Here is a 72089-nt window from a genome sequence, read left to right as displayed (position 1 = left end):
ATGGATATGAGGACAGCCATAACAAGGGAGCAACATGATAAGGCTGCAGAGTACATACGGCTTACATGTAGTCTTCATTACATTTCCTGCGCGTGAATCTTACTCGAATGTTTCCTAATGTAGCTTTCACCTGACTGCTCCCCAACTCACATGCACATTAGTTTGCCATTGCCTTAAATAATAACGTGTCTGCATCTCGCTGAGTCGGCTAATAGTTTCTCAAAGTACTTTTTTTTAAATTGTATTTATTTGTTTTTTCCACATGTCAGTTATTTTAAAACAAGACATGTACACTTGTACTGGTTTTTTATTTGTTATAGCGCATGGTGGAAAGGAGTAGAGGGAAGACAATCTTAATTGACCTGCGCCTTCTTACAAAAAAATAACAAATAAATCAATCAAATGAAATAACCATTAAAAAGCAAAATAAAAGCAATATTCTTTCAGTCACAGTTGCTTACAAATACTGAAACATAAAACCAGAACACAGTCAACTTCATACGGTCTAAATACGCTTTCTTTATACTTTTTCTTAAATATAAAAAAATTCTTACAGCCCTTTAAATCATTCAGTAAAGAATTCCACTTCTTTACACCAAGAGGCACACATCTGCTTTAAAGTAGTACTTCAATTGTCAGTCCTTAATAATACTAATGCATTCATTGAGAACTACAACCTAGCAAAGTCAATAACTTATCAATAACCTTAACATCTCCTCTGCAGGTGGAGCGTCTCCGCAGCGTGGCGGAGGTTTCTCTGATCTTCTTCTATGCACCGTGGTGTGCTCACTCCATGGCTGCCAGGCAGGAAGTGCAGCAGGTGGCTAAGAAGCTCGCTAAACAGGTACAGGACACCTGAGGGGTCACAACGTGCACTCTGCATGGCACCATTCATTACAGCGCGTGTGTATGATCACTGATAAGGTAGCAGAACATGCGTTGTTATAGTGACATGCTTATGAGTTTAAAGAATACATGTACGAGAGTAAATATAGTTTTCAAAGACAACAGTAGTAATTGTAATGTTTTGAGAATAGTCTAAACACGCTGACTAAAGAGCAGCCGCAAAGAGCAGCTCAGTTATTGTGACGTTTATAGAAATCTGCTGAGTTATAAAGTCAAACCCATCTTTAAATTCAGTGTGAAAATCCTGTTTACTAGAATGTGTCTGACTGTTGGATGTTCCTCAGGCTCAGAGCTTAATGCTAATGTGTTATGTAAATGAGACTGAATACCGCCTGGACGGACGTATCTCTGACAATGCTCCACACTATATCTGTGCTATGGAAATAGTTGTTCCATCTCTTTCTCTCTCTCTAAACAAACACACACAGGTGCAGTTTCTAGCTGTTAACTGTTGGTGGAATCATGGGAAATGTAGGAAGCAAAATCGCTTCTATCAGTACCCGATCATCCACCTGTTTTATAGAAGGTAAGACGCTCTTCAGAGTTATCACTTTGACATTCTGGCTTCAATGAATAGGATTTCTGTGGTTTAAAAAATACATAATGACGTTTATAACGACACCAAATGAGTCATCTTATTGCTGACACTAGTGTTGCACGGTGTACCGATACTTGAAAGGTACCGCGATACCCTGCCATTAAAAACGGTACGATTCCTTCGTTTCATTAGTATCGGTACTTTAAGAATGACGGGGAAAAGTACTCCGGTGAGAAAGCGCTGTTTTAATAAGAGCCGTGTGTGTTCAGTGCTCTGCTTCCACTCCCTGCACTGCAGCCGTGCCTGCAGTCCCGCCCCTCTCAAGTACGTTCTAAGTCCCTCCCCTCTCAAGCACGTTCTAAGTCCCTCCCCTCTCAAGCACGTTCTAAGTCCCTCCCCTCTCAAGTACGTTCTAAGTCCCTCCCCTCTCAAGCACGTTCTAAGTCCCTCCCCTCTCAAGCACGTTCTAAGTCCCTCCCCTCTCAAGTACGTTCTAAGTCCCTCCCCTCTCAAGTACGTCTAAGTCCCTCCCCTCTCAAGCACGCTCTAAGTCCCTCCCCTCTCAAGCACGCTCTAAGTCCCTCCCCTCTCAAGCACGCTCTAAGTCCCTCCCCTCTCAAGCACGCTCTAAGTCCCTCCCCTCTCAAGCACGCTCTAAGTCCCTCCCCTCTCAAGCACGCTCTAAGTCCCTCCCCTCTCAAGCACGCTCTAAGTCCCTCCCCTCTCAAGCACGCTCTAAGTTCCCTCCCCTCTCAAGCACGCTCTAAGTCCCTCCCCTCTCAAGCACGCTCTAAGTCCCTCCCCTCTCAAGCACGCTCTAAGTCCCTCCCCTCTCAAGCACGCTCTAAGTCCCTCCCCTCTCAAGCACGCTCTAAGTCCCTCCCCTCTCAAGCACGTTCTAAGTCCCGCCCCTCTCAAGCACGTTCTAAGTCCCCTCCCCTCTCAAGCACGCTCTAAGTCCCTCCCCTCTCAAGCACGCTCTAAGTCCCTCCCCTCTCAAGCACGCTCTAAGTCCCTCCCCTCTCAAGCACGCTCTAAGTGCCCTCCCCTCTCAAGCACGCTCTAAGTCCCTCCCCTCTCAAGCACGCTCTAAGTCCCCTCCCCTCTCAAGCACGCTTCTAAGTCCCTCCCCTCTCAAGCACGCTCTAAGTCCCTCCCCTCTCAAGCACGCTCTAAGTCCCTCCCCTCTCAAGCACGCTCTAAGTCCCTCCCCTCTCAAGCACGCTCTAAGTCCCCTCCCCTCTCAAGGCACGCTCTAAGTCCCTCCCCTCTCAAGCACGCTCTAAGTCCCCTCCCCTCTCAAGCACGTTCTAAGTGCCTCCCCTCTCAAGCACGCTCTAAGTCCCTCCCCTCTCAAGCACGTTCTAAGTGCCTCCCCTCTCTTGACAAAAAAGACGCCAGAAGCAAAAAACTAAAAATGTGTTTATAGATGATGCTTAATTTTATTTAATACAAATTCTAGTCATTTATTTTATTTATTGTTCTCATTGTTTAAAAGTTTGTGTTATGGTTCTGGTGTGAAATAAAGCACAATAATTACATTTAAGACTGTTTCCCTTTTTTTAAGAAAAGTATCGATAAAGAATCGGAATCGCAATTCTTGACTTGGTATCGAAACCAAAATGTTTGCATCGTGAACACTAGCTGACACACTTTCTTACTTTCCCAACTTGACATCTTCACATTTCTAGTTCCATTCGGACACAAATCTAAAAATCTAAATACTTACATTTAAGAAGCAGGACCCAGTAAATGATTAGCATTTTGTCCTGAAAAGCAAGAAGCTTATATATTGTGCAGCATTGATCTCACTGTTTGTGATATTTAGGTGGATAATGTGTCCGTGTTTTCCCCTGGACTTTCACTACAGGTTTTTACCCATTCAATTCCTGTTTATTTGTTTACCAGGACAGTGCACACTAATCGACATTTCAGTTTCAGAGTTAGATAGTGAACTGCTTTTCATCTGTCACATGGCAATGATTAGAAATTGTTTATGCGTCTCGTCTCATGATCAGTTCACGTAGCAGACAACCTTAAAATCATTTGATTGGTACATTTGAGCTGTTGGTGTGAGATCATCTTATTGATCCACGATGTGCTTTGTCTTTGTGTTTCCTTGCTGCAGGTTTGGGCCTATAGAGTACAAGGGTCCGTATGTAGCTCCATATGTGGAGAGTTTTATCCTCCGAGTCATCACACCGCTCACTTACCTCCCGTCGAGAGACGCACTCAAAGAGTTTCTCTCCTATCACGAGGTACTGTTTGACTTCAGGCCATTTGATGGGAAGTCAGTTTGATCTTCACAGTGTGTGCAGTTACAGTTATGCAAGCTGCTCAAATAAGATCTGTGGATCAACCTTAGTGTTAAACTGTCTAAGGCTATATTTCAATATGATGTATTCTAATTGGCTGTCTCTTGTTTGTTTCCAGCCTCGAGTGGTGGGCTTCTTCCAGTTTAACTCCTCTCCTCAGCCCCCGGGGTACATCACGTATCTGTCCTCTGCCCTGCAGGCCCTGAAAAGGGGTAAGAGATGATGATCAGTCGGTACTGAAGATCGTAGAGTCGTATGTGTGCCAAGTATGTAGGATAGATATGGCTCGCTTTTGGAAAACGCATATGATTGAAAATAGCAGTAAGTAGTATATGGAATAACAGGGGGTCCGCGGGGTCTTAAAAAGTATTAAAAGTTGATAAATCAATTTAGCGAAATTGAAGGCTATTAAAATATTAAACGGCATTTTCCAAGGTATTACATTTTGTAGCTTGTTTTCAATAAGTATATACATTGTCCAAAGAGGTTGTATTCTACCGTCTGCCTGAATGTAATCATTGCGTAGGTGTGTAGTGTGATTCTGTGTAGTTTATTTCTGGCATCCCGTTGGGTTTGACGTCATCTGAACAGGACATCGCACGCTCACTGCTTGATAGCGTGTGAAGGTCCGTTTACGCCGGTTGTTAAGCAACATCGTTATGGGGAAATGCAAGTCTGCGTCCAAATGGTTGGAAGATAAGGAGGAAGGACAATCAATATTGCATATAGTAAATGTGAGGTAAAGTGTGTCGCCAAGGTAACCGGTTAGAACTGGAAGTGGCGATGAGGTCTTAAAATGTATGGAAAGGGTCTTAAAAGGAATTACATTTGACTTCAGGATTCCTGCATGTACCCTGGATAAGAAATGTCCAATCCAGTCCTCAGTCTCTATGTTTTTCCGGTGCAGATTTCCGTGGTGTTGTACGTTTCGGCGTTGTGACCAACAAGCAGGTGGCCGAGGCCATCTCTCTTAAAGAAGATGAATCAGTTTATCTCAACAGAAGATTTAACTCCTCATTGGTAAGCATTTGTCCCCAAGAAACTGGTGTTGGAATCATGAAATGCTGGTTACATTTGACTTTCATTTCGGATGAATGCTAACAATCCCGTTTGTTTTTTTCTTGCGTCAGATTTTCCCTCGAAGGGAACGCAACTTCACGTCAGAGGCCATATGTAGCTGGGTGTTTGAACACCGCGAGACCGTCCTCCAATGGCTGCAGCCTCCAGGAACTAAGTCCCGCCTCCTAGAGCACGAGCTGAGTAAAGGTCCGGCTCTGCTGCTGTTCATGCCGCACAACCCACTCGGGACCAAACCCAGTCCAATGCTGCAGCAGGTGAGCATCAAGAGAGACCTCGCATAGAGAGCGGACGTGATCTTAAGGCTGCCTTTCATACAACGGACCAAAGAATCCTTCTTCATTGTCTCAGGATGGATAGCCTCAGGTACAATTGAAAGGCCTCAGGTTTCAGTTGTACCTGAACAAAAGAAAGAAATATTTGAGACGGAAACTCATTCCTTTACTTCCTGTCAAAGGGCTCTGTTGTAGGTCTTTCATAGCTTTCTTTTTGTATATATCTATTATTCACTTACATAATATATATTTTATCTTATTATATATTTATCAGAATCAGAATACCTTGAATTGAAGAAAATGCTTATTTTTTGTCATTTTACAGATTGCATTATTATGTAAACAGATTAAATCGACTGTTTTTGAAAACTGCTATGTAATGAAACCTGTCTTACCTTAACCCAGATGCACGTACCAAGAACACCTGTTAAACACCTGCTCTATTCTTTTTTTTAAACAATATGTTTATTAATTTTTCATTCTTTTAAACAACAAGACACACCATACCTTACAAATACTTACGACAACAAAATATTAAAATAAAACAAATGATGTGAAAAACAGAGACAGAGACAAGACAGGACATCATTACAAAAATTAAATGAAATTGAAATATAAAATATATAATAAAAATAAGAGACATTAATGAAATGAAATTTAAAAATAAAATTGGGCAGTAGCAACATTATCCTAAAAAGTGTACATAGTCACAGCAGTTTTGAAGCTGCCAGGTCTTCCTGCCTCTGCCTCGCTATGCTCCCCCCACCACCCCACCACTACCCCAGCTTCCACCTGTAGGCTCGGGGATAGTTATCTAATCATCACTCAATGTTCTTTGTAAATCTGTGGAGTGATGAGGCCCGAGCCTAGACGTCAAACTTATGCTGCTTCTAATAAACATATTAAGAGTTGTCTGACTGAACTGTCTTTCCTTTGTCTTTCAGATTGCAGACATTGCTGTGCGTTATCATTCCTGTGACAACGCTAACCACTCCAGCTCAGAGGAAACCTTCCCCCCCCCACTCTTGCTGCCAGTCAGTCCCTCTCCCAGAGTTCAGTGCGAGTGTGTGTGAGGTTTGCCTCCGTCTGTCACCATCCAGCCTGAGCAGCTCCTCTGTGCGCTGCTCCTTCTCCTCCACCACTCAGGGAGGAGAAGTGTTCCAGTCTCATCTCCATCACTGCTGCCTCCACCGACTGCCTGCTGCGTCTCTGAACACCTCCGAGGGCTGCAGCCACTTCCTGAGCAGCTACAGCCCGTTCAGCCAATACAGTGCCTGCTGCAGAGAAGTAGAACCTCAGCTCAACCAATCACAAGCCAAAGAGGAGCAAGCAGCTCCCCTCCCACCTCCGTCTTCCCCCCTTGCTCCGTCCTCTCAGGAGGGGGGAGGCATCACAGGGCTGCGCTGTCACACCAACAGGACGCTCCGGTTCTACCTGCTGGACGTGGCTCTGAACTGGCCCCTGGCGGAGAGGCTGGGGGCCACGGGGAACAGAAGTGTTTCTCCTCACCAGGGGGCCGGGGCACAAGGAGACGGGTCGTTTGCAACCATTGTGCACCTGAAGGACGAGGTTCATTACGTTCTGCACCGCAGCCCAGCAGCCACGCTGACGGAGTCTCTGGGTGAGACCTGGAGAGTGTTTCAGCCCTATCAGACGGTCTTATGTGGTTTGGAACTGGTCAAACTAGTTTCTACAATGGTGGTTAGATCATGCATGAAGTCAAAATATATACCTGTTCCAAATGTCCACAATCAAAGGTGACGTTAAAAGCCGCTGTTATAGAGAGTTGTAAGGGGCAATGATTATTTAAATGAGGTTATAACTTTGCACTTCGATACTGTTTCTCTTTAAAAATATGTATAGTGTTGCTCTTAGCTGCATTTACGAAAGTGAAGAGTTTTTCTGTCCTGTTGATGGAGGACACAGATTAGTGTGTTGTTGCCTATCGCTCGGTGCAGAGAGTAGTGCACATTCTCCACATCATCAGACAAAGTAGACCGAAAGCATACACTGACATGTTTTGCATACGGTACAGGGGAAGGTCAACACGAAGAAGTGTGCAAGTCATTGGACAAAGGAAGTGTTGGCCTGTGGTGGCTCATTAATAGTATTAACATGTAGAAAGTTGATTGAACCATTCTGCATGTTCCTCCTGATCCGTCTGCAAACCCAATTTGCTTGTTTATTGATTAATCTAATCAACAAGACAATTTACTGCAGTAGAGACATTAGTAGTATTTCTCTTCTCGATGCACGTGAAAGTCGGTAAACTTTTTAAAGAAATAGTTGGATTACTAGAAGAGTCATTTGTTTGTCATACTTGAATATGACCTTGATAGTTATTCTCACTGTGTGTGTCTCCTATCTTTGTACAGAGGCCTTCATCAGGAACTTCAGCGCTCCACACAGCTTCCTGCAGAGACATCTGGTGGGAGAAGAGGACAGGAAAGTTGGGGAGGGGGAGACTCAGCATGCAGACACACAGCAGCCCCCCCCTCGCCGCCTCATCACTGAGCTGACCACCTCCTCCTTCCTGCCCGCAGTCATGGACGTGGAAAAGGTAAGAAGAAGTAGAAGTACTTCGGTCCTGAGATTAGCGCCTGCCGGCTCCACGGACCTGTCAGCTCCGCACAGCGCAAAATGCGTATATGAAGCGCTACGTCATGAACGTAAGAAATCTACCCTCGTGGGGCGCGCTCATGTGATTGGCTTAGAATTTAGGAGACATCTGATTGGCTATAGATAGAAAATATTACAAGTACGAATCGGGTGACCGTCAGGGGAGTCTCAAAAAACCCACACACGAATGCACAGCGATCCGTGCACAGAAAGCTGTTTGTGTTTGCAGGTTCAGAGGTTTTAAACGGAAAACAAATATGTGAGGATCAAAAATACATATGTAAAACTTTTTTTTGGATTGTATTTACATGTGTATGAAACGGAACACATTTGTGTGTGCATTGAAAAACACAAGTGTGGATCCTTATGTGTGTATTATGAGACTGTTCTGAGCCCATCGTATGGGCTCAGAACAGTCTCATAATACACACATGCACACAGAAGGATTCAAACTTGTATTTCCGGATCCACACTTGTGTTTTTCAATGCACACACAAATGTGTTCCGTTTCATATACATGTAAATACAATCCAAATACAGAAAAAAGTTTTACATATGTATTTTTGATCCTCACTTATTAGTTTCCTGTTTAAATCCTCTGAACCTGCAAACACAAACAGCTTTCTGTGCACGGATCGCTGTGCATTCGTGTGTGGGTTTTATGAGACTCCCCTGACGGTCAGCCGATTCGTACTTGTAATTGTTTCTATCTATAGCCAATCAGATGTCTCATTCATTCTAAGCCAATCACATGAGCGCGCCCCCACAAGGGTAAGATTACTTCATATACGCATTTTGCGCAGTCCGGTCAGCTCGCTAAACAGAGGGCGGAGCATCAGGTGATCATGCAGAGCAGCGTGTCTCAGTCAGACTCAGCAGCTGATCTGATCTCTCTCTCGCGTCCGGTTATACTTCACTCGCGTTTATCATATCGATCAGATCCAGCTCTCCTGATCGGCCTTTATAGAGAGCACCGATCAAACTATTAAGAGTGAATATCGGCCGATAATGACCGGCGGGGCTCCCCCCGTTAACAGGTCACTGTCTAGCACTGGCTTCGTAGTGCACTGATCGATTAGCTAACCTGTAGCTGCTCCCTCCATACTCACAACAACTTCATACAGACATAAATAAAGCAGCTGTATTCGCCATACATACATACATTTAAAACGGTGTACACAAGCATTCATCAATGGTTTGGAAAGTGGCGCTGTACCTTAATAATATAAAGGCTTGTATTTGCGTGCATTTCCTGTTCGGAAAGTGGCGCTGTACTGAGAGTGGAGGTGTCCTGAGATTAGCGCCTGCAGGCAGACCTGTCAGCTCCGGACTGCGCAAAATGCGTACATGAAGCGCTACGTCATCAACGCAATAAATCTACCCTCGTGGGGCACGCTCATGTGGTTGGCTTAGAATTGAGGAGACATCTGATTGGCTATAGATAGAAACAATTACAAGTACGAATCGGCTGACCGTCAGGGGAGTCTCAAAAAAACCCACACACGAATGCACAGCGATCTGTGCACAGAAAGCGGTTTGTGTTGCAGGTTCAGAGGTTTTAAACGGAAAACAAATATGTGAGGATCAAAAATACATATGTAAAACTTTTTTTTCTGTATTTGGATTTTATTTACATGTATATGAAATGGAATACATTTGTGTGTGCATTGAAAAACACAAGTGTGGATCCGGAAATACAAGTTTGAATCCTTTTGCGGATCATGAAATACAAGTGTGAATCCTTCTGTGCGCATGTGTGTATTATGAGACTGTTCTGAGCCCATAGATCTCAGGTAAAACCATTTTAATTCTGTATACCATTGGAACATTTGTAATAACAAATTCACTTTAGATCAATTTAATGAAGTTAATGGACTCGAGCTGTGGAGGAAAATAAAAATGTGTTTGTTTTTATGGAGGAAATGATATTGTGTGTGTGTGTGTGTGTGTGTGTGTTCTCGTGCAGGATGTGCTGCTGTTCTACTACACTCAGTGGTGTGGATTTTGCTCCGTTCTCAACCACGTCATCATCCAGCTGGCCCGGCTGTTACAGGGAAACGGCTCCATCACCGTGGCCAGGTACGTTCTGCTTTACGTTCCTCTGCAAACCTGTTCTGTTTTCATATGATTTGGTTTTCTGGTCCATTATTTCTAAAATACAATTCTCTGTGCAGGGTGAATGTTGCACGTAATGATCTTCCATGGGAGTTCATGGTGGATCACATCCCCTCCATTCTTCTCTTTCCTAAGTACAGGTAAGAAACACACATTGAGCTGCTAATGACAGTCTCATAATCAGCAAGTCAAAGAGGAACAACTTTTCCAGAATCCATTTATTTCTAAAGCCTTTTACATTGGATGACTTAAAAAAATGTTTGTCTCGTGTCAAAGTAAACATAATAACTTGGCCTAGGGGGATTGTGCATTTTTCACAACTTCAATGCTGTTTACTAGTTTAAAAGATGAACTTAACCCAATTGAAATAATGTACATTTAATGTGTATTTTATTATCTTACTGATTAGTGATTATCTTACTGATTAGTGATGGGTAATAATGTATTATTATGGACAACAAGAATTCAATGCAACCACTGACTGTTGGTATTTAAAACCGTTAATATTGTCTTATAATAAAACATTATATATTTGTTTCCCTGGCGCAAAAAGAGAAAAAATAACAATGACCAAAAAGCAGAAATCATTAGTTTCAGACATTGACATTTGACAAAAATAATTACAAAGTCATATTTTATTATTATTTATATAAGTGTAGTAGTATTTTACCACATGTTTATGCATTTCAGCCACATTGTTTTCACTATTTTCTCCCTGTTTCATTTCCAGTAAACCTAATACTGTGAAGTATCCCGACGACCTGCCCATCACGTTACCCAACATCCTTCACTTCCTGCTGCAGCACTCTGGCTCTGTGCAGTCTGCAGACAAACCGGGGTCAGCGTCCGGCGCTGCAGAGGGAGCAGAACAGAGCTCCGTCCTCAGATCAGAGTTTCTCTCTCTGCAGCGAGAGGTCCAGGCGCTGCGGCACGCCCGCCAACGCCTCTCCCAGCAGCTGGCGCAGCTGTGGCGAGACAACCGGCGGCTGACGTTTGACGCCATTACCCTCGAAGCCCAGAACTCAGATCTGCAGAGCGAGAGGCGGAGCTTGGAGGATCAGCACCGGGAGACGAGCCGGCAGCTGGGGGAGGCGGTGAGGAGGCTAGAAGAGCTGGTGGACGCGTCTGAAAACCTGCTGAACGAAAACACGCTGCTCAGAGTCCTGCTGAGGGCGCTGAAGGACAGCACGGAGACCGAAGAGCAGCAGGAGGAGGAGGTGAGGGACGAAGGAGAACAGAGGAGAAGCCACATGGCATCCTGACCGTAACGCTGCAGGGAAGAGACGCAGAGGAGAGAGGGCCAGGAGACGTGTGACCAGACCTCAGGTTATGAGCAGAATGAAGCCCTCAGGAGGAAGTCGTGTGAAACCCAAGGGGCATCGTGACGTGGTTCTGTGTCACAGATAAGAGAACATGAGGAGGACAGCGATGGTCTGTCAGAAGAGAAAGTGTGCTGCTGAGTCAGGACAGAAGTAAGGACACACTGGACTCCACATGTGTTTCGTTATGGATGAGGACAGTACTTTTAGAAATTGGTCCAGCATTGAGTCAGTGTGCAGCAACCGGCAGCTGCAGAACAATTTAGTAACGTGGGAGTTATGCACCGTCAATGTACTTCTACTTAACACTTGTTTTATAACCTGCAGGCTCAGCTTTGTATTCAAAGGGTCTGTTAACCTGTTGAGAAGGGTCAACAGAGAAATAAAACAGTTTTCTATCACTTTCTCTTGACCCCCCCCCCCCCATCCTGTTTGTTATTGTGAAGAAGTTGAATCGTTGGTTAAGAAAGGACTAACTGTGTTGGAGAACAGAGCGCTCTGCTGTGTTATCTCAAAGATGTTCATGGATCAACGTTAAGGCTAATGTTGACAATGTGGAAGAGGCCTAGCCCTCTGGTAAGATTTCAGAACATGACGCAATAACAAACAGACCAAGTCCAGGGTGAAGAAAACACTTTCCATGTTGTCAGACACTTGTAATGAAAATCAGAACCTATCAGCAGCAAAAACAAACGCTTAGTGGACGTGCATTTCCCGGCTGCAGCACTCTAACTTAATACTGGACCGGTTGTTGTTTAATTTTTCACTTTAATTTGACACCACAATATGGGGAAATGGGGTCTAGGTTGAAAAGTATAACGGAAACTAAAGGTGGGCGAGTAGCGATGCTAGAGAAAGCTCCAAGTTGCTGTAACGATGGTGGTCTTATATCCACTCGTAGGATCAATCTAATATGGGAACTCAGTGCCAACTGCTTGCAAATATGTATTATATATATATATTTATATATATTTCTGTTGAAGGGTGGAGATGTAATCTGAGTTAAATATACACAGACCAGCAGCCAAATTCTACAAACTCCCTGATTTACTTTGCATTTAAAACAATTACTAAAACAATGGCCACGTCTCAGAAAAAGAGCAGGGCTGGCAATAACAAGTTAAATCTGATATATATATATATATAAATATCAATCTATACAGCTTACATTAATTAATTCAGTATAATGACATTTCCCACAGGACTGATTCCATCAGTAGAACAACAGTCATGATATAATCAACTCTCTGTTTCTCTAATGTAACACAAAGTCTTCTTTGCGTTACTCGAGATGAATGTGACACTAAAGACTCGACACTTCAGAAGCCTACATATAAAAGACAGTAATGCATAGGAAGCTTCATGCATTGTAGTTCGACATGGTTCAGGGGGAAATGCAACGTAACCCCTGAAATGACTAATCAATAATGTGGAAAATTATATTATACAAAAAACTATCACTACAAACGGTTAACATGTAGAAGATTAAGTAGGGAATATTACGGAGGTCAATTTAAATGCCATTAACTTGCTAGCTGCTACACACAGAGACAATACCTTTTCCTTCAGTTCTTCTACTCACTACTTTCTGGTTGTTGTGTATAGTCTGGCTGCAGGGACAGAGGGCTGTTAATGAAGCTGATAATGATTTAATACTGAAGATGTGGCGCCTGCTAACCCATCTGTTGGTTAGCCTTAGAGCACTTGAAATGATTTGCAAAGACGTTCTTTTTTTTATTTGAAGGCGATATCGTTGTTTTGTTAAACTGATCTATTTTTACAGGAATCCTTGTGTCAATAAAACATATAATTTCTTTGTAACTATTCAGGTATTAAGAATGAGATGCTGCAATTGTTTACATGTGAAATATTGCACCTGTTTTTACTGATTAAAAAATAATCATCTTTCATCTAAAAGTCGTCCTGTTGTTGATATCTAGGAGTTAAGGTTTCGGCAAAAAAATCCAGCGTGAAAAAAATCGAAATCTCCTCTGCTCACATTATGTGATATTACATTCATGCATTTCTTTGTTTTATCAGTTGCTTCTGACTGAATACATAAGAAGCACTATGAAGTAAAGATTGCATCGATGTTCCTTCAGTAACGCGACACACTGTAGTGTATTTGAAATGTAAAGCATGCAAGCAAGCATGCATACATATACATTAATCTCAAAGGGAAACGAAGCTTTATTCCAAATGTTAGTTCAATCGGGAGAGACTTCATTTTGTTTAAAGAACATTTATTGACACATGCCATATGATACATGTTAAGTCTTTGGCGATCCTGAACTCGTATATCTAAAGGGGGAAATGCAGCCGTGAGTTTATAGGGAGCTGCGGAGTGAATGTATATCAGTCTTCCTGAAAGAACTTGCGCTGAGCTTCATTTCATTTCCATATGCAGTCCACATATTACCAGTTTAATTATGTATTGTATACTTTTACCAACTTTTACACATGTTGTGTTAACTTTTGACACTTTAAGTAAATGTTGCTAATAATACTTTAAATTCAGGACTTACTTGCAGTATTTTTAGACAATGCTATCTCTGCTTTTACTTCAGTAAAGAATAAATACTTATTTCACTACATATTAATCTGTATCGTAAAGGTCCCATGTCATGCTTTTCTGGTTATTACCCGTCCCCTCGTGTGTTATGTAGCTTTTTCTGCATGTAAACGGTCTGCAGAGTCACAAACCCTCAAAGTACACCCTGTAGCGAGTAAAACTCTAACACAGAAAATACCTGTCTATGCTGCCCCAGAACGCCTGGTTGGGGATTTCTCACTTTCCATTTTTTCCTTCCTGCGTACAGTGACGTGACCATACCCAAATGGACCAATCCGCGGAGCCGTTACGTGCCAACACGGCACCCAGACCCCACGCAGCATTCGCATCTGTTTGTCATTACTGGTGTCATTTTCTGGTTGTTAACAAACGCCATTGTAACACATAAACACTGATGTTTAGCTGTAACGGTGGTTGACTAATCAGAACCGAGTGGGCGAGCTGACCAATCAGAGCACAGTGGGCTCATAGGGAGGGGGGGGGGGGGGGGGGGGGGGGGCAGGAGCTCCAACAACATTGAACAATGTAAATCTATTCTAGTAGACCTCAACAATGGAATTATGATCAGTAGAAATGGCCATGACATGGGACCTTCAAAACAACTCCCAATAATGTGTCATTTACGTCTATCTGACAGTGTTTGATAAAAACTACGATGCAAGCCTTTCAAGAAATAACCAAAACCTTTAAAAAATATATAATATATTCCTGGCCTTTAAAAAAAAATTGATTTATGTTTCTATGAAGGTATGTCCTTGGTGCTGAAGGGAAATCCTGTAGTGCTGTGTTCAGTCAATAGTTAAATGCCAGATTTAATTTGGAGCAGTCGGAGTCATGTGTTGCTCATTTCAGTCTGAATGGAGAGGTATTCGTCTTTAGTTTCATGCACTGCAAGTCTCTCAGACACAGGGATGTTGTAAATGTTTTCAAGTTGACCAGATACTTATACATCTTCCTTCATTCTTAAAAATAGCTCTTACTACTTTCTTATGTGATGAAATGCCTTGTAAAAACATCAGTATGTATTTCACTTTAACAGATGGTTGTTTATTTCCATTTGAGGAGGTCATTTGCACCGATCTCTATTTCTATCATGAGGAAATGACTGTGGAGATTTAAGAAATCAAATTAACCTAAAACATATGTATGTGGTTTTTTGTATATACTGTTGCAAAAAAAACGATACCATGTCAAAGGTTAGATTAGCATGTAAGAGATTTCCTTTCATGCACAGATGTGGGAAATAGGAAATCTATGATTGTTGTTATAAAAGTATTTCCTCGCTCATTTGATTTGTGGCAGGGTTGGGTCAGAGAAGTTCACACAGGAGGCAATTCAGCAATCTCATGACTTCACGGGAAGAGAAGGAGGTGAAGCCGACGGTGGGGAAAACTCTGGAGTCAGACTTTACTCTACAACGACTGTAAGTACTCTGCTTTATTTAAAAACGGTTCATTTGTATGTTTGGATTTTAAGCTATTTGTAAGATACATGTCCGCGTTACAGTGTGAACTTTGTTGCACTATAACAAGCAACAATGTTTAATTCCATACTGTATATGTGTACGTCTTAATACTGCATGGTTAACGATGCTCACAAGAGTAACATAGTGAGATTTCTTTGACCTATTACAGATTTGAGAATATATTCTAGGAATCAAAAAATGTCCTGCACACAAACAAAACCACCTGATTAAAAATACCTCCCAAACTGTTCTCCTTTAAATAATGTTCAAACTGTTAAAAATAATGCCTTATTATTTTGTCAAAATAGAGGCAGTCAATAACCAACAGTTGAAAGATTTCAAAGATGTAGGATTACTTATATTGATGACATCTATTTAGGCACACCCAGCCATATGCTGTAGTATTGTAAAGTATTTAATGTATTTTAATCTAATATAATTGGGGCCTTCTCTATGCTGCTACCACTGCTTTTATCACTACTTATTTTATTCCTATTTCTTTAACTGCATTGAGAGAAGTCTATGACATTGTTTGTCCCTGAGAATGATGACAATAAGTATAATCTGATTCTGATATATGATGCATTTGTGATCACTACAATAATTTACTAAATAATTTACTAAATGTGAAGTATGTAGATGTTGCAGCCCTAGTTACCTAAATGTTTGATACGATTTATTTACAGGAACTATGGCAAATGCACAAATACCAGTGGGTGAGTCTATACCGTCTGTACGACAGAACACATGGGTTGCTCCTCATTATTAAAAAGCTCCAATATCCTGTAACCTTTTTAGAAATTCTAACTCTTATCACAGCGTTTTGTGACACACTCAAGGCTTTTATTGTCATTTGTACACAGCTACAGTGTAGTTATGACAATAAAAATCTTAGGTCACAGGATTTGCATTGTCATAACTACACTGTAGCTGTTCTGGTAAACTGTCCGACACCTCAGGAGGGGGAAGCAGGGGACCATCCAAGCTGTGTACAGTAAGGATGGGACGTTGTTGACCTCAACTGATGGAGTGTTAGGGCGTTGGAAGGAACACTTTGAGGAACTCCTGAACCCGACAACTCCGCCCTCTATGTTAGAGGCAGAGCTGGAGTATGACGGGGGATCAACACCAATCTCCCGGGGGGAGGTCACTGAGGTCGTCAAACAACTCCACAGTGGCAAAGCCCCGGAGGTGGATGAGATCCGCCCAGAAATGCTGAAGGCTCTGGGTGTTGAGGGACTGTCATGGTTGACATGTCTCATCAACGTTGCGTGGAAGTCGGAAACAGTACCGAAGGAGTGGCAGACCGGGGTGGTGGTTCCCCTTTTCAAAATGGGGGATCAGAGGGTGTGTGCCAATTACAGAGGCATCACACTACTCAGCCTCCCCGGGAAAGTTTACTCTAAGGTACTCGAAAGGAGGGTCAGGCCGATTGTCGAACCTCAGATTGAGGAGGAACAATGCGGATTCCGTCCTGGTCGTGGAACGACGGATCAGCTTTTTACTCTCGCAAGGATCCTGGAGGGGGCCTGGGAGTACGCTTATCCGGTCTACATGTGTTTTGTAGACTTGGAGAAGGTGTATGACCGAGTTCCCAGGGAGTTACTGTGGGAGGTGCTGCGGGAGTATGGGGTGAGGGGGTCTCTACTCAGGGCCATCCAATCTCTGTACGCCCAAAGCGAGAGCTGTGTCCGGGTCCTCGGCAGTAAGTCGGACCCATTTCCGGTGAGGGTTGGCCTCCGCCAGGGCTGCGCTTTGTCACCAATCCTGTTTGTAATATACATGGATCGGATTTCGAGGCGTAGTCATGGGGGAGGGGGTCTGCAGTTCGGTGGACTAAGGATTGCACCACTGCTTTTTGCAGATGATGTGGTTCTAATGGCTTCATCGGTCTGCGACCTTCAGCACTCACTGGATCGGTTCGCAACCAAGTGTGAAGCGGCTGGGATGAGGATCAGCACCTCCAAATCTGAGGCCATGGTTCTCAGCAGGAAACCGATGGACTGTCCACTCCAAGTAGGGAATGAGTCCTTACCCCAAGTGAAGGAGTTCAAGTATCTCGGGGTCTTGTTCTCGAGTGAGGGAACAATGGAGCGTGAGATGGGCCGGAGAATCGGAGCAGCGAGAGCGGTACTGCAGTCGCTTTACCGCACCGTTGTGACGAAAAGAGAGCTGAGCCAGAAGGCAAAGCTCTCTGTCTACCGGGCCATTTTCGTTCCTACCCTCACCTATGGTCATGAAGGATGGGTCATGACCGAAAGAACCAGATCGCGGATACAAGCGGCCGAGATGAGTTTTCTCCGCAGGGTGGCTGGTGTCTCCCTTAGGGATAAGGTGAGAAGTTCAGTCATCCGGGAGGGACTCGGAGTTGAACCGCTCCTCCTTCTCGTCGAAAGGAGCCAGTTGAGGTGGTTCGGGCACCTAGTAAGGATGCCACCTGGGCGCCTCCCTAGGGAGGTGTTCCAGGCACGTCCAGCTGGGAAGAGACCAAGGGGTAGACCTAGGACCAGGTGGAGGGATTATATCTCTTCGCTGGCCTGGGAGCGCCTTGGGATCCCCCAGTCAGAGCTGGTTGATGTCGCCAGGGAAAGGGAAGTTTGGGGCTCTCTGCTGGAACTGCTACCCCCGCGACCCGACCACGGATAAGCGGGAGAAGATGGATGGATGGATAGACACTGTAGCTATGTTGACAATAAAAGCCTTGAATCCTTGAAAAAAAAAGTGGTGAAAAGAGTTAGAATTTCTAAAAAAGTTACGGGATAATAGAGCTTTTTTATAATGAAGAGCAATCCATGTTGTCTGTTGTACTTCACTTCTCCTCCCTCCTGATGCTGTGCAGTGGTAGTCGGTTCGTTTGGAGACGGTCCGGTCCAGGTGTCCTGTCCTCAGTGCCGTCAGACGGTCCTCTCCCAGGTGCATCACTCCTCCGGGCTGCTCACCTACCTGCTCTGTGGAGGACTCTTCTTTTGTGGGTGAGAAGATAGATAGATAGATAGAGAGATGGATGGATGGATGGATAGATAGATAGAGAGATAGATGGATTCGGTCACATGACATAGAGGCTATTGAAAAGAAATGTGACTTTTAATTGAAGAAACGGTTTAATTTCCATAACAACATCCTGTGTACGTTACCAGGTGTAATTAATATTTCAGCAGCAGATGTGCATGTGATCATAACACACCGCTCCTCCGCTCCCTTCACTGGCTTCCGGTAACTGCTAGAATCCACTTCAAGACACTGGTAGCCTACTAGCGTCCATGACTAGCGTACTATAGTATGCTGCGAATGGATCTGGCCCTTCCTACATCCAGGACATGGTTAAACCATACACCCCAGCACGTGCACTCCGCTCTGCATCAGCCAAACGGCTCGCTGCACCCGCACTGCGAGGGGGACCCAAGTTCCCATCAGCAAAAACACGTGGGTTTGCTATCCTGGCTCCAAGATGGTGGATTGAGCTCCCCATTGACATCAGGACAGCAGATAGCTTACATATCTTCCGGGGGAGACTGAAAACTCATCTCTTTCGACTCCACTTCGAGCGATAGAATCACTAACAAAGCACTTATATACTAATAAAGGACTGGCTTACCTAAAGCCAGTTGAGTAGCACTTGAAATGTTTGGCTCTATGAAACCTGATGTACTTATATGATTCTGTTTTCTTCAAGGTTGTGTCTTCCTGGTCGAATGCACTTATTATAAGTCGCTTTGGATAAAAGCGTCAGCTAAATGTAATGTAATGATCAGAAGGAAACTGACTTGTGAAATTCATAAACAAGTAGTGATCATTTATCTGTTTTTGATTAATGAAAAAATAAGATGTTAGCAATGACTTATATCATGAATCCTGATATTCTCTTTTGTCCTCTCCAGCTTTGTTTTAGGTTGCTGTCTCATCCCGTTCTGTGTGGACCGGATGAAAGACGCAAAGCACACCTGTCCCACCTGCAAGGCTGTACTTGGCGTGTACAAACGCTTATAACTAATACTCGAGCTGTGCAACAATAAGACAAATAATCTGAAAAGTAAAGTTTTGATAGTAGAATCATAGTTTAAGGCACTAACACAAGGCTTTTTTGATTACTTATATCCAAATGATTCACTTATGATTAAATCATATTCAAATAAACTCACATGGAAAATATTGTTTGTTGCAACACAAACTGAAATGTCGGACTACTGACGTTTCCTCCTGAATGAAACACTGTCATACTCAGAAAATGTAATTATCCTGAGTATGACAGTAATAAAAGATAACACTATTATTCGTCTTGTTAGTGGCCGCCTTAGAAGGTTGGACTCGAGACACAGACTTTATTCATAATGACTTTGCAACTACATTTGTTGATGGTGTTGGTTTTCCTGCACAGATTAAAGCGTGTGACTCTTTGTGAAAATGTTTTCACTTCAAACCGTAATATTAATAAACTGTGACCAAGCAAGAGAAACTTTAATGATCCTGCAACAATGTAAAAATCAAGTTTTTATTATTATCGTAATCAAGGTAAGCCTGTCTACAGAACACAAAGTGCTATTTCTATATGATTTACAATGACTTAAATACATAATTTCACCTTCATTTTTTTAACCTTTCATTTGAACAATCATAACACCTGAAACACCAGGAGAAAAACACAAAAGTAGTAAATATATGAGCCTAAAAAGTGCATTTAACATTCAGAGCATGTACTTGCTGCTGACGAATAAACTCATTAAGGATACATTATTTACATTTACTGTTTGGTTATTGCACAGTCAAATCAGTACAATGTAGCATGTAGCTACCACTTTTTCTTCTATAACTATATATTCATTTTGCTCAATGACAAACATCAGCCATGTATTTTTTCATACAAGAGAAGCAATGAAGAGCGCGAAGAGGACGGAGAAGGTGACTCCAGCTTCTGCTCGGATGTGGGCTCCTGAAACAGACACACAAACTCACTTTAGACATCAGTAATACTGAAATCATTCATCAAATACCCAATATATCCAGCTTATGTTCAACTAAGATCAGAAATAAATGTAACTGTTGTTTCATGATGATGTGAAAGAGGATCTCTGGTAATGTTGCTAGATAGACAGACAAGACGGACAGACAGACAGACAGATGGATAGATGGACAGACAGACAGACAGACAGACAGACAGACAGACAGACAGACGGACAGACAGACGGACGGACAGACGGACAGACGGACAGACAGACGGACAGATGGATAGATAGACAGACAGACAGACAGACAGACAGACAGACAGACGGACGGACAGACGGACAGACAGACGGACAGATGGATAGATAGACAGATAGATAGACAGACAGACAGACAGACAGACAGACAGATGGATAGACAGACAGACAGACAGACAGACAGACAGACAGACAGACAGACAGACAGACAGACAGACAGACAGACAGACAGACATAGAGACAGACAGACAGACAGACAGACAGACAGACAGACAGACAGACATAGAGACAGACAGACAGACAGACAGACAGACAGACAGACAGACAGACATAGAGACAGACAGACAGACAGACAGACAGATAGACAGACACACAGACAGACAGACAGAGAGACAGACAGACAGACAGACAGACAGACAGAGAGACAGACAGACAGACAGACAGACAGACAGACAGACAGACAGACAGACAGACAGACAGACAGACAGACAGACAGACAGACAGACAGACAGACAGACAGACAGACAGACAGACAGAGAGGATCGATAGATAGATAGATAGATGGATTCACTTGCTAAATAGCTAATGTCTGCTAGCTAAATAGCACACTAGCCTAATTGAGTCTCTGTTAACTTGTTTTATAAATGTCAACACTGTCGACCTTTGTCTATCCTTCTGGAAGTGAGAGTTATTATAAAGTGTCAACATGAGCTTTAGTATGCTGTCCGACTGGCACATTTGTTTTGGTACCTTTGCTAGCTCCTCAAAGCAGGGCCATCTAAACCACAGGACACTACAGAGTTATCAAAAATCTTCTCAAATGCCCACAGATTTGAGGTCATTTTCATATGTCATCCCCACAGCACTAACAGAGGATGGATGTGGTACTTTAAAAGCCTCCGATCAACGCAGTGTAGCTGTGATTGATCCCAAATAAAAGAAGAACAAAGACATAAGCATTTATGAACCAGAATCGGGGAAAGGGGCAGGGCTGAATATGGTGGTAGGAACCATGTGACAGAATCAGAATCAGAAACAGGTTTATTACAGGTACAGGGATGCAAACACAGGTATGGTGAAAAAAGAGAGAACTATTCGAAGCAGAAAAAAAACAGCGTAAAATACCATCTGACAAAGGCCTGTGCTATAATGCTTCAATTAACTGCTATTCTTTATAATATACTCAGATCAATAGGAGACAGAGATGTTAAGTTATAAATCAAGGGTTTTTATTATTATTTACAGCAGGGGTGGGGAACCTTTTTCCTTTACATTTTTACAACATCCTCAAAAGGGCCGTACAAATGATTGAACTCAACCTCTGCTTAAAAATACTAAAATCACAGCCCATTAATTTGGCCTTTCTTTCATGTTGTGCAAAGAAAAAGCAACCTCTTAATCCAGATATCTTACCATGACTTGCGCATGCATTCACATGCACAGTTGTGGCATGACCACCAAAACAGAAAGATATGGACACAAGATGTGTGCAAATGTATTTAGTATTTTATCCATGTGAACATGATTTAAGTTGAGGGGGACCTAACCTCCTCTAAATATATTTAGAGGATGTTATTGAAGTTAAAAGCATCAATCTGGTGCACTTTGAGAGCAACATTAGGAGATCTATGGATACATCTCAACACCCATATGAAAATGATATTTTACAAATCACTCCTCTTTTAAACTCTATTCTTGTTGTTTTTAACAACTTTTTTGTTACTGTCATATAGTATTTTATACCTGTTTTTCATTTTAGTCTCTAATGTCTCATTAATAACTATAATGATCATATCAAGGTGTGCCTTAACCTCACTGAGCTGAGATTATTTGAGCCTCTGGTTGTAGAAAAGCTCTTTAAATTCGTTAGCATAGCTAGCTAACCAGATGCTAATAACAACAGATCGCCACTGTGCTTACAACTAAAGACACAGCCACGCAAACACTGCGGCATGTGTACGGTTCCTTGTGGGTACTGCAATATTTGAAGGGCTGGAGGGGCGTTCCGGTGCTCTCCGTCAGCACTCTAGTCTACACTCCTTTCAGACGAGACATAACCACGTTACGCTCGTGTTATGTTCAAGGAACCTGTTCTTGGCCAGGAAAAACAGGCACTCGCTTGTATAATTATTTTGCGTGTGAAGCGGCCCCCACCCCCAAAACGAAAACTCTTCGGTTCTCCACGAATTGCACAAGTCACCCAAATCAGCGTTTTAAAAAGCGGGAGGCGCCGAAAAGCGACTAATTTGCATCACTGCAGGTAGGTTGACGCGTACGAGGAATTTGACTTGACTATTACTACTACATGGTGGTGACTCACCTGTGGAGGTGCCATTTGTTGTGGTGGTGGTAGGAGCCTTGGTGGTGGTGGTGGTAGGAGACTTAGTGGTCACAGCTTTGGCAGTGGTTGGAGAGCCGGTGGTTGGAGAGCCGGTGGTTGGAGAGCCGGTGGTTGCAGAGCCGGTGGTTGGAGAGCCGGTGGTTGGAGAGCCGGTGGTTGCAGAGCCGGTGGTTGGAGAGCCGGTGGTTGGAGAGCCGGTGGTTGCAGAGCCGGTGGTTGGAGAGCCGGTGGTTGGAGAGCCGGTGGTTGGAGAGCCGGTGGTTGGAGAGCCGGTGGTTGGAGAGCCGGTGGTTGCAGAGCCGGTGGTTGGAGAGCCGGTGGTTGCAGAGCCGGTGGTCGGAGAGCCGGTGGTCGGAGAGCCGGTGGTCGGAGAGCCGGTGGTCGCAGAGCCGGTGGTCGGAGAGCCGGTGGTCGGAGAGCCGGTGGTCGGAGAGCCGGTGGTCGCAGAGCCGGTGGTCGGAGAGCCGGTGGTTGCAGAGCCGGTGGTTGGAGAGCCGGTAGTTGCAGAGCCGGTGGTTGGAGAGCCGGTGGTTGGAGAGCCGGTGGTTGCAGAGCCGGTGGTTGGAGAGCCGGTGGTTGGAGAGCCGGTGGTTGCAGAGCCGGTGGTTGGAGAGCCGGTGGTTGGAGAGCCGGTGGTTGCAGAGCCGGTGGTTGGAGAGCCGATGGTTGGAGAGCCGGTGGTTGCAGAGCCGGTGATTGGAGAGCCGGTGGTTGGAGAGCCGGTGGTTGGAGAGCCGGTAGTTGCAGAGCCGGTGGTTGGAGAGCCGATGGTTGGAGAGCCGGTGGTTGCAGAGCCGGTGATTGGAGAGCCGGTGGTTGGAGAGCCGGTGGTTGGAGAGCTGGCCCTGCCTCCCGTGAGCCCGACTTTCAGCGTGTCGAGGTCAGTCTGGAGCCTCTGGCTAATCCAGGTCTGTACTGACGTTTGGTTTTCATAGGACTTCAAATTTACCAAGTTGGTGCCGAGCAGACCTTTGACGTCATTAACAGTCAGGTCCTATGGAGAGCAGAGCAAAGATTTTTGTGTGAAAATTAACAAAAACACACAGAGCTAACTAAACATGCAGGTAGCATCAACCACTAAACAAGTAAATGTACTCAACTTCTTATACTGTAGTTAGGGTTTTTGTGGGGATGTATGAGGTACTAATCCATTGTCAGTGTATTTCACATTTGGACAGCTCCAGTTTGGAGCTGTCCAAACGTGTGTTCTCATTTATTGCATTCAGTTATTCTGAGAACAAGGGTTACACAAGTAACCTAAAGTTAATGCAAGACGTTGATATTTAAAATGGTTGGTTTGTATTTCTAAGCAAAGATTGAAATGCAGGATTATAACTTGTAGAGTAAAACTTCGCAAAGTTGTATTAATGCTTTGGGATTTGGATATTTATTCCACCTGCGTCCGGCTTTAGTGCTTTTTCTTTAGTATGGCTGGCGCCTCTTTAAGATCTCCCGGAAAAGGTCCACCTTTTAAAGACTTCTGCCTTCAAAGACCTTGCAACCCTTACTGCTCACTGCTTTTCCAAAAAAAACTATATTCAACACACATAATAACCAGGCTGCCCACGATACGATACTATCGCGATACTTAGGCCACGATACAATAGTATTGTGATTCTACGATATGCTAAGTATTGCGATACGATATATTGCTATATTGCAAATCACATGGGTCATATCCATGTCTGTCTTCCCTTCCTGGTTAAAAAATGTATTTGCAATATGAATAGTTTATGTAAATAATAATAATAAAAAGGAGATGTCATTGTTTTTGTTACTTTCATTGCAATTGTTTACATGTCTTAACGTAACTTCCTGTTTTATATACACATTCTTTCGGAGGGATAAGCTACAGTTTATATAATAAAATATCGATACTTGGCCTCCGTGTATCGATACAATATCACCAAGTATCGCGATACTATGATGTATCGATTATTTCCCCCACCCCTAATACACGCACACACATACCATGTATACATCACTTCAGGGGACATTACATTGACTTACATGCATTTCCTGGAGACTTATCCTAACCTTAACCATAACCAACACATGCCTAACACTTACCCTTAACCTTACCCTTACCCTAATCCTAAACCTAACCAAGTCTTCACCCTAAAATGAATGATTCCCCTCATGGGGACCTCCAATTTGTCCCCATAAGGGAGGCGAGTCCCCACACGTGACTATGTAAACAGATTTAGGTCCCCACAAGTATAGTAATGCCACACACACACACTCACACACTCACACACACACACACACACACACACACACACACACACACACACACACACACACACACACACCAGTATAACATTCTCGTCCAGTGCGGTGAAGGTAGCCATGTCCATGTTGATGTCGGAGGTCGACAGTCTTTTGACATAGGATAAATCCGCGCCTCCTGCAGGCCAGGACAGAAATAAACAGGATTAACTGTGTTCAAAATAAAGTTTTGCTGTATGGATGTGTGTGTGGGTCTTTTTGCTTACCCATGTAAGGTTTTATGAGCTGGTAGGTGGAAGTAGTGATACTTGTTGCGCGGGTGTTTGTGTCAAACGCTTCTTTGGCGATGGTGAACAGGGCTTTCTTTTTCTTCAAGGTGCAGGAGGACACCGTCAGGGCGTTGGCCTCTCTGCAGAGCAAGAGTAAGACACAGAGTAAGAGACGAAAATAGGCTCAAACTAAAAACATCTGTCTACAGGTGCTGGGTACAAACAAAATAAACAAGAGTACAATGGATTAAGTACACACATTTACATTATGAAATACATGAAAAAACTGTTATTTTATTTGGATTTATATTTCATGTTCTACTACAATCATCATCATTTGGTATCTCCTGGGTGGATGTTAATGCAAGAAGAAGCGGTTTTCTGAAATGTTTTACTTGAATCAAGCGGCAGTTTAAAACGTACAACACATTTACACACACACACACACACACACACACACACACACACACACACACACACACACACACACACACACACACACACACACACACACACACACACACACACACACACACACACACACACACACACACGATCCTTACTTGAGGCTTTGTGAGGAAATGTTCTGCAGGACGTCGACGTTGAGGAAGCAGAGGTTGGTTCCTCCGAGGCTGTTGAGCTCCGTGCGGCCCAGACTGTTCCCCTCAGTACTCAGATACTTAGAGACGATGGCCTTCGCCTGGTGACAACAGGAAACACTCATTCATCAGGACACACAAGCACATATTTGTACACATACAGTAGCAGTCAAAAGTTTGGACACACCTTCTCATTCGAAGGCTTTTATTTATTTTATTAATAATTTACCATTCCAGGGGACTACATCATGTAGATTGGCTAATGGTGACACAAGCCAATCGTTAGGACATCATAAAGTGGACAAAATCTGATCAGCTCATTTTCAGACAGGTTTTTATAGAAATGGATCAGGACAAAAAGAGAGAGAATCTTTTTTCCCTGACACTTTTTGCATAATAGGTCCCCTTTAATTAATTGTCTGCTCACCAGGCTCGAGTCCCAGTCCCCATTGTCCGAGTCCATCAGAGAGGAGAGAGTGTCGATCTGAGTGATGGTCCACATGTCGATGTTCTCCACTGTGGCAACGCGGGACGCCGGGCCCAAGAGCTGGACCTGCTCTTCTGGGATGTGAGAGCTGGAGTACGCCTTAAAATATGTGAGGATAAGAGTCAGTTTGTCTGTTTAAAGTTCTCTGTGGAGATTTATCTGTAAATTAACAGAGGGAAAGTGAAGATGAGACACCTATGAGAGGATGAGTCACTCAATGTATGTACAAAGAGTTTAAATGCAGATACATTGTTGAAAACGGAAAACAGAATCAGACTTTGAGGGTGGGAGCAGCTAAGATAAATGTCCCAAATAATGTAAAGAAAGTCCTGTGTAGTATTATCAAAGTGTCTTGTATCCATAAATGGACTTATGGAAACATAAGGACAAATATGTTTTACATTATTCCTATTCCATTTCCATATGGTACAAGAATAAGTGAACGCTTGCACACTCTTAAACAAATTGCTCTATGTTTGTTAAAAAACAACACCTTTGACAGACCACCAAACCAAAGAAGCAAATAACACAGAATATTTAAGAATGATTCAGTAATAACAATTCAGGACAAACACAAAACTAAAGAGACGTCCATAAAACGGATTATATATATATTAAAAAAATACTGAATGTGCACAAAACAAGTGATATTCATTAAGATAAATGTGAATAGGCCATCAAACGTCCTAGATTAGATTGCATTTCCCTGTGTGTAAATGTTTGCCGCTGACGTAGATAACATTTTTGATTTGCAAATAACGTTTTCTGGTACGTATAGGGAGGGAAGAAGTGTATACAATGTATACATATTTGAGGTATATAACTCCTTTAATAAACTGGACTTAAACAGCAGCAACAAGCCTGACCTCTTATTGATCAGACATTTACAAATAAATGTTTCCGTGACTCACCTCGTGCAGCTTGCTGACAACGATCTTGAGGTAATCCTCGTCGTCCACCTTCTCCGTGATGCCGTCCAGATTGTTTTTAACGGTGGAGGCGCTGAGGCAGCAGTTAAACTGAGTGATGTCGTCATAGTCGAAGGGGAACGTGCCATCGCTGATGATCACCTGATTGATCTCTCCTACAGTGCACTCAGCGCCTAAAACACAGGAAGATGAATGTTTAATACGGTGAATTCATGAAGAGATAATAGCGGATGAAGGAGGGAGACTCACCGACAGATCGCTTTGACTTATTCTTAATGGACTTTCTTATTTCTTTCTTCAGACTCTTCCTCTTCTTTCTGCTCACGCCGTTGCTTTTAAGAACCGTCAGGAAGTACTTCAAGAACGTCCGCTTTGTTTTCTGCTCGCAGGAACAAAACAAAACACAAAATGAAACTCAAGAAAATCTCAATCCATCACCAGGCAGGCGACATAATGGCACGATGTACTGTCAATCACTTACAATGCCTTATATGGTCTTTCCTCTTCGCACAAATCAAACTTATTATATATTGTTCTTCTATTTGCATGTATCCACGTGTTTGTTACTCACTTTATTAAAGAGGTCGTAGAAGCTGGAAGTCAGATACAGCGGTAACATCTCGAGGTCCTTCAGAGTCTGTAATGTCCATGTTGATGCAGCTCTGGTTAAAAATAAAGACATGTATTTTTATCAAACTGAAATTCAAACTTACATATTTAGCTTTCTTTAAATGTTTTATCTATTTTGACTTTTTTTTGGAGAAAGAAACAGCGAAAATGTTATTGTTGCTTGTAAGAAATAAAAAAGGTTTTCTAACAAGTTAACAAAATACTTGATAATAAATGTATTTTATTGTTGACGTACCCGTACTGAGTCTTCCCGCCCTGCAGCAGAGCTTCAACAGCGGCCGCCTGAGCGTCTGTGAGGTCCGGACAGTTGTTGAGTTTCTCCAGGATGGACGGGTCAGAGTTCTCGATGTACGACCCGTCCAGAACGCAGCACATGTTCCCCAGCACCGACACATTATCCTCCGTCAGACTCGTGTTGGTTATACCCTGAGAAGACAGAAGGGTTAGAAACAGACTGGAATACGGTTAGCTTTTCATTCAGACTGACATCAGTGTACAGTTTAAATCCGGGGTTCAGTATTTTTACATCAGATTATATTTAATATCATAAAAAGAGTCTTAATAGAGCACATTTTGAATTTCGATCGCTCACATCTTTACTCTGGAGTCCTGAACTCATTGTATTTCATTTGATTTGCCTTTATTGGAAAGATATAGGGATGGAAACGGAGTAAAGATAGAGAGGTATAACATGCAACAAAGGTCCTACAGCTGAAATCAAAACGGGGACATTGCGGTAAAGTTAAATACTAACCATTCAGCTAAAGTAAAAGTAAAAATAAAAGTTTACAGAGATAGGAAAGGTCAGTACAAATACATGTTTGCACGGGAAAAAGTGTCTTGGACAATGATTTTTATTAAAAAACATTAAGTGAATTGCATTAATATTATCACAATGACTGTATTGTACATGTAATGCATTTGCACTGACAAGACAACAAGAATCAAAACTAAATTGGCATCCTGATAGGTATTTCATTTGAACCTTTATATCGTCACTTAATCTCCTCCAATAAATTGATTCCGTTGTTTCAACACTTTTTAGAAAGAAAGACAGTTTAACTTTTGTTCAATAAGTTCTTTTAGTGTTGAACTTCGGGAACTTAAAGTGGGTATTATATGGGCATAGATATGTCTCATAATTATTTGTGTGAACATAAAAATAAGTTGTGTGTAAATATGGGATTTGTAAAACAACATCCACAAATGCAAAATATGTCTCAAAATTCTGTGTGTGTAAAAAGACGATCCACGAGCAGAGATTTGAGATCCGCGAGCGCATTTTTGGTCGACAAATACAAAATGGATTCACAAATGCCTGATTGAAAGGTGTAAATGTTAAAGAGATATTCACAGATCTTTTTTTTATTTGTGAAAATATTTAGCGTGTTTGCAGATCCGTTTTACATTTGCAAATGTACTTGTGAGTTTGCAAATCTTTTAAATGCATTTGTGGATGTTGTTTTACATTTACAAATCACATATTTACACACAAATTATTTTTATGTTCACACAAATAATTATGAGACATATCTATGCCCATAGTATTATATGTGATTTGTTGTTCGTGGACTCACCAGGCAGCTCCTCGCGTTAACAAACAGAGCGCTGCGTTTGTAGCTGAGGTCGGAGGAGAAGACGGAGAAGTCTGCGTCTGAAAGCTGCTGGAAATACGACTTGCACATGGCCTCTGGCACCAGAGAGTAACTGCACACAGACAGAGAGTCGGTCAATAACACACACTGCTCTGAAGATCTGTGGAATTAAGAGACAATCTATTTTTCAACCTAAATCCAGACTCACTCGTAGTACATCAGCATATCAGGAGGAAACAGGTCGAAGATGGTGGCGTTGGAGTCGTCTTTGATGTAGTTGTACATGCAGGTCAACTGTTGGTGAGCAGAATACACGTTTACATTATTTGGGATACATCTCCTACATAGTTGCACGCTACTGTGATTTGTAAATGTTAAGGTGAAAGTAAAAAAAAAAAAGACATAAAGGAGAAGAAACGGCCTTAAAAATGGTTGAGAAATAAGCACTTATTTTTCTAAATAAATAAGAATCTGAAACATATCTTAAAGGCACTCAAAGACTTTAATTTAAGTACATTTCAAATCACTACCTTTTGCCAAATGAAGTTACTGATTGAAAACACTGATGACACACACAAACACACAAACACACACACACACACACACACACACACACACACACACCACACACACACACACACACACTCTCACCTGAGTCTCCACCAGTGTGACCTTTCTCTTTCCTTTCCTCCGACAGGCTTTGATCAGCTTCTTGATCTGCACCTTCTTAAAAGTCCTCACTCCGGTGCACGTGAAGCCTTGCAGCACAGAGGACGACAAGCTACACACACATAAAGACACACACACGTTATTCTCGATATACAGTATACACAATTATACGTACACACACACTATACACTATTACTGAGGCCAAGATTAAGATATTATCTGTTCGTGGAAAAAAAACAATTTTGCTAGTAATGTTATTCATCTGTATCTTCATTTGTTGTGTGCATATATTTGTGTGTGGGGTGATGGGGAAAAGGGGGCCAAAGCAGAAGGAACAGACATGATTTAAAGGGCACCTGATTATTCACACAATATTATTATATTTGTTTAATTAACATTATGAATATTACATTTTTATAGATTTGTTTAAATATCCAGGTTATCTTTAATACCCATTTATCACGCAACCAACCCTAATTCCATCCCATATGCTGAACTTTTCCTGACTCTTACGTTATTTAAAACATCCTTAAAACTCACTTGTTTGCACTTCCCAGCTCCGTGGTTGCAGATTCCACAGCTATAACTCCAAAGAACAGCTCGGCCTGAAAGAATAAACACATCATGTGACGTGAGGACTTACACAACAGTGTGTGTTTAGTTCAAATGTGTGTTTAGTGTTGAATCCCCTCACCTGCTGCCGTTTCCACTTCTTCTTGTTGAGCGTGGTGAGGACGCTTCTGTCGCCTGAGAGGCCGAGCAGCAGAGCTCGAGGGATCTCTCGGGCCAACTCATCCGGAACATTCTGAATGATCATTTCACTGTTGGTGTTCACTGATATGATCTGTGGGAGGATGGGAGAAGGACGTCTGTATTTAAGTATTTACCTATTAGACAGGTTAAACCACTGGAGGTTTCCAAGAACAGGATTTTGAGGAGGTTACTCCTGAACAGGCTTCACAACCATTGTCTAAGACCAAATCCAAAAACATTTCAATGACTTTTTAAGGACCCATAACTCAACTTTCCTCAAACATACAACCCATACGTACACAGATGAAACGCTATACTTAGAACCCCAACCTTTTTGTATCTCTAATAGCTTGTAATGATTACATTTAAATCAAATACTTCAAACTTCATGCATAACCCATACAATCTTGTCTGATTGTTATTACCAGTATTGTCTTAATATCATTGAATAACGATATAAACAAATGTGCGGATGTTAGACTGAAAAACAATTGGTGTAGCTTCATAAAGGTCTTTCTCTTACACTGTATACACGTTACATATTTTTCAATGTTCATACGATCATTCTCCAAGGACTTTTCCAAATGTAATGACTTTTACAGGCCGGGGAAATTGTATATCTTATAAATTAGTCCAATAAGTCATGACTTGAACTTTGGTGTGTCGTCTTAATTTGTAGCAACAGTACGTTTCCATTGATGTTTGAAACTGTCCTTTAAACTACAGCTAAAATGCTTAATTTTGAATATTTTATGAAACATATAAATACAGTCCTGTCACAGACAAATGAAGCTGTCATACCTGAGTCACAAAGGTCTGCTGGACGATGGATGAAGCGGTGGTGATGTGTTGCAGGAACGAGGGATCTTTGGACGCAGTGAGCAGCTGGGAGCCGCTGATGCTGCCGAACGTTTTCGAAGGAATTCCCACGACGAGAGAACCGAGCATGAGCAGCGACGACGAGCTGTTGATCTGATGGGTGATAAATAAGTTAAAGACACAGATGAGCAGAGATGGCAACAGCACACACTTCCTTTCCTCAAGTAGAAGTACAGATACTCGTGTTTAAAAATACTCTGGTCAAAGTAGAAGTACTGACTAAACTTCTTTACTCAAGTAAAAGTAAAGAGGCTTTGAAATGTACTTCAGTAAAAAGTACCCATAACTAGCAGCTGTTTTAAAGAGTACCTGACCTCCCTTTATATTAATATAACAATAATGTCATTGTTAGCTAATGAATGTTTCCATGCCGACCAACGGCAACATGACAACGTTTTCATTGGTCCCTCTTCTTTAGCGAAGACCAGGGGCCTCATGTATAACGCCGTGCGTAGGATTCACGTGGGAAGGTTGCTTACGTAGTAGAAATCCGAAAAATAGGTCCATACATTTTCCGCCACTTCCCGATTCACCAAACATTGCGTACCGGCAAGGAAAGTGCGTATGTCACTTCCTACGCCGGTTTCCCTTTATAAATCACAACCGACTCGAAAAGTACAGGTATTTGTGTTAAAAATGTAAGAAGTAGAAAGTACAGGTATTTGTGTAAGTACTGATACCAGAACAATTTACTTAAGTACAGTAACAAAGTATTTGTACTCCACTACTTCCCACCTCTGCAGATGAGATGTCTAAACTCTGACTCATGTGATCACAGACATCAAATCTGAACTCTACGGAGAGCAGCTACCTTCATGGCCCCCGTGGAGATCAGAGACATGATGATGGCTTTGGCCTGGCCCTCGTTCCAGCCCGTCACCGCGCTGAGGGTGGTGAGCGCCGCCAACAGGTCTGCAGGTTTTATTTTGCTGAGCTGCCCGACGGACAGGCTGTTGCTCTCGTTCCCGAGGACAGAAATAGCTGTGGCGTCGATGTCGTCGCCGAAGTTACTCGCCAAAGCTGCAGAAACCTACAGGGAAAGTAAAGAGTAAAGGTGAGCAGTGTTCATTTTTTTAGCACAAAGGCTTGTTTTTTGAGCAGTTCCCGATTAAAGTTAATAATTTGACTCCTTCTATATATATTCACCCAAGAAACCAATGCATTACTTTTCAACAATGAGGACGTTCACTGGGAAGACACTAACATTCGTACTATCCTCCTGAAATAAGCAGGGTAAAATGCTGCTGCAGCAAAAAGGACATGATCACTCACCAAAAATGAAAAACAACATGCATTGAAATTGGATAATGTACGTAAGAATTATTAATTGGTAAAAAAAAGTAAGTGAACTCAGAAATTACTGAGTTTATAGGTTTTTTTATGGGTTGTTGGTTTGATATCTGCGCATGTGGTTACAATATAAAATATGTAATATGTCAGCAAATAGTTGTAATTTGAAAGATAGAAAATAGTTCCTTCATGACTAGACTGAGTATTTCAAGATTTCTGAGTATTTTATTTGGGGAGGGGGGGGGGTTTGAGTACCGCAAGCAAAGTGCCATCTAGTTTCATCATAGTCGAGCAAATGAAAACATCTCTACTGCTAGCAACTCCTACAGCTCTGTAATTGGGGATGAACCGTCCATTTAAACTTTACTGGAGGGATAATACTATTATCCAAAAATGTTTCCTAGTTTGGGGTTTTTGTATTTTCTCACTCTGTCACTTTTTTGTGCCCTGAATGTAATTTGTATTTTGTCCTTTAAATACTGGTAGTTAAATCTCACAGTAAAAAAGCTTCTGCTAATATTTCCACACGTGTGTGTGTGTGTGTGTGTGTGTGTGTGTGTGTGTGTGTGTGTGTGTGTGTGTGTGTATTACCTGTGGGTCCAGGTCTGTGCAGAGTGTGGTCAGGTTGTGCAGCACGATGATACTCTCTCCTGCCGTCAGCTGGAGGAAGGCTGTGCCCGGAGCGACACAGCGACACACCAGAGGAAGACTGCAGAGAGAGAGGAAGAATAATAATCCTTTTAAAACAGATAATATAGTTCATGTACGCAGAGGTGGAATATAACCAAGCACATTTACTTAAGTACCATTTTAAGGTACTTAAATATGTTCATTTAATGCTGTTTTTTACTTCAAATCAAATACTTTTTGGAGGCCAATATTGTACTTTTTACTTCACTACATTTACTTTTAGTTACATTACAGATTCAGATCATTCGCTAATACAAAATATGAATAAACTAATAAATAAACATTTCGTCAAAAATGGTAGGTTAAGATATCTAGTAACATTATAGAGAGTAATTAAATTCATTAATGCGCCGTCAATAATCATAATCCATTATTTCATATGTGTCTAAAAGAGGCCATTACACATAACAAGTTATTTTATTTATAGTGCTTTAAGTATATTTTGATGTCAATCCTTTTATTTTAATAACAGTTTTGAAAGAGGACTTTTATTTGTAAAGGAGTATTTTAACAATTTTGTGTTGCTATAGGTCTAAGAACTTCTTCCACTACCACATGTTTTAATTTGTAATTATGTGTGAGGGCCTTCTGGGTCTTTCGACTCACTGTAAGGGGTTGAAGTTGCCGTCCTGTAGGTAGATGAGCTCGGTGTAGTAGTCGGTGAGGTTTTGAGGTAAAGCAGAGTGGTTCAGGAGGGCGATGTTCAGAGGGTTCACTGTGAACACCTGCAGGACCTGAAGAGACAAGACATTGCTCAAAACACTGGAGAGGTGGTCTGTACAGCATCAATCCAAATAAGTGAACAAACGTGAGCTGTAGTTTAAGATTCCTAAAGTACCTCTGTAGATCCAAACGTCAGAAGGTCCTCCAGAGTGAGGAAGGGCATGAAGGGGCCGATGTACTCCGCAAACCAGGCCGTGGAGTTTAGCTCTGGATCGTTGGTGTTGTAACACCTTGGGACCGTCGCTGTAATGATAAATGATACAGCTTTACATGGAGGATACAAACAGGCAACCAGGGAGATAATGAAGAACAAATAAAAACAGAAATAAAGCGATGTACGTTGAGACTTTTTCAAGCGTTGTTCTCTTTTTGTGTTTCATTTAAAATCTGTGCATCAAAAAAACATTACCATATTAATTTGAAAATACTGATATTGTTGCATTGCACATTTTTTTAGGACCAAGTTGATGAAGAGGATATACAATTAGGCAAAACTGTCAAGTAAGAAGCTCAGTTGACAACACTGAAATCTGACCTGAGGTGGAGACAGTATTTAATTAAATAGAGGTATCAAAGTGTAGAAACACTTCAATTAAAACTCTACATAAAAATGTACGTGCTCATAAGTACTAATTTTACACAATGCCATATCAATATACTTTGATTTCATTTATGAATGCATTATTTGCTAATTTCTTCAATATTGCAGCTGGTAAAAGAGAATATTTAGTTTTTTTGCAATACATATATCAACACCGGGAAGCCTTTAAAAAATCAGAAAAGAAAAAAGAAAAAAATCAGTAATGACTTATCTTAACTTTTTATAATTAATTTGAATAAATATTAATATGTTTGGGTCATTATTTTGAATCCTAATCTTGGAGTAGCTATAGTTATCCCAGAAATGTAGTGGATTAAAAAGTACAGTATTTGTCTCTGGACTGTAGTAGAGTAGAAGTACAAAGATACATGACATGGAAATACTCAAGAGAAGTACATGTACCTCAAAAAGAGTTCAGTACTTGTGTTAATTTCGTCAGCTATTTTTTTATTTAGTTTTAGTCTTAGTCCTTTGTTAAATTTCCTTTTTAGTTTTAGTCATATTTAGTCACCTTCATCCTGTTTTTATTTAGTCAAGTTTTAGTCGACTAAAAGTCTGAGCATTTTAGTCATATTTTAGTCAAAGAAAAGTGTTGAGTCTTTTTTAGTCATCAGATTATATAGAACATTTCAGTCAAACTAGTCTAGCCAAAACCAATGATTTGTCATTTTAGCATATATAAATAAATAGGATTATATCTTGTCCTTATTTGATGAAAAACACAGGTTGAATGATTAAGAAAGCAGCTTTGCAGCGAGTATCTGCTCAGGTTTGTGGTGTTTTTACCAGCTGTGTTATGGCCACATTGCTTCCCTTCTGATGAAACAATGCATTTGCTTTTTTTCTCTGCCTCATTGTAGCGAAAATGGGCCCAAATATCACATCGTTTCTTTCTCCCAAGCAGTGGTGGCTTTAGACTTTTTCGTTGTCAGTAATTTTGACGGACAGGATCGTAACATTTCCGTCATAATCCATTATTACCCGTCGAGTGCACAATTTATCACTCACTCGCGCTGACGGGGTATTCGGTTAACGCGAGTGCGACCACTGCTCCCAAGCCCTGTTGTTGCCATTTTATCTTCTGTTAAATAAGGTTAGTTAGACCATGAGTTAGATCCGAGTCTTCCTGACAGTTCACATTGTGCCGCTGCCCGGTGTAATTCAAATCTACCGCCGCGCGCAGCACGGACACACAGCTGCTGCCCTGCCGCAGCACCGGAAATGGAACTGCTGGGAGAAAAACTGACTATCAGAGATGTAACGTTATCTTTGATAATATTTCGTCACCTCATTTTTCGTCAACGAAAGTAAAGAGAGATTTTGGCATAGTTTTTATTTAGTAAACTACATTTTCGTCTCGTCACTTTTCGTCAACGATATTGCATGATGATTTCGTTGCAGTTATTGTTTACTGCCGTCGGTGCCGTCTCGTCATCGTCTCGTTTTCGTCATGGAAAAAAAGGTCGTTGACGAACATATTTCGTCATAGTTTTAGTCAACGAAATTAACACTATCAGTACTTGAGTAAATGTACTCCACTGAGACTGACCTGAGGTGAGGTAACTCCGGATGGTGGTGAACACATCCCTCCTCATGAAGTCAGCAGCCGTGTAGTTGTGTTCTCCAAGAACTGAAACACTGAAAAACCAAACACATGATTTAAAAACATCAAAAAACACTATGATACAAAGAAGAAAATCCTCCATGAGAGCACGTACAGCTTCTGGAAGGCGAGGCAGGAGGCGTTGTGAGTGACCTCGGGGCTGATCAGGGTCTCTGTGAGGAACATCAGATAGTTGGGGAGGCGTCGGTCGAACCAGGCGTCGACCTCTGACCTCTCAGAGCTGCTGAGTGCCATCGGCCAGACGCAAGGCAGCGTGGGCCGCCGCACCGCCGCCGGGAGAGACTCCTGTGGGGATCCAGGGTTCAAAAACGTGTGTACAGACAGAGAGATTCCCACAATCCCGAATACAAAAACAAACATATATAAAAATATGTATGTAAATATGTATATACCTATATATATATATAATCAAAAGACATTTAAACATATCCACACATTAAGACCTAAATAAAAGCACATATTGACATATTCCCGGAGTTACAGCGTGGTTGTTGGTAATGCAAGTCTTAAGTCCCTGGCTTCTCTGACGGTGTAACATGACATATACATTTTTTTTAAATATATATTTTCTGGGACTCTTGTGCTTTTATGATAGAGACATATTTAAAATGGGTAGAGAGAGAAGATGACACGTGTAAACGGTCCCCAGTTGGGACTAGAACTGCAGCCAAATGCAGCAGGGAATAAGCTCCAGGGCAATATACAATTATTTAAGACATCAAAAGAATAAGAAATACTGAAATAATCCTAGAGGGAAATTGTTTTTTCTTTCCATTATAGCATTAATAAAATAACAGATAAATAAAATCCAATATAATGTATGATGTGCAATAAAATAAAATATGTAAGTGAATGGACAAAGACACGTTATTGTATCATGAATATCTGTTTATACATTTCTTGTGTTTGTGCGTGTGTGTGTGTGTGTGTGTGTGTGTGTGTGTGTGTGTGTGTGTGTATGTGTGTGTGTCTGTGTGTGTGTGTGTGTGTGTGTGTGTGTGTGTGTATGTGTGTGTGGCCTAGCATTACTATACTTGTGGGGACCTAAATCTGTTTACATAGTCACGTGTGGGGACTCGCCTCCCTTATGGGGACATAATGGAGGTCCCCATGAGGGGAATCATTCATTTTAGGGTGAAGACTTGGTTAGGTTAAGGGTTAGGATTAGGGTTAGGGTTAGGTTAAGGGTAAGGGTTAGGGTTAGGCATGTGTTGGTTATGGTTAAGTTTAGGATAAGTCTCCAGGAAATGCATGTAAGTCAATGTAATGTCCCCTGAAGTGATGTATACATGGTATGTGTGTGTGTGTGTGTGTGTGTGTGTGTGTGTGTGTGTGTGTGTGTGTGTGTGTGTGTGTGTGTGTGTGTGTGTGTGTGTGTGTGTGTACATACAGTCTCCAGGAACATGGGTGTCTGCACGTAGTTGTCGTATATCGTACAGAGCTCTGCATCGTTGTCGACGACATCGGGGCGACGGAGGAAATCTCCAAGATGTGACGGAGGCATGGAGTTCACCAGCTGGAGGAAACATTAAAAAGGTGTCATCGTCTCAGATCAACACAGACTTTAACTTGAACAATGTTTGGGACACACACCTGATGCATCCTGTTGTGAGGCATGAGGGACAGGAAGGTGGTGAGGTTGGGGAACTGGAAACTCATGAATGAGCGCTGCAGGAAACCGTAGAAACTTTGGTTGTAGTTTTCTCCGTAGCATTTGAGAGGTATCGGTCCTGGAGGAAGGAGAGAGAGAAAGTCTTTCAAAGTTTAAAATATAGTAAAACAAAGGTGATGGACTTATGGGCCATACATTTGCTTGCTGTAAATGATCTTCAAAAGTGTTGAATAAAGAAGGGTTAATGAACAACAGATGTACAAAAATATACAAAGAAATCTATAATTCTTCATATTTTTGAACGTTTTTTTTAATAGGTTTCATAAAGTGTATTTTCATTGTGGGTTATTTACCTTTGAGGGACTGAACAATGTGGCTGTAGATTTCTTCCTGTGTTTCTTCACTCAGAGAAGAGATCGTTGAATTCAGTTCTGTCACTCTGAAATGAAGTAAGCAAAAAAAAAAGGCAATCAGTGATTTTCTGTCTGCTGTAGGATTTAATTCACTGACAAAAAATCAAATAAAGACAATTTACATTTTTACATTACTGATTTAAAAATGATCTTGATTCCAGTTCAATCAAATCCCCGGTGTGGTCCAAACCTACCCCTGCTCCTCGATGCTGCAGTTTCTTCCCTCCAGAATCCTGAAGAACGGCGCTACGTGTCGCGGCAACAGCTCGACCAGCAGGGGGCGCAGTCTGTCGTGCAGCCACAGCATCACCTCTGAGTCTCCCACAGAGGGGTCGGAGAGGTTCGCTCGATCGAACACCACCTGCAGCAGGGCCGACCGCACAGGGGAGGGGAACATGCTCTCATGACCCTGAGGGAGAAGAGACACACCAAGATAGAAGAGAACGTTTTTAAAAAAGGGAACAAAAAAATTGCAGAAGCAACGACATAATGCAGCTGATGCCAGTTTAACAGAAACATATTCGAATATTTTTGTAAGAAGTCTAATAAGACACTGTTAGATCATATTTGAATGAAGGTACGGAGCCTTTCCCTCTTTTTATGTTTTCTACCTTAGATAAGTATATACACATTATGTGTGTTATACAGTGAGCATCACTTGTTGTCTTTCAGTTATTGTCATCAACAGATGGATGTATTAGTGTTTGATGATGGTTTTAGTAAAGGTCAATATACTGTTGTATTTTAGTTGATGCACACACTTTAAATTAGCAGTTGATATTGGTTTATGGCAGTGATTGTTTTCTCTACTTATGTACTAGATATCATTTAATAACTAACAATGTATTTGTATTTTAGTTTGTTTTTTTGTGGGGCTTTTTTTTATTATACAGGTGACCAATATAAGGGACGGGTTTCAAGTGACGAGTGCTGTATAAGGTTTAGCTGCAACAAAACCATAAGAATTTGATTCCCTGCAACAGCAACAAATAACTTTTAGTCAAGAATGCATAATTGTATTTATGCGTTTGATTCCCACTCACCATGATAGCTGGGGAGAAGTCATCGAAGAAGGCGGGGATGGATCTGTCCGGGACGTGTTTCATCAGCATCTCCACGTCAGCAGGAGAGGTCAGCTGACCCGGGGTGGAGGAGACCTCGGCCAGCTGTCGGACCGTCAGCTCGGGCAACGCCTCCATCTGCACCGTGCACACAGACACAAATATGTCAGAGGTGGGAAGTAGTGGAGTACAAATACTTCGTTACTGTACTCAAGTACTTTTCTGGTATCAGTACGTTACTCCACTACTTCTTACATGTTGAACTCAAATACCTGTACTTTCTACTTCTTACATGTTGAACACAAATACCTGTACTTTCTACTTCTTACATGTTGAACTCAAATACCTGTACTTTCTACTTCTTACATGTTGAACTCAAATACCTGTACTTTCTACTTCTTACATGTTGAACTCAAATACCTGTACTTTCTACTTCTTACATGTTGAACTCAAATACCTGTACTTTCTACTTCTTACATGTTGAACACAAATACCTGTACTTTCTACTTCTTACATGTTGAACACAAATACCTGTACTTTCTACTTCTTACATGTTGAACTCAAATACCTGTACTTTCTACTTCTTACATGTTGAACTCAAATACCTGTACTTTCTACTTCTCACATTTTGAACTCAAATACCTGTACTTTCTACTTCTTACATGTTGAACACAAATACCTGTACTTTCTACTTCTTACATGTTGAACACAAATACCTGTACTTTCTACTTCTTACATGTTGAACTCAAATACCTGTACTTTCTACTTCTTACATGTTGAACTCAAATACCTGTACTTTCTACTTCTTACATGTTGAACACAAATACCTGTACTTTCTACTTCTTACATGTTGAACTCAAATACCTGTACTTTCTACTTCTTACATGTTGAACTCAAATACCTGTACTTTCTACTTCTTACATGTTGAACTCAAATACCTGTACTTTCTACTTCTTACATGTTGAACACAAATACCTGTACTTTCTACTTCTTACATGTTGAACACAAATACCTGTACTTTCTACTTCTTACATGTTGAACCCAAATACCTGTACTTTCTACTTCTTACATGTTGAACACAAATACCTGTACTTTCTACTTCTTACATGTTGAACACAAATACCTGTACTTCTACTTCTTACATGTTGAACACAAATACCTGTACTTTCTACTTCTTACATGTTGAACACAAATACCTGTACTTTCTACTTCTTACATGTTGAACACAAATACCTGTACTTTATACTTCTTACATGTTGAACACAAATACCTGTACTTTATACTTCTTACATGTTGAACACAAATACCTGTACTTTCTACTTCTTACATGTTGAACACAAATACCTGTACTTTCTACTTCTTACATGTTGAACTCAAATACCTGTACTTTCTACTTCTTACATGTGAACTCAAATACTTGTACTTTCTACTTCTTACATGTTGAACACAAATACCTGTACTTTCTACTTCTTACATGTTGAACACAAATACCTGTACTTTCTACTTCTTACATGTTGAACACAAATACCTGTACTTTCTACTTCTTACATGTTGAACACAAATACCTGTACTTTCTACTTCTTACATCTTGAACACAAATACCTGTACTTTCTACTTCTTACATCTTGAACACAAATACCTACTTTACTCTACATCTTGAACACAAATACCTGTACTTTCTACTTCTTACATCTTGAACACAAATACCTGTACTTTCTACTTCTTACATGTTGAACACAAATACCTGTACTTTCTACTTCTTACATGTTGAACACAAATACCTGTACTTTCTACTTCTTACATCTTGAACACAAATACCTGTACTTTCTACTTCTTACATGTTGAACACAAATACCTGTACTTTCTACTTCTTACATCTTGAACACAAATACCTGTACTTTCTACTTCTTACATCTTGAACACAAATACCTGTACTTTCTACTTCTTACATCTTGAACCCAAATACCTGTACTTTCTACTTCTTACATGTTGAACTCAAATACCTGTACTTTCTACTTCTTACATCTTGAACACAAATACCTGTACTTTTACTTCTTACATGTTGAACTCAAATACCTGTACTTTCTACTTCTTACATGTTGAACACAAATACTTGTACTTTCTACTTCTGTCATTTTCCAAACAGCTGGTTCCTTTAGTTTGAATGTGTGTTTGGTGGCGTGATCATTATTATTTAGAGTCATTGCGTGCCTATTGATTTGAACACGATCCGTGTATCCATCATTTCCTGGTCTTCTCTAAAGAAGAGGGACCAATGAAAACGTTGTCATGTTGCCGTTGTTCAGCATGGAAACATTCATTAGCTAACAATGACATTATTGTTCTATTAATATAAAGGGAAGTCAGGTACTCTTTAAAACAGCTGCTAGTTATGGGTACTTTTTACTGAAGGACATTTCAAAGCTCATACTTTTACTTGAGTAAAGAAGTTTAGTCAGTGCTTCTACTTTTACCAGAGTATTTTTAAACACGAGTATCTGTACTTCTACTTGAGTAAAGGATGTGTGTACTTTTGCCATCTCTGATGAGGGTTAAAACACAGACAAAAGAAGTCAATGAATATGATAACAAGAGAAAGGCAACAGAACGTACCGCAGTGAAGTCTGGGTAGAGCGTCTGCAGGGTGTGGACGGACAGGAGGACGGAGAAACCTCCCAGGTTCCTCTGCAGCCATTCTGCACTGTTGTTAGTTTGAGCGCTGCAGCTGGGGTCTGCACCACAAACACAACAAACCAACTTTATAATATACAGTTATTGTATTGTATGCATTTAGAATATCGTGCACATTTTGACTTGCCTTTAATATTTTACTTTGCACACATTGCATGATACCTCAAATAGTAATGACTAAATTGCCACAACATAAATACCAACATGATAGAAATGACATTTGTATGTAGTTAGTTGCAATGTGTATTTTAAAAGTAGAGGTGGCCTGCCACAAAGGTTACAGAAAACACAAAACATGTATACTGCGTTTACATGATATGCCTGTTTCAAAGTCATATATTTCATGTCCTTCTATAAGAATCTATTAAAGTTTCTTCCATCCTGATCCAATGATATTATTTTCAGGTGGACAATGAGCCATTTCAGCCATTTAAACTGTTACTGTAACTTTTGATAACTTTCCTTAAACATTAAAGGGTATTGGAACAACACACGTTATATTTCAAATACTCGCTCACTGATTTTGACACACCATCTTTGTATAAATGTGAGAACATACCCGCGGTGTTATTCCTGGTCAGGAAAGCCTTAATGAAGTGTGTGACGACAGACATCTGCGTGGCGCGTGTCATGTCAGGCTGCACACGGCTCAAAATCTTCACACTGAAATCAAACAAGAGGACGTGATTAATCCAAGAAGATCCTATAAAATATAGAGCATTTAGTTTGAGGGTAGCTCCTCACATGAGCTGGTAGCTGCTGCAGTTCAAGCCCTTTGTGGAGAGACAGGAGAGGAACTCGGGGGAGACGGCGGGAAGGAACGGGCGAAGGCGGCGTTGGAACCACAGCTGGAGGAGGGCGGGGTGGTTGAAGCTGGACATGTCGAACATATCCAATCGGATTTCTCTAATTGAGTCCAAAATCATCGACACTGCAGGATTTCTGGGGTCCAGAGACTACAAGAAGAAATGAAACAAACAGTGACTTGATAGGATGAATGAACTTGGCCAGATGGTTTCAGATTGTTAACCGACACACACTTAAACAGATTTAAAAATGAGTGAAGAATTCAATATGAATACGTTCACTGTGTATCTCAAATATTCAAATGAATTTATCTGTTCTTGTTTTTGCACTCTCCCTTTGCTGTCATATTGTGAAATGTATGTGCTTTAGAACAATTAAAGGATTTTAGATGTTACTTTAAGCTCAAAGAGACACACAGGATGCACACTGGTTTCCCTACAGCCTACCACAAAGCCATTAACTGCATTTGACTTAATGGTTTATAACCCTATCAAAGTCTGCTTCTCCTCAGTCTTACACAGATTTTGAATATACTTGAAGTAAATGTTTTACTCAGAAATACACAATTGTCAGCTCAGCAATCATTTTACTTAATCATTGACATATTGATGATACCATTCAAATGCATTATTTTCCACAGCTCATTATGAACAGATTTAAATGAGGTCTGATTCGTACCTTGTCGGGGAGAAGATCGAGAGCTTTGTCCAGAACATGAGAGGCTTTGGAGAGGAGAAGCTTCCAGACGGGCCTCGAGCTGCTGGAGTTTGAGGATCGATCACACATCAGAACTGCCGCTAAATGTTCTGCTTTCAAGCCCGACAGCTGTGAGACGAAAGAGCAACATGGTGAAAACTTACATTTTTGATCCTGAAAATCAAAAAATGGACTCGGCTATAAAGGAATTCAAGCATCCTCAATAACCCCTAAAACCACTCCCAAGTTGTCCAAAGTCAACATTTTTTACAATTGTTTAGGTAGGCTTAAATGCCATTCATTTCAATGAACGCAACTTGTGCTAATTGTGCACATTTCCCAAAATATGCAAGTTAGCATCTGGAAGTTTCTATGTGCGGGGGACCCGTACTATACATTGTACTGTACTCAACATTTCCGGGTTCACTATGCTGGCAACTAGACTATACCGTAGGGTTTCATGTGAAAAGCGACTACAAGTGTCATAAAAATGCATTTGAGAGAAAAAATATGTCTCAGTGGAGTACAAGTATACTACACAAGTCAACTTTGACTGTGTATATACATATTTGCACACATATTTTTATATTTGATATACATTTGTTTTTATATTCGGGATTGTGGGAACAGTATTTTGATCTCTCTGTCTGTACACACAAACTGAAAGATTGACAATAAAGTTGACTTTGACTTGACTTTGAAGTAGAAAGTAGAACAAAGGGGAAATACTCAATTAAAGAACAAATACTCTGTTGTTAAATGCTTAAATAAAAGTACTGCGTTTCACCACTTGAGATGTTTTATGTCTTACAGAAGCGCAGGCGTATTCCTCCACAGAAAAGTCACAGAAGCCTCCGAGCATCTGTCCGCTGCTCAGGCTGAGCTGCAGCTTTGTGCTGTAGTTTCACAATAAACAAAGAACATTAAACATTTAGTGACAGTTTAATAATACTAAATGTTCAAACTATCTCAAGGTATGATATTTAGAGAGAGAGAGGATTATATATCCCACCTGTTCACTCCAAGACAGATGTCAGTTTCTGTGAGAAATAAGAAGAAATAGATGCATTTATTTGTTCAAGATATTGAATATCGTATATTGTTTTCAGGCAATGAGAGAACTTACCGTTTGTCATGGTGACATTGCACTGGAGGGGGAAAAGATTAAGACGGTTTAAGTATTTTAACATAAATCAAATTTAAGATACACAATATTGAACAAGAATAAATCACATGTATGTACCTGTCCGCTGTAGATGATGCAACCTGTAATAAAAGAAAAAGGAATTAGTTCATGGAGTAGATCAGGGGCGTCAAACTCAAATACACAGTGGGCCAAAATAAAAAAATGGGTACTAGTCGAGGGCCGGACTGGTTCAATGTTTATTGTGAAACTTATTGAAATGAACTTATTGCACATATTAAACCTGGAACTAACAAAGCTTAAATGATTGACTATAAAAACAACATGAAACATTAAATAATCAGTTGCAGTCATTTCTTATGGCTCTATCTGCAGCTTTTCCAGAGTCATTTCTTATGAGTACATTTTTCCACAGGCCAACAACAGCTTCAACAAAACTATTTCCATCAAAGAACAAACCAAACATGCCCTGTTGTCTCAAGAGAAAAAGTGCAGAAGGAAACATCCATTTAAACTCAGTGTGCTGCTCTGTGATGCTAGCTCAAGCAGATACTTGGCATCTCATCTTGGGTGCAAGTTCATCAATGTTTGGGGTCAGGCTCTGAGCTGAGGAGACCCTCAGGATGGAGTGAAGGTGTGCGTGCAATATACCGGCGGGACAGATCTAATAGTAATTATAAATTATCCTGCGGGCCGAAATTAAATCCACCACGGGCCTGATTTGGCCCCCGGGCCTTGAGTTTGACACGTGGAGTAGATCAAAAGTTATAATGATGATTTCAATTGTAAGAAATCCATAATATTTTAATAGAGATAAATGGCGAAGCAAGAGTTTCACATTTTGGATTTCAATTTTTAAGATGGTTTTTCCAACCTCAAAGCTTTTCCAAGTATAAGTATTGTATTATTATTTTATTGTGAATGTTTGTAATGTTTAGTAGCCTGTGGTTCTCACCTGGAGGAATGTATTTGGATAACTCCATCTTGATGTATGTGATGGTGTGCGCTGTATTTACAGAAACGGAGGATAAGGCCATGTCCATTCTCGTATACCTGGAACAGCAACATGTGGGATTAAATCACAATTTCATGATTCATATCATTGTTTTTAAGAAGATCAATACAAAGTCTATAAAATCAACACGTGAAATACGTTTTAACTTACAGTGTTTTGTACGATGAACAGGTAAAGTTTGCCTTTAAATAAAGAAAAAACAACATTATAACTTTGGACGCAGTGCAAAGTGTATATTTTTATTCAAGAGGAATAATCTTTCACCTGGTTATGGAGCATGGCGAGGTTCATCAGGAACTCCTGGAGTTTCTTCTCGTCGGGAGACTCAGTGAGGAAGTCAAAAATCACATTAATGATGGCGTCTTTATCGAGATCAGAGGGGAGATTCACCAGCAGCAGCTCAGCGGTCTGTAAGGGAGTCAGGAGCCGCAGAGCCTCCAGCTGCAGAGAGGGGGGGGACAAAAAGAGTTTCACTGCTGCGGGAATAACAAGGTCATAATTCTAATTTAAAAAACAATAACATTAAAGGTCACCTATCATGCTATTTTTAGGCAATATCATATGTCTCAGATATATACAAATATATAAAAAGCATGTCTATGAAGTGTTTTTCTCAAAATACCAAACAGATCACCCATTCTAGCCATGCCTCATATCCCTCTATTTCACTTCCTGTTTCAAAAGTGCTGATTCTGGGAATAAAGCTTTAAAAATAAATATCATGGATCATCAAGGATTGTTTCTGAAACAGTCTGGAGCTCAAAGGCTTTCTCTCTTGCCGGTTATACCACAAGGTGAGTTCCTTTTCATTTCCTGCTTCTTCACACACATGCTCTCCAGTACAGGTTAGCTCTGAGTATTAGCGATGCTAATGTAACACCGACCATATTACGTCCAAAACAGTCGGACATTGTTTCTGATAGCAACGTTTCTGATTGGGCCGTGGGTCCACATTTCAGATATTACGTCATATCGGACGCAAATCTGGATCAGCTCCGTTGTACCCCCGTTTTTAGTGATTTGGGTACGGAGGAAAAGAGAGAGGGTTTTATTTTCTGACGCTGCGTGAGTTCCCTGACACACCGGGGACACATGTTTATGTATAAAAGACATCAGAAAGTGCATTTTGCATGATAGGTCCCCTTTAAAAAACAATTAAAAAAATCATTAAATAAATAAATAATAAAAAATACTTAAAGAATAATACAAATAAATTAAAGAAAATTAAAATGGATAAAAAAAAAGAAAAAAAACAATATTGAAAAAAGAAAATCTTAAATAAAAAGAAACCAAAGTAAAATGAAGCTTATTTCTAATTGAGTTACAAAGTGCTTTTCACACTCTCCAAACACATTTAATTGGCACAAAGAATGAAATTAACTAACGACCCATCATAAAGTAAACCCATCATAAAGTAACAAACATAAAAAAAAACACATAAAACAATTCATATTTTAAAGTGGGCTTTTAAAAGTGATTTAAAAGACTTAAACAGAGTTTGCACAATAAAAGTGCTGCTCAATAATCTAAATCCTTGATGTAAGAGAAGTTGAATCTTACAGGGTTGAAGTGTGGGTTGAGATGAAGCAGCTGTTTGATGGATAAAAGCCGTGAAAATGGACCGAGATTCTTCATCAGCCAGTCAGCACTGCTGTTAGAGGCAGACACACAGCCTGGACCTGGACCAAGTCACGAGGAGGGAAACACACGTGTAAAGGCTAAAATACGTTTTGAAAAATAGTTATTGTAGTCGCTCAGATCATGCATCAAGTACCTGAGTGTGGGAGCGACAGGAAGCGCAGGATGAAGTCCTTGAGCACCACATGTTGTTGGTGTGAGGTCATGTTATCAAAATGGTGGATAAATACCTGCAGTCTGAGAATAAAATCAACAAAATAATTAGAAACATTTTCATGTTTTGAAGGGTTTTTTCTTGTAATTCTTGTTATACACTTTTTGGATATATGAAAAACATAAACAAGACATTCTCGTCAATACCAATGTTGCAAAAATACATAGAATTTAGACTTAAAGAGACACCAGACAAGAGGCCATGCCGTTACCTAAATACCCAAATCAAATGGGCTGTATGGAGGCCATGTATATCTTAAGGGCAAGACTTTTGAAACCCATAATGTGTCATTTTTTGGTGTCTCTTAATCAAAACAATGACAAAAGATGAAGTTTGGTGGTGTTGTGAAGCAGCGTGGGATCATGGGAGTCTTCCCAACCATCACTGAGTAAAGTCAGTACAGGCAGTCTCTCCCTTTAGAGAGGAGAATCAGGTGTTTTCTACTTCAAAAAAAGTCTCCTTCATGCCAAAACCAACAGACCAGGTGATTAAAACAGGTTGTTTCTCTGATAACGAAAGGTCCAGATGCTCCAGAGGATTTAATGCAGAGCTAAATTATCCGCAGAGGTCTACCCTTCTCCAAAACAAATGGACACAGTGATGGAAAACGGTGGAATCACTAAATATGGCCATGCCGTTACCTAAACACCTAAATCAAATGGGCTGTATGGAGGCCATGTATATCTTGATCCAAGACTTTTGACACCCATAATGTGTCATTTTTTGGTGTCTCTCAATCAAAACAATAACAAGAGATGAAGTTTGGTGGTGTTGTGAAGCAGCGTGGGATCATGGGAGATACAACCATCACTGAGTATAGTCAGTACAGGCAGTCTCTCCCACTAGGTCAGGGGTGTCAAACTCAATTTCATCGCGGGCCACATTCGTATAAAGGTTGCACTCAAAGCGCCGGTTGTAACTATATAAACATATATAAATATATAATATATAGATAAAATAATGTATTATGTGACATTATTGCCTCTGAATTGGATTATTATCGGATAGGATAATAACTTAGTAATGAACTACGTCTGAAAGCAGAAGTCTAGGGCAAATAATTGCAAGTCTCTTCAGTGAGCATGTCACAAAACGAGATGCATTGTGGGACATGTAGTTTATGGGCAACGTGCTTCTGTAAAGCGGCATGTAACCGTATAATAAACGTATTATATTCTTTGCAAGCTCTTGCGGGGCCACATAAAATGAAGTCGCGGGCCGGTTTTGGCCCCCGGGCCTTGAGTTTGACACCCCTGCACTAGGTGCTTTCTACTTGGAGCAAAATTATCCAAAAAAGTTTCCTTCATGCCAAAACAAAAAGCCCAGGTGATTAAAACAGCTCGTTTCTCTGATAACGAAAGGTCCAGATGCTCCAGAGGATTTACCGCAGAGCTAAATTATCCGCAGAGGTTTTGCTTTCTCCTCCTGCCCTCTGTCTTCTCTCTCTCTCCTGTGCAGTGTGGTGATCGTTAGAAGGCTCAGCTGGTTCACAATGAGGAGCACCTGGACTCATCTAATCAACTCCTCCATAAAACCTTGGTCATGTTCACACTCCAGTGCCAGATCATTCCGTCTCACTCGGTAGAGCTGAACGTCGTAGTATCCTAGCTGAGTGTGATTTTCTCTTGCTGTTTTTGTTGAAGAGTAACCTTGTTTTTTGCTCTGTTTTTCCAGTGTCTGCTCGAGCCAGCCTGAGTCCTGCCGCCGCCACCGGCGTGAACTAGATCCACCTTCATTTTGTGGATTGTTTTTTAGTTGCTCCTTTTCTCCTTTATTAAACTTTGTTAAAAGACTGAATCCATCTGGTCTCTGCCATTGTAGGTCCTGAACTTTTGACCCAGCCTTAACATACTCTACTCCAAAACAAACGGACATGGTGATTAAAATCACTACATATGGCATGTATGTCAAATCACTTACATTTGCTGGTATGAGTGACAGCTGAGGTTCCTGTTGGTCAGACAGTGCAGGAATCTTCCGGATGTAAACGGCAGAAACGCGCTCAGACGTTGAGAAAACCACTTCCTGATGACGCTGCTGTTCATCAGCTCCTCGTCCGTCAGCAGAGACACTCGGATCTCTCCGATCACGTCCAACACCTCCGAGGCCGACGGACCAACCGTGGGCATTGGCTGTAGGAGAAATACACTTATTACATCATTATATATATATTATTATTATGCACCGCTTTCCCCCTTCTACTCCAGTAGGACTCAGATGAGGGTGTGGAACTTTTCCTTGTGCATGTGATGTTTTGGTGTTGTTGTTGTTGTTTTGTTTCTTTCCGTTAACTGTCAAGTGGGAACCAAGACATTTTTTTTGTGTTTCTCTTATTTTCCTAAGATACTGTTATGATTGGCTGTGAATAAGAAAATATGAAGGACAGACCATCTATTTCTATTTTTTTAGAAAGGTAATATAAGATTATTTTCTTCTCCCTGCTCCTTTCCGGGTATGGTGTGTTTTGTAAATAATTGTTATACATTAAGTTGTGCATACCGTGAACGGAACAAATACAAATTAAATGAAATGTGTTCTTTAATATTTTAGGAGCCTTCGTCCAGCAATTCAATCTTTTTCAAATTGATGAGCTCTTTTTTTTCAAATCAAATCAAATCAAGTTTTATTTATATAGCACATTTATAAACGATTTTTGGTCGAGCCAAAGTGCTGTACATAAAATAAAAATAGCCTACAGTAGAGACACTTTACAGCAATTACAACAGCACAGATTGTTCAGAATATCAGTATGATAAAAACGACACCCTCTGTCCTTAGACCCTCTGTCCTTAGACCCTCTATCCTTAGACCCTCACATCGTACAAGGAAACAACACAACTTTTTGACATTTGAATCATTCACTTCAAAGGAAGACTTCATGAGGCCCGACGAGACTGTATGTCAAATATACTGACCATGCCGGCCAACATGTCCAGAGCCGGGTCCAGGACAGAGGAGACTTTCGTCAGCAGCATCTTCCACAAAACAATGGAGTGCGAGCTGTTTCCGGGCAGATTACATTTCAGCAGGGACACCAGATGAATGGCGCTGAAGTCTTCCAGCTGTGTAAGAAAAAAATATAAATACCATTGTATTGATATATTCAACAGGTTATTTAACAAAAACATCCAAGGACTTAATTCCATTTCCACCTTTTGATTCTCCTTCTTCTCATGCATGTGGTTATTTTATATACTTTTTCTGTGTTATACTGTACGTATGTTAAACTATCACTACATTTGCTTTGTATGTCACACTGTAATATACTATAATAAACTATTCTGACTGTTATTTTAATAATAATAATACATTTAATTTCAAAGTGCTTTTTTCAGGTGCTCAAAGACGCTTTACAGTGGTGATAAAACGAGATCAAATCGAATAAAAAATATTAAAACAGCTACACAACATAATTCACAAATTAAAAGCCAGTCAGAAGAGGTGTGTTTTGGTCGGTGTTTTGAAAGTGGGGGGGTCGGTGCGGTCTCTGATGTGTGGTGGAAGGGAGTTCCAGAGGGTGGAGAAGGCTCTGTCCCCCCAGGTTCGGAGCTTGGTTCGTGTGGGGATAGAGAGGAGCTTCGCCTCTGATGTGTGGTGGTGGATCAGGTCGGTGAGGTAGGGGGGGGCTGGTTATTTTGGGTATTATCATAGTACTCTACCTATACTTTAGCTAATTCAAGAATTTGACTACAACTGTGATTAAGGGCACTGTTGTTATACTGCTTGTATTGTAATTGTGTGTCTCTTTGCTCTTTTTATAGTCTGTAGATATACATAAGTTAATGTGTAAATGAATGTACATACACATTTTAAGAGTATGCTATACACATTAGCATTGGTAAAATGTGTTGTAAACAGTTCCACATACTCTCTAAAACTATTTGTAGGCAGACTATCTAAGTAAAGTAATACCGTTTGATTTGTAACCTTTTTCCATGTACCTGTACTTATTTATTTCCTTGTGTTTCTGCAACAATTCTATTTCCAAATTGTGTTTAAAAGAAGCCTGATCTTGTCTTGTAATTGATCCAAACAGGCAGCATGATGCATAAAAACCCCTCTCAGAAATCAACCTTTGCATTTCCACTCTGACTTTAAAATGGTCACCTGTGCACATGCATACGTCTCCAGGGTGAAATTGCAGGACACATCTTTAGATGAGTTCAAGTGAGAGTGCAGGGCAGAGCTGTGAAAACACAAAAAGGTAAATACATGTCAGATTTGAGGTTATTGAAAGAGTTATTGTAATTTTGGATTCAAATAATGACAGCTTCCTTCCTACCTGTCAACTCCTTTGCAGATGTGCGTACCTGTCAAACAGCAGAAATATAACAATTTATCTCTAAACGCACTCACAGTAATGTAAGAAGTGATACAATAAGACTTAAAAGTGAAGAGCTCTTACTGTTGTACTTGATATCTGGGCACTGTAAAAGAAAGATTTAAGGAATGAATGACTTTGAAAGAATATCATTAAACAAACCATCTAAAACAATGAATTCATGAGCAACAGAATTCAGATTAAAATGAAAAACGAAAAGAAATCTCACCGTTAAGTTCTGTGGCACACACTCTGTGAAAAACAAAAGGTACCAAATATTCAGTGTCTAAATGTAATACACATTGTAAGAGCCATTTAGGCACATTCTTTTATGTTAATAATTGATGGTTTGGTGAGCCAATCGAATATTATTTTAATTTAATGAGCTGAATAACTATCAATTATTATTATACTGTTTTTGTAACGTTTTATCTTGCTTATGGACAGCTCAAGTTTCATGTGTTGTTATTATTTATAGAAAGCAGATTGTAGGAGCGTGCTCAGGTATGAATGCCAGCGTGACACAGCAGGGAGTCTAGAGAGGAAGTTGGAAAATGCTTTTGACCGCACACGCCTGGGATTTGTTTGTTTGTATGTTGAAATACCGTGCAAAGGCTCCACGTCGGCTGCTGATCCATTGAACCTCCTAATAAAGCACTTGAATGGAACGAGCGAGGAGTTTGGATTTCTTGAACATACGCGAGTCAATACTCGAATTCGCCTCCTAGACTAAGTGGCCTTTGAACATTCCTTTTTTGGGCAATTGGCCACTACATTAAGTCAAAAACGTCTGATGAAGCCATATCTAGGAGCTTATATTATTTAATAGTTATCCATTTATTTTATTGTTCTTTTTTGTTTATAGTAAATCTTCCTTTTAATTCTTATTTAAGTTGATCAAATAAGTTGTACCATGCCTCTGTTTTGTAAAGACAGCCTTTGGGCACCGGGGGAGGGGAGACCGGCTCATTATAAATATGGGAAACAGGTGGTAGTGAGCGGCGCACCCGGTAGGCTTATGGTTTTTTATCATCGGGTAAGAAGGAAGAGAAATGCTTGATGTGTTGACAATAAATTGCACTGAAACGACTTTTGCTCGGACCTTGATTTTTACCCATGCGTAAGATTCGCTGACGGGTGCCTCGGCGGCACTTTGCGTTATATTTCTTTCTTATATTTTTATGATTTTGGCCGCTATAACGTCCGACAACGACGTGAGGATTACGAGCGGTTTTTTGTTTTTTTTTGTCGCTGCTTTTAATTGCATATCTTAGACTGCACTGTAACTTTTATCCATGTATTTTTTCTTTTAATGTTTATTTTATTAGCTTTTCTTTTTAATGACTGATTTTAAATGCCATTTTTTAATGTCTTTCATTTTTTGTAAAGCACTTTGAATTGCCTTGTGTTGAAAAGTGCTATATAAATAAACTTGCCTTGCCTTACTATCACTTGAATTGTCAGATTTGGATCTGATCGTGGCTACTGGAGCCGCGGCAGAAGCAAAGGACCGTTTGGATTATTCTACCGTGTGGACATGGACTGCAGGCTGCCACGCTGTCTATACAGTATATACAAATACAGTCTGTTAATCCTGTAGGTTTTTTGTAAGTGTGTGAGGACGGATATTGTTGTGCCAGAGTTACAAAAGTAAAATAAACACAGCAGCACAATAATAATAAAACGGTACACTAACAGTGCAGTAAAAAGAGCAATTCAATAACTACAGGAAGCATACTGTAGACGGCCACATCATTAATGTAAATATGAACAGTATTTAGTAGAAAGGGACTGACCTTCTGGCGCCACGTTAATCAGCTGATCGATGTAAGACCAGATGAATGGTTCTACATCTCGTGGCAGATCTGGTATGGCTCCGTACAATCTCTCAAAACTGACATTGAAAAGAAAACAGGAAACATTAAATAAGAAAGCATTCACACGGCTGCAAAACCCTAAAATATATTCTCTATTCTTAATCTACTTTACTGGGAAGACATTTTTACAAATATATGTGTTCACAAAAAAAGTAGTGCAAATGTAAAACATTGCTGATTAATATTCAAAACATTTATATTTTGTATTCGCACTCTTTGCACTTCAGCTGCCGCACAAAAAGTTATAATAAGTTTCTGAAGGTACTTACATTTGTCTGTAGACATCACAGGGTGGATTGACCTGACAAAGACACATTTGACAGTTATTTATTTGGGGATTTTAGCTTTTGCCAAACCTATATAACACTAGAGGAAAGGGAGAACCCCCTCAATGTAATAAGGCCTCTTTGCAAAGCTGTTACCTTGTTGATGAGATAAAGCAGTTCGTGCAGGACTTCAGGAAGTCTCGCGTCTTCGGGGGACTCAAACAGGAAGTCAAACACTCGGTCTATAACAACGTCTTTCTCAGGTGGAGTAGGAAGAGGCAACAGCAGCATCCCCGCTATTTGCTTTGGAGACAAGAGGGGAAGAACCTCCAGCTGGACAGGAGACAAAGAGAAGGAACGTATAATTAATAATCAAACAAACTGTATTTTTGACAGGAGGAAAACATGAAACTGAGGAGGGACTCATAATAACACAATTACAACATAGACAATCCATATGACAAAAATAACGATACGAAGAGATGGATCCAGGAGAAAAGTAAGGGCTCTAAAGTGATTTTAAGACGGAGCGTTGTCAGGGTTTCGTGACTTACTCCGGAGAAGTACGGGTTGAGTTTGTAGAAGTCAGTGATGGAGGGGAATCTTGAATAAACACCAAAGTTCTTTATCAGCCATTCTGCACTGCTATTGGCCGAGGAGACACACTGGGGATCTGCAAAGCATTCAGTATATTGATTAATCTTCAAAGTACATTTTGCACATTTAGATCTTTCACTAGAATTTATCTTTCTACTTAATACATGATCTACATTACATTACATTACATGTTAGACGCTTTCATCCAAAGCGACTTACATACTCAATACTGTGGGCAATCCCCACAGGAACAATTTGGGGTGAAGTGTCCCAGGGACACAACGACATGCTGACTGCAGTGGGGTTTGAACCTGTGACCCCCTGATCCAAACACCAACGCACTAACCCACTGCACCACAGCCTCCAAAATACTAAACACTTCCTCCACTGCAGCAGAGACATGATACCTCTTAAAGGTGGGGTAAGTTTGAGAAACCGGCTCGAGGTACACTTTTTGTTATATTCCATGGAATGCTCTTAACATCCCGATAGCAATGAATATCTGAAGTGCTTTGACAAAAAATCCATAACAAATATCATCTGGAAGCCGTAGTACTGTAAAAAGCACGACCAATCATCTGAGCCGGCCCGGCTAAAATAACTGGATGGCCTACCTGACTGTCAGCCTTCCATCTGTGCACAAACTTACCTCGTGCCCTCATTGGTCATGTGCTCGTTCGTGTGTGTTGGAGGAGGGGCTCTGTGAGGAAGTGGCAGATTTGTTCCGGCTGTGTATTTTCAAATTCTAGCTACTCGAGCTGGTTTCTCCAAAATGACCTACCCCACCTTTAAAGTGAGCTGTAGTTTGCATTAAGTTTACAATTTGGCTTTCTATTATTTGCCAACATGTTGTGATTTGCAATGAAAAAAGGTTTAGTCTGGTGATTATTTCTTCAGCGTTTCTGTTGTCCTTCTAAGCCATTTTAAAATCGGCCAAACATCTACTTAGAGTTAACTTACCAGAGGTGTTGTGATGCATCAGGAAGGGAAAGATGAAGTGCTCATAGATGTCAGGATTAGGATACATATCAGTCTCGTGTTTGCTGAATTCTGCCACACTGCACATATTGAAAAGGAAGAAATGACATTAAGTACACCAAAAAGCAGGGGTGTCCAAACTACGGCCCGCGGACCATTTTGAATCGGCCCTCAGCAAATAGAAAAAGTACACTTCTGCTTATATTGTACTTCTTAAATATATATGTTCAAATATTTTACGCAGTATTCATGTGCCCAGTTTTCAAATAAATTCAGTCAATTAAAGTTGAAAACATGTTCTAACAAATCTATGTTGATAAGAAAAAAGCCCAATAACTTGTTTGCATAACCTTGAAATATACCCTTCATATTTCCTCTTATTATAATCAACCTGAAGCTTCTGATTTAAGGAATGAGCTGCTAACAAAATAAATTAAACCCCATGGAGAGCTGTGATGTAGGCAGCTGAATGTTCAAGTATCAAGAATAATGTACCTACATTGGATTGATTTTGCTAACTTATAATAACTGAACTAATGAGGCAATATACCCCGAGTGAGTGGCCCGGCCCTTCGTATATTTTGCTGTATGTGGCCCTCTGTGAAAAAAGTCTGGACATCCCTGCCATAAAGTGTGTGTGTAGATGTGTGAAACAAGTCTCCAGTGAGCTCACATGGTCTGGTAGACGGGGCAGGAGAAGTTCTTGGTGCTGAGGCAGGACAGGAGGCCTGAGTGCACGTTGGGCAGCAGAGGAACCATCTTGATATTAAACCAGAGTTTGATGAAGGCCGGGTCCTCCAGGTTCTCCGGGGTCAGAGACGGAGACTCCGCCTCGCTGAAGATCTGCTGGAAGTCCATCGCCAACTCTTTGAAGTTCTGCAGAAAAGAAAAGGGAAAAAGCAATGATTTCAATTTAAAGTTTTTACAAATAGCTTCCAATACAGTTTTGTGACAGTTGAATGTTTCCCAGATGTTTCCCAGATGTTAGTAAATCACTGCAGGAATTGGTTACTTATAACAAAGTATTTCTACACAGTTGTGTCACTACTTTTATATAAGGGAAAGAACACTGGCCCCATATAACAAATTACACATTTGCCTCTGTACATAACACTCTGCCCTTAAATCTTTGCAGGATTAAGGAAAAACTCCCTTAAAGAAACCACACAATAAATGTAGGAACAATTAGGTATTCTTCCTCAAAAATAAACTGACGAGGGAACCCTTTACCACGACAGACAAACATGCAATAGATGTTGTGTGTAACATGTAAAACATAACAAAATTACAACATAGACAATCCATATATGACAAAATAATGATGTGATTACATTTGACCCATGAGGAAAGTAAAGCCTCTAGACATATCTCCATAATTATCTATGAGAGCAGTATGTATGCACTTTAAATGACTCTCTAAAGTGTTTTCAGAAACACAATTTGTGATATATATGAAACAAAGTTAACATGCTTATAATACATAGAATATTGTTAATTATGTGAGTTTCATTATAACTATTTTTGGGTTTTTATTTTGGGATAAATCCATGTTATCTGGTCAAATCTGCAAATTACACAGTCAACATTGAGACTCATTATACACTGTACATCCCCTTTTTCACAGATCAAAGATTAATCAAGAAAAAATAAAAGGAAAGGGAGAAAAGTACAACACCACGAAAGAAAGGGTGAAAAACAACATTGCAATTTCCATCAATCCAAGGTTATTTGACATTCATTCACAAAAAATGAACAATTCTGCGTGTATTATACAAACACTATCCATTAACATGCTCTCATTTTGCAAATGCTTTAAAGGTTGTCGCCGTCAGTTACGTCTGTAAGCATTGAGTTCAAACCGGCTCATCTGTTTGCATTAGAGTGCATGTTTAGGTGAATGTACTCACCACTGTAGCTAACTCTTTGATCAGCGTGTTCAGACGTTCGGTCAGCTCTACGATCAGCTTCATGATCTCCTCCTCCGACAGCGTCAGGTTACTGCGAGCCGCACAGTGCAACACTTTGGCCACATTTTCCACCGCATCAGTCAGCTGGTAGGAGGAAAGGAATATGGGACAGGAAGCTCTTTAGGAAGGCTTTTCAAGAAGAGGCAACAGGTAAATGTGAGGATGAATACAAATGCTACACGTTCAACTAAAGATTCAATTGATTCCTCACCCCGCAAGGTCCCTCATCGAGCCTGATGCTGCAGACATCCTGGATCTCAGAGGTTTCATTGTACATACCATTATCCAGATGGCTGCACACAAACAAGACACAAAAGTACATTTCAAAACATTATTTGACACTATCTTACAACCCCGAAACATAACAAATGACCGGAGATGGATTGAGTTAACTGGTGTTGATTTTGACGACTGGTGACAGAGAAACTTCCGATAAAGCTAACAAACCCACAACCCTATTTCGGTTACTCAACTAAATTCTCCACTTTCTACAATAGCACTCAGTCTTCATAATTGAGACTAAATGAATTGCTTGGCTATACATTTGACCTTTTTTCTAAAAGGTTGATACCTGGATGTTGATTTTATGCAAGTGAAATACTTTTAATTAAACTTTAATTTCCGATAGCCAAAGTTGAATGCAACCACTTTTCTTTACCTTTAGTACCGATTCAGGTGTTTGCAATGCATATTTTGTATATGCATATAGTCAAATATGATGATATTAGTTCATTATAAATAGTAAAACTGAAACAATGAGCTAGAAGAGGCTAATAAAAAGGTTCATACAGCTGCATTGCATTGTAGTAATCGCTGGAACTGAGCCATCATTAAGATAATAGGAGCTTTCATTTGTATTGGATTAATCTGATGCTTTTATGTCATACTAAGATGTTAAGAGGATAAAGTATTTATTCTAAAATGTTAGCTTGACTTACAACACTTGGTGGAAAGCCAGTGTGATGTTTTCTGGCAGCTCGGTCAAGTCTTCGGGCAGGACCCTCTGTAACACCGGCATCACCACATACTGGAACCAATCCTCCACATTTGTCACGTCAAAATCTGGCATCTCGGGAACCATGGATGTATTTTTTGGGCGATACATGTCTGCCAGCTCGGCCAGAGTCCAGTTGAGCATGAACTGGGTAAGAGTCGTGCTCCTTATTTCTGATTCCCTCTGGAGAAACACCAGCAGGTCAGGAGTTATTTTAACCGTACAGTAAGGTGTACAGTGTGTGTATCCATTTGCATGTAGATCATATGTGTGTGTGTGTGTGTGTGTGTGTGTGTGTGTGTGTGTGTGTGTGTGTATGTGTGGTCTAGCATTACTATACTTGTGGGGACCTAAATATGTTTACATAGTCACGTGTGGGGACTGGCTTCCCTTATGGGGACAAATTGGAGGTCCCCATGAGGGGAATCATTAATTTTAGGGTGAAGACTTGGTTAGGGTTAGGGTTAGGGTAAGGTTAAGGGTTAGGGTTAGGGTAAGGGTTAGGGTTAGGCATGTGTTGGTTATGGTTAAGGTTAGGATAAGTCTCCAGGAAATGCATGTAAGTCAATGTAATGTCCCCTGAAGTGATATGTATACATGGTATGTGTGTGTGTGTGTGTGTGTTTGCATTGTACCTCTTGTGTGAAGGACACAAAATCATGAACGAAGCTCCCAATGGGTTTGAAAGCCATCATGAAGCCATTTACAACCTATAAGTTCAACAAAAGAGGAGATATTTTGACATCTTAACTGTTGTTGTTGTTGTTGTTGTTGTTGTTGTCCCCTCATAAGCCTACTGTATTCTTTGATTAAATCAATTATGATTTCTTAGAGCCATTTGCGGCACAATGATGTAACGCCGACATATAGTATCATGATGAAAAGTTTTGCAAAAGGAGAAGAAATTAGCTTTAACTTGAAGTCCTGTTAATATAAATCCAATAAAAATACTGTACATTATACGACTGCACAATTATACGGTAATATAAAAATGGTTAACATGTTTGGAAACGTATACATTTCCCTTTTTTTCAAATAAATAATAATAAACTAAAGACTAACAATACATTCATTCATTGAGTAAAGTGCAATATCAATATTTAATACAAGCAATACAATGAATTCAACCATTTATACTATTATATTTTTGTTTAATTTTCTATTATTTTATACTTTTTACTTTACTGATGCCTAATTGTTTTTCTACAAAAGTCCCGCCTGGAGGACAAATCATTATTTTCTTATTTTATCTAGTCATAATTTTAAATTCAGACACTAAGTAATTTAATTTAAAAAACCTGACGTTATGCATCACAGTACCTGTCCCATGCTGTTGTGTGGGGACGGCGGTTGGTACGGGTTGTGTGTGGGCTTTGGAGAATAGTTCGGGTATCCGGGGGTCGTCCAGTTGTTGCCCCATCCAGGGCTTTGGGTGGGGGGAGGTTTAGGGTCTCCTGTCATCATACTGTGGAAGACCAGGCTTAGGGTGCCGTTATCTAAACTTGCGACCTCCGGCCTCAGCAGCAGCTCAGCTTTCTGCACTGGAGACAGCAGGTGAAGAACCTCCAACTGAGGGGGAAAAGGATAAGATGTGGAGGGAGAAGTGTGAGAAACGTAATCGTACACCGTGTCTTTTTAACTGAATACAAACTGTCCACCATGTGAGGTTGACTTGGGATGTAAATCTTAGAAATCTTTAAGGCGAACTTAAGTGAACTTACTCCACTGAAGACCATGTTGAGTGATGAAAAGTCCTTAATTCTGGCCATGGCTTTGAACGCACCAAAATTCTTCATCAGCCACTCCTCACTGCTTTCGTCGTGGCTCACACATCCTGAGCAGAGGTTACACACATTGAGTCAATAAATATATATATCTCAAATCAAGAATCTAAAAATCATTGTGTCGGTTAAAGTTATGTATATATTATTATTATATTATTATTATTATTATTATATATTATATATGATGTGTATTATTACTATGAACTTCATTATTTAATAAATTAATCTATCAATAAGGTTTTGGTCACATTTGTTTGATGGAAACGTTGAAGTTAGTGTGTAAAATTAAACCCTTGGGGTAAGACCTCACCTCAAAATATTATTTGGTAAGATATTGTATTAAACCTACTAATAAAGAATGTGCCTTATATACATTAGTAGGCTATATAGCTACATATAACATAAAGTACCTATATATAGCCATAACATTATTAATTGTAGATTCACCAGCTAGTTAGCACTATTAGCTATTTAGCTTGTAAGCTAACAATCATTAGCATTGCTTTAACAAACTTGCTGAAGGAAGTCCTCCTGAAATAAAACAGTTTTTAGTCTGAAGAAAAGTCTTAAAATAAACTTTAATCTGCTATATTCTATATATTCTAGGTAAAGATTTGGGATTTTAGTTCATTTCTGTTGGGAGCCTATTTTTGTGCTAGCTTATTAGATACACAATGGCTACTCCTCCTAACACTGTGATGATTTGTAAATGTAATTTTAAGTTTCACTAATTTCCAACCACGTTTTAAGTTTACAGTACATTCAATGTGTTCCCTAAGGAAGCATCTTCCCTTATCTTCCCCTACTATCGGAGTATATTGTAGTAACAGTCTAAATGAACATATGAAAGCTTTACCAGCCACTCTGTCTCCAGACAGAAAGGGGTACATGAAGAATTGGTAGATCCACTTCTGTCGGACTGGATTCATCTCAGAATAATAGTAGCTGAGCTCCCTCACCCTGCAAGAACAGATGATATGATGAGATACGTTTTTGTAAAAAAGGAAACAGAAAAACACATGTAGGCCTATAGATAGAAAATGAGACATACATAGTCTGGTAGGTGGAGCAGCTGAAGTTCTTGGTGCTGAGGCAGGTCAGGAAGTGTTTGCTGATGGACTTCAGCAGAGGTTTTATCTTCACTTCTATCCACATCTGGACCAGGGCCTCGTTCTGGAGAGGATCTGCCTCAGGGTTTAATGCCAGCTCTCCCTGCAGGCTGAGGAGTGGCACTCCCCTCAAACTGGACTTCTGTGGATGTGTTAGGGGTGTAAAAAACAAAAGGTGAGATAAGGAAGTAGTTGAAAGGTAGTATTTGTTATGCAGGTCAGGGGGGTCAAATCGTACAGATAACCCAGGGAACCCATGCAAAAGTCAACAGATAATACATAAATAAACAGATGAATGGCTATTTAAGGAAGCTAACAGCTAGCGTTAATTGAGCAAGGTTCCATTGAGTTATATTATGATACGTTCAAGCTCTATGTCATCATATATGTTGTTCTTTTGGTGAGAAACTTTAATAAAGATGTCTGTGTTTGAGTGCTTGCGTGCATTGCATTGAGATGTTTTGCAGCTATATCCAATAGATACAAGAAACAATTATGAACCAATTTAACTTCCAAGAATCGAAGAATATTATTTTTGAATCAAAGCAAAAAGCAAATACAAAAAAAAAGTTCTTGTAATTTTATACAAGTAACCACTATGGATGAGAATAAATGAATGTATAATAATATTATAATATCTGACAACCACTAAGTTTGACTGTTAAAATAAGTTGTCAGGAAGTTGGTAAAAAAAAATGGAACCTTTTGTCCCCTTGTCTAATAGAAACTCTAACTGTAAGCCTGATATGAGTCATGAGTTTCATTGAAAAGCTAATAATAAAAGAGCAAAATCACGTGAGACATAACACATCAGTTCCACATAACTCATCGCTGCGCTAATCTTTCACAGACTGTATGTTTGCATAGCAGAAGAGAATAAAAGACATTACAACACCAACTGGTTAGGTGGGAATTTGTGACGACATTCCTTCCATTTCACGTCTAGTGTGGAGCATGTTGCAGACGTCTTGTTCTTTTCTTGTTTACCATGAAGGTGTACACGTCCATCGTCGCTTCAAGCATTCCCTTCAGCCGTCGCATGTGGTCTCTCCCAGTTTCTTTGGGGGGTAATCCAACACACTGCAGGAAGTGAGAGGTGGGGTCTGGCATCTTGGGAAGAAGAGCAAAAGGAAAACTTGAGTGATAAGGAAATAGAATAATATGAACCATGCTGAAAAAAGTTTCTGAGGAGGCAACTAGAGAACAGTTCATAAATCCTGAGCTATCATAATCAGTTCATATAATTAAATAGGACAAATAATCAGTGTTGTGGAAGCTACCTTACACTTTAACCCTCCTATTGTCTTCGTTTCCCCCCTTACTTTGGTGTTCGCGGTCAAATGTGACCGGTCCTGTTTTAACTGCTATTACATTAACACAAAAACCATTAATCATCACCAAATTTCATTTAACACCCTTTCAAACTGTACATATTGTATCAGACTACTGGTACACATGAAAAACTGCAGTAAATATACAAAGAATAGACACTGAACATGTATTGCGTGTGCCAGGTGTGATCCATGTGGGGGGATGGGCACATAAGAGCGGGAATTGTATCAAATTGTTCTGTGTGTGTGTGTGTGTGTGTGTGTGTGTGTGTGTGTGTGTGTGTGTGTGTGTGTGTGTGTGTGTGTGTCAGGTGTGATTCACATGGGGGGATGGGCACATAAGGGGGGACAGACAACTAGAGAGTGTGTGTGTGTGTGTGTGTGTGTGTGTGTGTGTGTGTGTGTGTGTGTGTGTGTGTGTGTGTGTGTGTGTGTGTGTGTGTGTGTGTGTGTGTGTGTGTGTGTGTGTGTGTGTGTGTGTGTGTGGGTGTGGGTGTTTGTGTGTGTGTTTTATCTGATCCAGATGGTTACTAATTAGTTTTCTTTATGGCGGTCATTTTTGTTGACTAAATCATCCAAGATTCAATGAAAGTGGTGATCAGCAATCTTATATGTTCAAATGTCTACTGTGAAGCATATCATAAAGCCTTAATGCAATCGAATGTAAAACAAAAAAGTTATGATTGATGAAAGTAAATCGGTCAGATTTGACCCGAAGACAACAATAAATTATAGTCTTAAAAGTCACATTCCAGGTCAAACATAACAACAACAAATACACTCTATCAACATCTTTAATTTGTATTTTAAGAAAATTGATTCAGGGCTGGCCAGAGATGTTTCTATCGTGAAGAAGAAATGGTAAACAAAAAATGTACTTCTTTCCTTTGTGGCCTAGACATTCCTCTACCAGGAAGCTACTGGGAAATGTAGTTAAACAACTGGTTCAATTGCATACTAGCTCACTTCTCCCCAGCACTGCATGTACTATCTAAGGTTCTGTGACAGGAATTCCCACGAACCCAGAGGTGACTGTGCTCCTGACGATGTTCCAGATCATTGTTATAAAATCCCTGAAGCGTTGTGTGTCAAACCAATCATGCGGTGTGTGTCAGATGTACCTAAAGTATGTTGCTAAATATGCACTAGGAAAGTTTTTGGAAATGTTAAAGTGCCCTCTGATACGCATTCAAAATCTATCACAGAAATTGGCAGTCACACGTTATTAATGGTAGTTTGAGTAATTATTTGAAGTGTCTAAAGAGCACATTTTGTGGTTATTGGTGAGGTTAATGATTTCTATTCAGATGTGGATATTTTCATCGTTGTTAGTAGTTTCAAGTATAGTGTATATCATTTCAATTTATCTGATTATGGGCGATTTCAAAGAAAATGTTGTTCTGAATTTATTCTATGTAATTGTATCATTAATATTACAGATTCATTGGAGTTGAATGAAGTCATTGGGGTCTGAAACCAGAGCCCATCTGCTCTGATTGGTTAGCTGGCCGGCTCTGTTGTGATTGGTCTAAGTGGTTGACCAATCACTATGTAACACTCCGCTTCTATTGGCTAGCGCTCCAACGCATTGTACCTGAAAGCCTTGAAGGTGCAATCTGATAGGAGGGACCTTTGGGATTTTAGCCTCTGCATACCATTTACATGTCCCAACAAGCGATATAGCACATACAGGAAAGGGAAACCCTGAATGTAAAAAGCTGAGCCATTGTCCATGATATTGATTACAGCTGTGGTTTTCTAGTAAAGGAACAACTATAGAAAAAAGTCTGTATTGCAATTATGAAGTAGGCCTTTACAGTCTGTGCCCAGGGGTATTTTGTGTCATTTCATATGCCTATAACTTCAGGTAAATCTAGTTTTTTATCAAGATTAGTTACTTGCTGAGGCCTTTCATCCTGTTGGAATGTGATTTGGTCAGCTTTTTTGTTGTTGTTGTTGTGAGAGTGAAAACGGGATAGCATGTTGTGTTTGAGCTTCATAGATATATTGCTGAGTCATAGTGAGTAAGTCCTGGAGCCAAATGTATTTTTATAGCTCAATTAAAAAAACCTTTGGCTTTGTTCCTTTCGACCACAGACTTGTTTATTTATTGCGCCAGGGAGAACACATCATTATAGCTTTAAATATCTTACTGACTGAATAACATATCTTGAAGCTGCTGACACTGAAACATTTCGAATCTGTACTGAAACCCCCTGCACCTCTTTATAACTTTTTCAAAGGTGTCTTATCGTTTGTTGTTTAGAAAACAATCGGAGAAACAGCTCTCAAAGAACAGATCAAATCCGAACATGACGTTTGTACCTGCTGCAGATCTGGGAAGGGATTTGATAAGGATCTTGAATCCAAATTCATCAAATCAGGGAAGATACAGAAGCAAAACAATATGTATAATTATATGTATAAACACAGCGTCTGACAGCTCCACTCACCGGACCACATGTTCCTCTTGTTGTACAAGTTGCATTTCTGTAGATTTCCACCAGTGAGGAAACAAGGCAAAAGGTTACAGACAAAAAATCGCATGGTTCATTAAAACCAGAACAGGGTGGAGTTGTTTAATTATGATAAACAAAAGTCTGCTCCATTGATAAAACACTGTTATGTTTATTATTTTAATCTTACCTTTGTGCACTTGATGCCGCTGTAAGCAGAAGACAAGGTTCATTGTTAAAGCCGATACTACAAATGTAAAAGTATTCAGGAAATGCCTTTTTTGAGGTTATAATTGTTTATGCTTCCAATGTAATAGCGTTCTTTAATCCTGCTTCATTCATTTTGTAACATACTTTAAGTATTAATATGAGTTATATCAGTGGTCATTTGGATGATACATTGAACGCTGCCTTGTATTGTGGTCAGTTGAGGCTGTTTTGGGGGGAGATATTTCTTTATTCCTGAAAATCTATGAATAGATTTCTCTTCAAAGGTTTGTCAAAATGGTTAAAATTGAGAAAGAAGCTTTTTTTTCTTTCTGAGAAATCTAAACCAAAATCTGTGTAATTTGCCAGTTGAAAATATCCCAATGCATTTTTGTCTGTATTTGATCCCATATGAGGGAGATGAAGCATTATTATGATTAAGGCGAGACACGGCTTTCAAGTACTGGTCAATTTTGAGATTTTGTGCTATTTTGATTCCATAACATGTTTTCTTTCAGGCTTTTAAAGCCTCACTGCAATCTTTAAAGGTCGTTTTTTCTCCTACTCTGAGTTCGAAATTTCAACTTCAGTAGCACGTACATACACCAAACCTTCCAGTTATATTCCTATCAATATTATGAAGGCTTTTACAGAAGGGTTTGTTCATATATAATTCATAGCCTGAATTATACAACATTGTATACCTAAAAACATGGCGAAAATGGATATTTTAGGGCTGTTGACAGTATTTTCTGATTTATGGAGTAATAAAAAGAGATATCCAATATCCCTTCTGTAAAAGCCTTAGATACTAATATGACTACAAAATGAAACAAGAATTTTGAATCTGGCTTTATCCAAAGTTCAGATTTCGATTCCTGAAATGTGTTAAAATATGTGCATATTTAATGAGATAATGGATAATTTGCATATTTAAACATGCTATTTCAGAAACTTGTAATACAAAAGACAATTGCCTTATTGTAAGTAATTAACTGGAGAAATGTCTAGCTGATACCTTTAAGTTAAAAAAATTACCCTATTCACCTGGGGTGTCTCGCCTTAAGCATTACAATATTTTCATAAAAAGTAGTTTTGAGCAAATGTTACTCAACAACACAGTTAATACAGCGTTGGGGAATATTTAAAAAAATATTAATGCTAGCGGGGCAATATATGTTAGATCATCAGTTGGTGTTGAGGTAAAACAGTTTGGCTACCTGAAAAGTTTCCAATAGTTTTTGGATAATAATATTAAAAAATAAGCTACAATACACAGTTTTATTGGGACAGCATTCACAGCATCCATTCAATGATGGTTTCTATAAAGAATATCACAAGCTTTGTCCTTTTACGAGCGGAAATGTTCTTTGATGTAGAGGAAGAAGAACAACAACAACAAAACGAAGAAAAATAAAAAGGCATATATCCTTAAATTAATTCCTTTGGAGAAATTCAGGTTTCACTCTGTTGTTGATATTAAGTATAAGAACAAGAAAAAAGACATAAATACGCTCTTACCAAAGCAGCAACAAAATAAGTAAACCAGTAGGAATAGGTTTCGTGATCTCATGATGCGACGAGTCTCATGGGAATGAGAGGGCTTTGTGGTGGAAATGGCTGGGGAGAGAATACAAAAATGTCAGCCACTTGTCCTAAATACAGTAAAACCCTTAAACGGGGTCAGAAGTATGAATGACAAATGTTAATTCCATATTAAAAATGTAATATTTCTCCTTTCTTTTAAAAGGTAAACACAAAGATTTAGCAGAAATATAAAACTATTCATCATCTTTCTACGACGACAACAAATTCGTCATGAAATATGTCTGAAATCCTAGTTGTCAGAGGCTAATAAATCACAAACATTTGTTGTTTTTACACATTTCAGTCAGATCATTGTTGTCCAATCTCTGTCATCGCTGTACAGTATATGTTTCAAACACACTTGAAGCTCTGAGCCGATGTGTGTTTGGTGGCAGATCAGAATCAGGGAGTGGCCGTCAGATATTTAACAGTCAGAGGCTTGAAGTGACCTTTAACACATCTAGACAAATGTGAGGTAACAATAGATGCTTCAGAGAAAAGAATGATGCAACCTTATATACCATTCACATCTAACAATGAACACAAAGGAGGACAATCGCATGACCCTCCTCGGCAGAATATCTTCTGTGAAGTGAACAAAGAATATATCCTGTTTTACAAACATAGGTACAGTATACTATTCATCGCTCAAGCCGCATATATGCACCGTACAAACATCCAGAAGGAGCTGTTTTTACAAAATATGTCTCAATAAAAGGGATTTTCTGGGTTAAAAGTCAAGTCTAATTGGAACGCTGTTGTGAAATATATGCAAAGGATTCATGATGCTTAGAGATGTGTATTTTGATATTCAATACATCTTCATAGTGCTGCTAATTTACTCCATTTGTTCAGCTATTGAAATGGTTAAGTGACAACACTTTTTACTTAGGAGGATTTACATTGACTTCCATTGATTTACATTATGTTACCGTGACCTCAATCAAGAAATCAGTCACAACTCTAACATTTTTAAGCTGCAATAAAAGTACAATATGTAACATTTTCATATCAAAATGCGTAAAAAAACAACTAGCTCTATGTTTTGTTGACGGGAAATGTGTGGCTTGCTTTGTGGTTTAACATCTGCACCAACTAGTTATTACCTTTTTTAGTTTTTTATTTGGTTGTGGGCCGGTAGTGTACAGGGTATGAGAGCAACAGCGGGAAATTACGTTAATACAAACTGATTTTGCGGGGTGTCAAATCAAAAACATTACCCTAAAAAAAGTTAAAAGGCTCCAAATAAATAAGGAGGACTTAAGATTGGATTGTGCATTGGCAAGAATCTGAATACACAACCAATATCATGATGCTATAGTGCATTTAGAGCAAGGTAATATATATATTTAGGTCTTTATACAATTTCAGAAAAGCTGAGTATAAAGAAAACACCACCATATACGCCTTAATTCGGAGTAAAAAAAGGTTTACTTATAGGTAATATCATAAAAATGGGATCAATGGTCTCTATAGCATCAAACATCATAGGCATAGCACAAAGGTGGGGTAGGTAATTTTGGAGAAACCAGCTCGAGTGCGCTCAAATTTGAAAATACACAGCCGGAACAAATCTGCCACTTCCTTACAGAGCCCCTCCTCCAACACGAAAGGCTGACAGGCAGGTAGGCCATCCAGTTACTTTAGCCGGCTCAGATGATTGGTCGTGCTTTTTACAGTACCACGGCTTCCACAGATGAAATGTTTTAATGTATTTATTGTCAAAGCATTTAATATATTCATTGCTATCGGGGTGTTAAGAGCATTCCATGGAATATTGTATAACAAAAAGTGTTTCTGAAATAAATTACATACCCCACCTTTAAGTTCAGCACAGTATAACAAAATCATTATAGCAATATTTTTCTTACACCTCTTACTAAAGTTTACAGGTGATGATTTCACGAGGAAACATTGCACGTGATCATTGGATCTATACAATCATTAATTCATTCAGCTTTAATGGTTAACCTTAGAGGACCATCTCTTTGTCCCATAATGAGAGGTGTGTTCCCACAATGTACACATACACACACACACACACACACACACACACACACACACACACACACACACACACACACACACACACACACACACACACACACACACACACACACACTACATAAGTTCTCTCTCAACACTTTCACCCACTGATTCGGAGCCATATATTGCGACATACATCATCTTGTTAGAATCAAGTATAAGTTTAAATATTTGTATAGGAATTATATCTGCCAGATGACATACAAACACTTTCCAGATTCTTTGTGACTAATTTTGCTATTTACAAACCCATACCCTCGCAGAAGTGGTTTGAAAATATGTGTTTAACAAGGCTGGTTAAGGTTACTTACTCCACACACACTTAATATCACACCTCCTTCTCCCGTCATTCCCCTTTTTTATATTATGGGAGAAGAAGTAGACTGAATTGACTTCAACCAAATACAATGAAGGTTATACAGTATCCTCCAATAGATGTGTAAATCTAAGTGTGAGTTAATACATTATGAACTATAGATCACAGATGTTTTGTATTCGCAGGTTATCATATACATTTACCTGTGATTGAATAAAAGTGTTTTTTCACCTGTTTTGTATCATAACGTTTTAACTTTGCAGACTTTTGCTCGCTTTTGGTTTGGTATTGTTGATGTTAAGATTGCAAAAATGCAAGACGTGACACAGTTTGCACTTATTTTTACGGTCCAATACATAATCAAAAATTAAATCTACTCAAGAGATGTACTAATGAAAGCTTTAGCGCAAGTTCAATAAGGAAGACCTAACACGAGTCACTTACACGTCACTCTATGGCTCCCTTCCCCCCTCATTAAATACGAGGGCGTCACCCCTCAGCAGCCAATCGCTGCACATGATAAATTCCTTAAATGCCTGCTCTTACTCCCTGTCAGTTGTCATTGCAGATGATCACACGCAACCCGCCTCCACCCCTCTCGCCTCCCGTCTCCTTCAGGACAAAGCTAAACCTTCCTCCTTCAGACCGGTCCCACCTACTCATCACCACCACCAGTGTCTAGACCCCGGGGATTTCATCGGAGCGGTTCTTTCCCTCCTGAATGATTATCCTGCAAACCGGGGCCTAATCGCCAAACACCATTCCATTCTCCTGTTGTATTATCATGGCAATCATTTCATTCATATGACGTGTAAACAATACATATGTAATTCTTACATCACGTCTCTCCGGATTGAAGTACAGTTTTTAAATACTTTATATATTTTTCCATGTGATACTACTTCATCCTTCTATTTCAATTAATTGTAGGGGTATTTATCCTCCTTTTTACTCATTACATCACGATTTATTTAACATCTATGGTTGTGTTACTTCACAAATGATTTTATATGCAGTACATACGGGCCGGCATGATCATTTTAAAAATGATGATCAAGTGTTTTAAACTAACTAATAAACGTCTAGAAGCTCAAATGTACACCACATTGAACTACAGCACTTCAATTCTGCATTCACATGTATGCATTAGTGACAGTGATATGATATACATGTATAATAATGTAACACTGAAAGGAAGCTTATAAATAGGTTCCTGATAATAGCTTAGTAATTTTAGGTGAATATATGTTTGTTGTTAGCAGTCATTTTTACATTAGTGTTTCTAGTTTTTTTTAATAAAACGGTCTGAATGCTTTCTCTTCTGCATTTTCCAGACTTTACATTTTGTCCGCATATATTCTTTTGTGTTGTTAATGTTATTTTGATAGTCTCCTCTATATTACCTCATACAGGTTTACAGCAGCAAACCCTAACCCGATTTAATGAGGCAGAACTTAGTATTCCCACTGCTCAAATCCCCAAATGCCATGTTGTTGCCATAGGTAGTCACATTAAAAAATAAACAGATCGTGGTACCTTAACTAATACCTTATATGTAGTCATTTATCACTGTACAACCAGCCAGTTACACCACACATTTAGCATATTGTTATTTATTTCTACACACCACATGAAAGCTTAGATAATAGGAACAGATTCATCTATGACAACAAGATACACTTTTAAAATGAGGATGGGATCCTCTCAGTAACAGCAACACACAATAAAAAGACACAATGATATGAAATCAAAGCTGAATCTCTTACCAAATCACGTCCTTCAGGTGCTGTGAAGTGCCGGTGTTTCTCTCTCTTGATACCTGAAGCACAGGTGCACCAGTTAAAGGTGTGTTTTTTTGTGACAAGGATAACAGGAAATGATGGTTGACTCCTCTGTGCTGCACAAGGGGGACGGACAAGATTCACTCTTCTGCTTTAGGCGTCTACTGCTATTGGTGTGTGTGTGTGTGTGTGTGTGTGTGTGTGTGTGTGTGTGTGTGTGTGTGTGTGTGTGTGTGTGTGTGTGTGTGTGTGTGTGTGTGTGTGTGTGTGTGCTGAGTTGAGCTTTTCTGTCCATGAATGCTTGTGTGAGAAAAAAACTAGAAAAGACGAAGAAAGACACAAAAAAGATTAAGTTACACCTGATTCATGTTCAGCGGAATACACCTCCCGTTTCTTTGGATATATAATATTTTATCTTTGTCAACATTAGAGCGACTTAGGGTACACCAATTATGTGGTGTTTTAATTAGAGAGCAG

The 72089-nt window shown here is 40.1% G+C and overlaps 3 protein-coding genes across 3 annotated transcripts in view; 2 read left to right on the top strand and 1 right to left on the bottom strand.

Moving 5' to 3' along the window:
* txndc11 (thioredoxin domain containing 11) overlaps positions 1 to 13081 on the top strand; it is a 14823-nt gene extending 1742 nt beyond the window's left edge. The window contains 12 exon segments of the mRNA XM_034196764.1: positions 725 to 844; positions 1335 to 1432; positions 3573 to 3702; positions 3878 to 3971; positions 4667 to 4779; positions 4890 to 5093; positions 6056 to 6129; positions 6131 to 6732; positions 7487 to 7671; positions 9697 to 9809; positions 9905 to 9985; positions 10576 to 13081. Of these exon segments, the coding sequence (XP_034052655.1) occupies positions 725 to 844; positions 1335 to 1432; positions 3573 to 3702; positions 3878 to 3971; positions 4667 to 4779; positions 4890 to 5093; positions 6056 to 6129; positions 6131 to 6732; positions 7487 to 7671; positions 9697 to 9809; positions 9905 to 9985; positions 10576 to 11107 (2346 nt within the window). The 3' untranslated portion in view covers positions 11108 to 13081.
* A 2818-nt stretch (positions 13082 to 15899) lies between these two features.
* On the top strand, positions 15900 to 19219 carry LOC117533129 (lipopolysaccharide-induced tumor necrosis factor-alpha factor-like). The gene is made up of 3 exons (XM_034196766.1): positions 15900 to 16001; positions 18064 to 18173; positions 19080 to 19219. Exons 1-3 carry the CDS (start codon positions 15900 to 15902, stop codon positions 19186 to 19188), a joined length of 321 nt encoding a protein of 106 aa, XP_034052657.1. The 3' UTR covers positions 19189 to 19219.
* A 455-nt stretch (positions 19220 to 19674) lies between these two features.
* On the bottom strand, positions 19675 to 71756 carry LOC117533124. The gene is made up of 65 exons (XM_034196763.1): positions 71598 to 71756; positions 67404 to 67502; positions 65866 to 65884; positions 65673 to 65709; positions 62876 to 62998; positions 61831 to 62030; positions 61636 to 61739; positions 60717 to 60829; positions 60316 to 60564; positions 59631 to 59705; positions 58940 to 59178; positions 58213 to 58294; positions 57942 to 58085; positions 56708 to 56910; positions 56017 to 56114; positions 55014 to 55132; positions 54616 to 54792; positions 54463 to 54494; positions 54113 to 54210; positions 52546 to 52568; positions 52401 to 52422; positions 52278 to 52305; positions 52103 to 52181; positions 50911 to 51057; positions 49916 to 50127; positions 47918 to 48018; positions 47704 to 47822; positions 46408 to 46584; positions 46294 to 46325; positions 46084 to 46181; positions 45228 to 45250; positions 45111 to 45132; positions 44997 to 45024; positions 44796 to 44880; positions 43967 to 44113; positions 43226 to 43437; positions 43041 to 43144; positions 42404 to 42522; positions 39773 to 39928; positions 38924 to 39138; positions 38670 to 38755; positions 38298 to 38434; positions 38095 to 38220; positions 36799 to 36989; positions 36630 to 36718; positions 34595 to 34722; positions 34363 to 34490; positions 33658 to 33775; positions 32588 to 32806; positions 31699 to 31869; positions 30839 to 30988; positions 30685 to 30749; positions 30127 to 30256; positions 29684 to 29769; positions 29458 to 29587; positions 28116 to 28306; positions 27822 to 27912; positions 27500 to 27629; positions 27233 to 27423; positions 26262 to 26420; positions 25799 to 25935; positions 25233 to 25375; positions 25050 to 25144; positions 22717 to 23731; positions 19675 to 20128 (listed from the first exon to the last, which is right to left on the bottom strand). The coding sequence occupies exons 2-65, from the start codon at positions 67453 to 67455 to the stop codon at positions 20055 to 20057; spliced, it is 8493 nt and encodes a 2830-aa protein (XP_034052654.1). The 5' UTR covers positions 67456 to 67502; positions 71598 to 71756; the 3' UTR covers positions 19675 to 20054.
* Positions 71757 to 72089: the final 333 nt, after the last annotated feature.

This window comes from Gymnodraco acuticeps, unplaced genomic scaffold (genome assembly GCF_902827175.1).
Source record: "Gymnodraco acuticeps unplaced genomic scaffold, fGymAcu1.1, whole genome shotgun sequence".
NCBI classification, from domain to species: Eukaryota; Metazoa; Chordata; class Actinopteri; order Perciformes; family Bathydraconidae; genus Gymnodraco; species Gymnodraco acuticeps.
The sequence above is the reverse complement of the archived record's forward strand: the minus strand, read 5'-3'. Positions and strand labels throughout refer to the sequence as shown.

Coding starts and splice junctions, on each gene's coding strand:
- LOC117533129 (XM_034196766.1), top strand. CDS start 15,900: ATGCACAAATACCAGTGGGTGAGTCTATACCGTCTGTACGACAGAACA. Junction 16,002..18,063: donor ATCCTGTAACCTTTTTAGAA/ATTCTAACTCTT, acceptor TCGTTTGGAGAC/GGTCCGGTCCAGGTGTCCTG. Junction 18,174..19,079: donor GGAGGACTCTTCTTTTGTGG/GTGAGAAGATAG, acceptor TGTCCTCTCCAG/CTTTGTTTTAGGTTGCTGTC.
- LOC117533124 (XM_034196763.1), bottom strand. CDS start 67,455: ATGAGATCACGAAACCTATTCCTACTGGTTTACTTATTTTGTTGCTGC. Junction 47,823..47,917: donor CCTGTCGCTCCCACACTCAG/GTACTTGATGCA, acceptor GACTTGGTCCAG/GTCCAGGCTGTGTGTCTGCC. Junction 28,307..29,457: donor TTAACGCGAGGAGCTGCCTG/GTGAGTCCACGA, acceptor CTGTCTTCTCAG/GGTATAACCAACACGAGTCT.